The sequence below is a fragment of the Podarcis pityusensis genome, assembly GCF_964106645.2.
Source record: "Podarcis pityusensis genome assembly, chromosome: 9".
NCBI lineage: Eukaryota > Metazoa > Chordata > Lepidosauria > Squamata > Lacertidae > Podarcis > Podarcis pityusensis.
Window position 1 is genome coordinate 62,252,696 of NC_138034.1, and position 72,089 is coordinate 62,324,784.

Here is a 72,089-nt window from a genome sequence, read left to right on the forward strand (position 1 = left end):
CTGCGAGTAATTTTAAAAGATGGAACCAACACAGGAGGTCTGGTGAGAAGACCACACTGGTCTCTTAGCATATAGCTCAGCGACAGAGTATCTGCTTTGCTGGCAGAAGATCTCAGGTTCAATCCCTGGTATCTCTAGGTAGGGCTGGGAGAGACCTCAGTCTGATATCCGGAAAGCATCTACACTCAGTGTACACAATACTGAGCTAGATGAACCAATGGCAGAAGGCAACTTCCTATACAGTCATATCTTGGAAGTCGAATGGAATCCGTTCCGGAAGTCCGTTCGACTTCCAAAACGTTTGGAAACCAAAGCGCGGCCAATCAGAAGCTGTGGAAGCCCCGTCGGACATTTGGCTTCCAAAAATAGTTCGCAAACCGGAACAGTCACTTCCAGGTTTGCGGCGTTCAGGAGCCAAAACGTTCGAGAAATAAGCTGTTCGAAAACCAAGGTATTCCTATGATAAGAACACATGCTGAGTCCTAGGCATATAAGGTTTCGTCTTTTTATTTAATTCACAATTGTCAACAAAATATACATTGCAACAGTAAATCCTTTGGTACTACAGTATCATGAGATGCAACATTCACTCTGATTATAAAGCTAGATTTCTCTCTCTCTCTCTTTCTCTCTCTCTCCTCCATCACAACCCCCTATGAGACAGAGCAGGAAAAATATGCAGCAAGAAGGGCTTACAGTTCTATAATGGACAGGACAGCTAGTACTGCACATTTAAGGTTGACATCCTCAGCATGTTTACCTAGCAGTAAGCATGCACCAAAATCAGTGGGACTTACTTCCAAGTAAACATGTGTTGGATCAGGCTCCGCATTTGCCTGGTTAACACTGCTGCCGATAACTGCTATGATTGCTGAAATCAAACGTGTGATATGCATAGAATTGGGAGCAAACATTCAAGTAGAAATTGCATTGCCTTTCTCACACTTCTCTCCTTCACGCACTCAGCAAAACAAATTTAAAAAAAAATTCCCAGAAAAGCCACCTGTTATGAATTTGGGCTCCAATCCTAGCTGCACCCACACATGCGAAAAATCTGGGGAGTGCTCTTAGATAGGTGTGGAGACAGGAGCCTGCCTGTTTATCCACTTAGAGGGTGACCTCATTGTCCTCAATGCTGTGGTGGTCCTCAGCGCTGTGGTGATGATCCTCAGTGCTGTGGTGGTGATCTTCAGTGCTGAGGTCGTGTTCTTCAGTGCTGTGGTGGTGATCCTCAGCGCTGTGGTGGTGGTCCTCAGCGCTGCGGTGATGGTCCTCAGCACTGCGGTGATCCTCAGCGCTTTCGAAAGTTTGGTTGCTGACACTGTCAGCATCATGGCCGTGATGTGCCTCTTGGAGTACCCCACTGAGGGCCTTCTTATACTCTCTGCTGTCATGGCTTTCCATGGATACGTGGCTGTCATCGTGGTCACTGTCGTCATGGGCTTCCTCAGCGCTCTCAAGTTTCTGGCGGCTGTCGTTCTCCGTGCTTTTATCGTGGACCTCTTGGCTGTCTCTCAGGTGACTTGCGTCATCACTTTCAAGGCTTGTGTCGTGGCTTTCGAGAGAATGTGACTTGGCAGAATGGGATTCGCGGCTCTCCACGTCTGGGGTGCTGTCCACGTCATCCGAAACATCACGCGAATCAAACTGCAAGGCCCACAAATGGAAGACAATAAATGGCCACCCAGAAACAGGAGGGATAGCTACAGTGTTGACTAACAGAACAACTGCCGTCTCCAACTACGTTTTACTCATAGCAGACCCACTGAACGAACCCAAGTTAGCCATGTCTATTAATTTCAATGGGACGACTCTGAGTAGGACAAACATTGGCTACAATGCTATGCCTACTTGGAAGTAAATCCCATGACATTCACAGGGACTTTACTCTCAGGTATGTGTGCAGCCTTAAACAGGTTTAGCAGTCATCCTCTTTCTTTAGGAAGCTGTAGGAATGGACAGAGCAGCCTAATTTCACCCTGTTTCTGGCTGCATGCTCACCACGCCTTTAAAGCACCCCTCCGCAAGGAATATTTTATATATATATATATATATATATATATATATATATATATACATACACAAATTTTATTACGGTCCCAGACGAGTTTTACATACCATACTAGACAAGCATAAAACACAATAGAATTAAATTTGGATTAACAATCAAATATAATAATAAACAATACGAATATGGCAGCTGTTGGAAAGGTGGTTTAGGTCGTAATCTCTAAAATATTATCTAGAGTTTGCATCTGAGATCTTAGTCTTTGTAGTTGCACAGCTTGTTCCCTGAGTTTTATGGCAGCTACGCAAAATTTGGCCACCCTTAGTGTGAACTCTGAATCCTTGTCCTGTAACGGAAGACAATAAATCTCGATCACCTCCACGACTGAGTCGCAAAGAATATTGGTAGCTCTGTGAGGGATAAACTAAAGTTCCCATGATTCTTTGTGGAAGGGGCTGTATGCATTTGATGTATGATGTGTATACAGTTATCAGTGCCTCTGGTGCTCAGGCAAAGGTCTGTCCCTTTCAGTTCTCATTTTTTGAAAGAATGCATGAAAGGTCCACATATAAATTGTACATATTTTTGTATGTGCTTTTTATGTAACCCCCCCCTCCCCACACTTTTAAGAAGATAAAATATGTGCTTTTCAGTCCTCTCATTTGAAATATATATGCATTTCTGTGTGCAGGTTTTAGTTTATAATACATATTGTATGCGCACATTTTGTGGGCCAAAACTGCACCGGAAAATCTGCTGTGAAAATTGAACAAATTGCTCCCCATCCCTAGGAGAACACACACCTAGGAATCTCTAGCATTCTTAGCAGTTCAGTTTGTTGCTTCTACCCTGGAGTACCCAGGGTGGCTTCCTAATAAAGAATAAACTACATTATAAAATAAAATCAGTGTTTAAAAATAAATAAATAGACACAATCAACAATCCAAACTACCTTCACCAGACTACAACACCTAAATTTATTATGCCCAGATAGTTATAGTGGCAAAGAACAGGGCTGGGTAGGTCAGATAACTTTATAGCGACCTTACGTTTTATTTCTAATTGAACTCTGAATTGGGGAACCTGGCAAAATTTCTTTTCCTTCTGGAGCTTTCATGCTTCCAAACAAAAACAAACATGTCTCGGTTAACTAAATTTTAAGACTGGGAATCCCAGAGATTTTGCTTTTCTTTCCTGGGATTGCTAGGACTTTTGTGAAGTCTATCCACCAGATTTTTATTATTTTTATTTTGGCAGGGAGTTTCCTAAAAGAGGATTACTACTTTTCCTTCCAAGCCTTCTTTGCAACATCTTGCTTCCTGTTTCAACTGGCACCTTCACAGCGACCACAAGCGATGCTTTTCAAATATGCAATGTTTTGAATATCTCTGCCTCGCAGAAGCTTCTGTGAGACAGATGGACTTTTAAAACAGAACATTTGCTTCCTCTTATGCGGTTAGGGAAGATGAATGGAAGGAGAATGAGTTGCTTAGGGTTCTAAAAAACCCACCCAGATATACTATAGCATTGCTGCCCCAGCGGAATTAAACCATGATGGCCATAGAGTAAGAATTCCACTGGCAAAAATGTGTGAACCGTAATAACGGCAGGTGGATTATATATTTCTAAAGAGGTCAACTGCCTAGCTCTTTTTACTTACAGTACATCTGTAGCATTTACCTTTCCAGATCTTTTGTGTGCCTTTACGGAGTCCTCATAATGTACCAGGTCAACTTTTATCCGACTCATCCGAATCGTCATGGTCATCATCGTCCACATCACTGTGGTCGTCGTCATCTTCCTTGCTCTCGCTTTGAGGCACCAGAAGGGTCTGCAAGGAAAAAGAAGCAACTCAGTATTACACGATGCAGATGTAACAGTCAAAACATGTTTATAGGCCTGGGTGCACCTGATGACTGCACAACACAGACACAAGCCTGGGGGGGGGGGAAAGAGGTGAAAATATTGGGAGGTATGTAGTGATGTATGGAAGTGAGAGCTGGACCATAAAGAAGGCTGATCGCTGAATAATAATAATAATAATAATAAATTTTATTTATATCCCGCCCTCCCCAGCCGAAGCCGGGCTCAGGGCGGCTAACAACACTAAAATAGTGCAACATTATAAAAACATCAAAGAATTAATTAAAATCAAAATTGATGGCAACCATAAACTAAAGTATTGTAAAGATTGCCAGAGGAGGGAGTCAGGCTGCGCCCTGACCAAAGGCCTGGTGGAACAGCTCTGTCTTGCAGGCCCTGCGGAAAGATGTCAAGTCCTGGAGGGCCCTTGTCTCTTGTGACAGAGCGTTCCACCAGGATGGAGCCGCAGCCGAAAAAGCCCTGGCTCTAGTTGAGGCCAGCCTAACCTCTCTGAGGCCTGGGACCTTCAAGATGTTTTTATTTGAAGACCGTAAGTTCCTCTGTGGGGCATACCAGGAGAGGCGGTCCCGTAGATACGAGGGTCCTAGGCCGTATAGGGCTTTGAAGGTTAAAACCAGCACCTTAAACCTGATCCTGTACTCCACCGGGAGCCAGTGCAGCTGGTATAGCACCGGCTGAATGTGATCCCGCAGCGAAGACCCCGTAAGGAGTCTCGCTGCGGCATTCTGCACCCGCTGGAGTTTCTGGGTCAGTCTCAGGGGCAGCCCCACGTAGAGCGAGAATTGATGCTTTTGAATTATGGTGTTGGAGGAGGCTCTTGAGAGTCCCATGGACTGCAAGACGATCAAACCTCTCCATTCTTAAGGAAATCAGCCCTGAGTGCTCACTGGAAGGACAGATCATGAAGCAGAGGCTCCAATACTTTGGCCACCTCATGAGAAGAGAAGACTCCCTGGAAAAGACCCTGATGTTGGGAAAGATTGAGGGTACAAGGAGAAGGGGATGACAGAGGACGAGATGGTTGGACAGTGTTCTCGAAGCTACCAGCATGATTTTGATCAAACTGCGGGAGGCAGTAGAAGACAGGAATGCCTGCCTGGCGTGCTCTGGTCCATGGGGTCATGAAGAGTCAGACACGACTAAACGACTAAACAACAACATGTGGTATGTGGAGGGGAGAATTAGTTAGGCACCCATGCTGTCTGCTGAGTGTCCTCTGCAGATGGCTTTTCCAGCTCTTGTCTAGCAACACTAATACAAACTCAATCTCTGTTTCCTAATATACAGGTTCCTGCCCCCTGCCCCAGGTCATGTAAACTCCCTCCTATGGTTCCTGCACTGGGGGAAACAGTGATCTGCGATGGATGGAAGTGAAGGGCACATGGATGTAAGAAACAATATTCTATTGTCGGAAGTGAAAGGCACATGGATGAAACAATATTCTACGGCAGGGATGGGGATCCTGCAGCCTTCCAATATTTGGTTGGACTGTGGCTCCCATCAGCCCTGACAATTAGTCATGCTCGCTGGGGCTTGATAGGGGTTGAAGTCCAACAATGCTGGGGAGAGCCATAGGCTCCCCATACCTGTTGTACAATCCTAGTGGCAGCACTGACACAGGGGTTTCGTACCTAAGATGCACATGGTTGGAGGAAAATTTACCTGTTGCTCAGTGATCTCATCACTTTCTTCGGAAGACAGAGAGGCCTGGAAATGAAACAGTTATTTTGTGAAGGCTTGTTTTACACACACACACACACACACACACACACAAACACCATGATCCCACTGAATTTAAAAAAAGTCAAATGAGTAGTTTTAGGACAGACAAAACGTCTCTGCGCATTGCATGACTGACTAATGGGATTTGCTGCTACACAGTGCAGTGATGACCAGTGGCTCAGACAGCTTTAGGAGAAGATTAGACAAATGCAAGAAGGGTAGATCTATAAAGGACTCTTATCCTTGACAACTAACTGGAACCTCTGGATTTAGAGGCAGGGAAGCTCAGAATACCAGAGGACAATCACAGAGGGACAGCTATTGCCTTTAAGCACTGCCTGGAGGCTTCCCAGAACTATCTGGTTGGCTTCTGTTGAGAAGAGGATGGAGGTGGCAGGAATTTCCTTATATCTCTTTATGGTCAAGCGATGGATAAGTGTTTACGTTTGGATTCAATTGGAAAGTTTAAAAAAAGACAAACTAGAAACACAAACTGAATAGAAAAGTGACCAAAAATTAAATCTAGGAACCAATACGGGGTCTGAGGCAAGCTAAAAGTTAGTCATGACTAACGCCCAGTGGGATTTCCACATTGATCCTATGCATCTTTGCTTGGAATAAAGTCCCACTGAGTTCAGTTGAACCTATTTCCAGGTAGGTATGCACAGAATTGCAGCTAGATTGGGATTATATCCAACCAGGTCTGTGCAAAATTATCTCTGATGAAATTTTCTTGGACGAAGAACAAGAGCAAATTATCTGAATGGTTGCCTACGTACATGGATAGAAGAGTACTGGTTCTAGATTCAATCCCACTGTCCCCTCTTGGCATTTTGGTACAGTATAAAGGTAAAGGTACCCCTGACCATTAGGTCCAGTTGCGGACAACTCTGGGGTGGCGTGCTCATCTCGCTCTATAGGCTGAGGGAGCCGCCTTTTGTCCGCAGACAACTTTGGGGTCATGTGGCCAGCATGACTAAGCCACTTCTGGAGAACCACAGCAGCACATGGAAATGCCGTTTACCTTCCCGCCGGAGTGGTACCTATTTATCTACTTGCACTTGATGTGCTTTTGACCTGCTAGGTGGGCAGGAGCTGGGACCGAACAACAGGAGCAGGGATTCGAACCACTAACCTTCTGATCGGCAAGCCCTAGGCTCTGTGGTTTAGATCACAGCGCCACCCACATCCCGCTCGGTACAGTATAGGTTATATCAAATGTCGGTCGTACTCAGAATGGACCCATTGAAATTAATGGGCGGGCCAAATTTTGGTCCATTGATTTCAATGTGAGTGGAACTTAGTTGGGTACAACCACATCTTGATTCTTTAGAGATAGCTTTAACTTGATGGAGAAGAAAGGCTTCATACCGGCTGGGAGGACTCCTGATGCTCTTGAGACTCGTGGCTGTTCACATGCTCCTGGCTGTGCTCCTGGCTATGTGAGTGATGGTGGTGATGCCCGTGAGCGTGGTGTTTATGATGATGCTTGGCAACCTTTAACAATACAAAAAACAACAACGTTGGCATTCAACGTGCAACATCGCAGAGCTTGGCTAACGCAGAAGGGGAACCAGGGCCTGATCAATAGATACCCACCCCAGAACTGTGAGAACAAGGTGGAATAGTTAGCAGAATTCAGATCCTACTGCGGAAGTGTTAGGGGTGATTGAAAATAAGTCAGCTAGTGCCACCTTGAAATCAGTATTGGCCATATCAGGGCTGTGCGCAGTTCTGATTACCTCAACTTGTATACACCATACATTGAAAGCACTTCCTCTCCCCGAACTGTGGTTTCCCCTCACAAAGGTACAATGCTCAGCATCTATAACAAACTACACTTCCCAGGATCCTTTGGGGGGGTGCTTTAAATACAGTGGTATCTCAGGTTAAGTACTTAATTCATTCCGGAGGTCTGTTCTTAACCTGAAATTGTTCTTAACCTGAAGCACCACTTTAGCTAGTGGGGCCTCCAGCTGCTGCCGCGCCGCAGAAGCACGATTTCTGTTCTCATCCTGAGGTAAAGTTCTTAACCAAGGTACTATTTCCTGAGGTAAAGTTCTTAACCTGAGGTTAGTGGAGTCTGTAACCTGAAGCGTATGTAACCCGAGGTACCACTGTATATGGTATGAACGCAGCTAAGGCTCTGAGGAAGGTGCGGGAAAGTCAACAAAAGTGACTGACTGTTCAATCTTCTGCATCTTTACTCAGAACAGAAGTAATTCTCGCTGTGTTCAGTGGGGCTAACTACCCAGGAAGAGAGGGTAGGACAGCAGCTATGGGGATGGAAGATGCTCCACTTGGAAGCAGGTCATTGTTTTCGCTTGTCTTCTCAAAGGGGGCACATGAATTCATGAAAAAGAGACTCAGCCTTATGTAATAGGTGTGTGGATCTCAGAATCGTGGAATTAATCCCGAGCTGTGATATTATAATTCCAGCAGTAAAATGAATGGACTGCTAAAAGTATGGGGGGGAAAGAACTTACATGATAATCTTCAGAACTCTTTGAATCATCATGGTGTTTGCCAACCTTTGAAAAGAAATGCGGGGGAATAGAGAGTCAGTATCGATTCACTTATTCTGCATTACGGAAATACGTGCTTCTCATGGCTTATTTGTTGTATTTGTATTGTACTTACAGGAGCTGCCAAGGCGATGGCGAAGAGACACATGCACAGCACAGCAATCTTCATCATGATGGATTTGCAGTTGACTGTTCAAAAAACATAACAAACACTTCGCTCTTAGGACCAGTCCAAATGCACAGAAATAGTACACGGTATAAGTCTTCTTGGATAGTACCATCTCAGACTTCAAGAGGGAGATAGAATGTTTGCCTAACATACAATTCTGCCCAATATACTTATTTTTACAAAACACATTTTCCCATTATCTATATTTTCGCTCATGTATTTGTATATTATTTTAATATGCATCTTTTAAAAAATATATTACAAACTTTATTGAAAGCATATGCATTTTGTTCCACATTTTCCCATTATCTATATTTTCGCTCATGTATTTGTATATTATTTTAATATGCATCTTTTAAAAAATATATTACAAACTTTATTGAAAGCATATGCATTTTGTTTTCTTTGCACACATTACTTGGCTAGAGAATTGCACTGCAAAATCTGGAGAATTTCCAAGGATTTCCGTGTTTCACTTTGCATATTGTTTTGGAAAGTGGGAATCAAGTGGATTCACCTTTAAATGTGGACTGAATTAAATTTCTCCTCCATCTGTAAGTTTGCATGTGTGAATCAGCTTTTTCACATTTCCCTTTCTCATGGAAGAATACATTTTACACACACACACACACACACACACACACACACACACACTCTGTGTGTTTTTGTGTGAGTAACCACAGAAAGCTATATAAACAAAGAGGCTAGCATTCTGCCTGTAGAACTTTCTTCTAGGTTTTGCACCCTGATATGATATTTCCCCTCCAAATATTATTCCAGGAAAATACCGTATCAAATCAGAATCAGTTCCCATTGGTTTCCCTGTATTTTTGCTATCACTTGACAAAGCTAATCCGAGCAACAGAAGAGACCTTCTGCTGCCCAACATCAGACAAAAGGGAATTAGATTGACTTCTCAATTCAGCACTTTGTTTGGGCTGAGAGATGAAAGAACTGAACATAAGACCTCTGCAGATAAGATGCTCTTGATATGGTCTGATCCCAGGCCATGGCTGCAGTGGGGAAAATCTCTATCTACTGTATATGTGGTGCTGCAAACATGGGCTTGGGCAAGGCCCGCCCCCTAGATCAAGTAAAACAATAGAAATACTTAACTAACGGACTAATCATGTTGGTTCTGTGCCCCCAACAAAAGTCCTGCCCCCCCCCAAATCCTGGCTACGCCCATTGCTGCAAACAAAGTCAACATTGGGAGTTGTAATGACTGGGCATCTGCTGAGGCCCATGTCTCAGCAGAGGCCCCTCCAGCAACCCCTAGTGCAGCCTTCCTTAGCCAGAGGACCTCCAGAACTTTTGGACTACACTTTCCATCAACCCCTGCCAGCATGTCCAATGGCCTGGGATGATGGGATTTGTAGTCCAAAACATCAGGAGGGCACCAGGATGCGGAAGAGTGCCATAGAGCTTCCTGCTCCTACTCCTTCTTGCTGTTGCTACCAGTTTACTTGTACTGTCCATAAGCGAGGGCTGTGAAAGAGCATCCTCTGTCCCTCTGGGCAGTGATGTAGAATGGGTCCAAAGGGGCAGGACTAAACAAATGGGCAGGAGCAACAGTGATGCAGAGGAGAGGGACTACTTAGGAAGGGCGTCTTTGCCAAGCCTTCCCTGAAAACCAAAAACCAAAAACTAAACATCCCTGGAGACCGCAAAACTTACTTCCTAGATGCTGCTGGAATGTTTCTTAGAGTTAATTGTTAGAGAAAATGGAACAACCCCCACTTTTTGGTTCTGAGATCTAGCAAATCTGCCTGACAAAGGGTAATTTTTTGAGATTCTACCAAGGAGCTGACAGTGCTCACAAATAATATAATAACCAACAGGGCGATCCTATATTCATATACTCAGAACTCAAATTCAATGGAATTTTCTCCCTAGTATCTGTGCTTAGTATTGCAGCCGGAGTCGATGAATGAAATAAACACCAAGAGCAAGCACAATATTGACAAAGATTTGTATTGTTACTACATCTTCTGCTACCCTGCCTTTTACATGTGGCTTGACTCATTTGCCCGAGGCATCAAGAGCTGTTTTGGAAGAACCTTTCAATACTGTTTGCAACTGTGGAACACTGCAGTTTGGATTGCATATAGCTATTGAATAGTGTCAGATGTGGGATTAAATCTGTAGGCTCTTGGTAACTTCCACTTCTATGGATCTACCATCCTCAGCATAGCTCAGTCAGTAGAGTATGAGACTCTTAATCTCAGAGTTGTGGGTTCAAGCCCCATGTTGGGCAAAGTATTCCCAGATTGTAGGGGGTTGGACTAGATGACCCTTGTGGTCCCTTCCAGCTCTACAATTCTGTGAGTCTATGATTCTAATTCTCAGTTAACTTATTCCAGAGTAGCCCACAAGGCACTCTGTGAGATTTAAAGCTTACAGACTGCAAAAGGACACACACTATTTTATTTTAAAAACCTCTGTCTTGCTCGAGAATATTACAATCCAATAGAATTTACTGATTTTTGCTCCAAGCAGATTAATGCACCAGTTCTATAAATTTCCACAGATATCAGAGCGCCGTAGTATTGTTGGAGGATAAAAATGTAAGAGGAAAACACTGCCTCGTAGCCAAAGGGAAAATTCTAGAAGAGAGAATTTCCATGGGGGGTCCCAACTCATCAGCCAACAGATTTTCTCTCTTTCTCTGACCTTGCTGCACATTAATATGAATAGGAACCTGAAGCAGAATTTTAATTATAAGTTGGTTTTTGTAATTGATCCTTCCTTCAAAGGCATTTGAAAAGAACAAGCTGAAATTTCCAAATCAGGAAGGATCGCATTGCTCAGTGTGGCACTGCAGGGGGAAAAACTGATGAATCAGGACTCGGGGGACATCAGAAATTGATGAATCACGACGGAAGGCTAGGTATTAGCAACCAGGCTGATGGGGAAGCTGGCACACTTCACTATGCATTGCCCTTCCTCTCACAAGGTTAATGAGCACTTGTGCTAAGAGAGAAAATCGATGGGAGAACATTGCACCAAACTGTATTTGAGCAAAACCCTTGCAGAGCAAAGCAGGAGTGCTTTTTCAGAGATTAAATGCAAGAGTAATATGATGGCTTTTAGCTAGGTGCACAGTGATAATTAACTGGAAATTGCATGTGAGTTGATGGTACAAGAAGTTAAAGAACCTCCTTGGACAGAGTTAAAGTCAAGCCCAGACCATCCAGGCCTCTGATCCCAATACATATGAAATAATAACTGAGCATATACAGAGTGATTTTCCCCATTACCAAATAATCACATCCTGCACTTGCATATATGGGACTAAGGAAACAGATTGTTAGTTATGGTTGCCAACTGTTTTTCCTTGACAGGGCTCTTCTGTCATTTAACAGCTGCATGGTAGGCTGAATATTCAGCTCCTAGTTCTGTGCATTAGGTGGCTGTTAAAAGGCATAGGGCCACCCCGCCCCCCAACATAAAGCAGCTGGCTGGCAGCCCTAGTTTCCAAAGCACAGAATCTGAATTTCTGACAAGCTTATTTGTTATATTTTCATCCTCCTCTTCCCCCATGTTATTCTCGCAACAACCCTGTGAGGTAGGTTAGGCTAACAAACAGTGACTGGTCCTAAGTCACCCATTGAACTTCATGGTTGAGTGAGGATTCGAATCCTGCACACTCCTAGTCCAGCACTCTAACCTTTGACTCACACTGGCTATCTGCGTGTAAACCCCTAGACTTCAAATATTATAAATTTAGCATCAGGGATGCTGGAATGAAAACTACATCTTGTGCCAAAAGCGTGTGGCATTGGGAGTTGGCAAGGGTACAACTCACAAATCCGTGTTTTTAAGTGGCAGGTTCTGTTCAGCAATACTCTCTCTCTCATAAACCGCTTCCTCCCCGAATCCCTAAACATTCTCCCTAGTGCAGGCAAAAGAGGCATTGTAAATTATTTTTAAAGCTGTGCACTAAAAGTCTTTCTTTTTCTGCCCCTGAAGCTGGAGGAGTTTAAAGCCTCCATCAAGTACTGCTGCACTGCTTTCAGCTTTCTGGAAATATAAGAAGACTGAATAAAATAGGTAAAGCAAAAGGAAAAGGCTCAGGTACCTTGCGTTGTCTGGGTCCGAAGTGTAGTCTGAGGCAGAGGTCTGCTGGTTTGTATGGAGAAGCTCAAGGCAATCCTTGGATCATTCACTCAGATGGTGCGTGATCGTTCTCCTCCTGTTCTGTTGCTTTCTGTCTGCAGACCTCTGGAATTTAAACTCTTCTTCCAGACACGAGCCGACCAATCCCCACGAGGCGGAAAGGATGAGGTCATGAGGTTTCTTGTCACTGTCCTCCCACCGTTCTCCTACATTTCCTTCTGGGGTTTGTGGCTTTCAAAGCAAACAAGAAACTACTCTATGGTTAAAGCATTACTTATGTACAATCCCATTAACAGGCATTTTCAGATCAACGCCCAGCATTCAGTCCTGAGCCAGAGGGCTTTAGGGTCAAAGAACTTTTCATGGCATTTGTCGGAAGGAGAAATAAAATTGGGAGGTAGGTTTTTTTTTCATGGAACGTCTTCATCTCAAAACAAATCATTAGAAGCTGAGGGTGGGGGGAATATGCGCTGCACACAAACCACAGGGAACAGTGGGGTGCAAATAGCATCTCTGAAACATAAATGACGAGGCAGCTCAGAATTAATCTGTATGGAAACAAATTCTTACAGATTTTATATTTAGGGAGCTTGGAAAGGGGAAGAAAGAAAGCGAAACGCCAGCTTTTGCAATATTTGCCCCCTGTCCTACAATGTGGTTGACCTCTATCACTAGTACAGGCTTATAAGGTAGCAGAAACAAATTCTTGATCCTTCTTTCCTCATCTGCCAGAATGCTCATATACATTCAACTGGTCCTCATTATTCCTGTTCTTCCTTTGGGATCCATAGCTTTATGTAACTACTAGTGATCCATCACTTGGAAAAGGCAGGATAGACGGGCAGCTTTGTGGGAGGGCTTCCCTAGTAAACCAGCCTATCACAGGCCATATTGTCTTCCTGCTGCCAAATGGGCCAATGGCGACAGTACTTAGGGGGCATTCCACTGGGCACAGGACCAATTGCGGCCCTTGGCATCACGTCCAGGAAAAGTTTAAATGCCTGGCCTGCGGGGTCTTTCTGTTTTGCTTTGCTGGTTCTCCCACCCTCTCTCCCTCAGATTAGGGTTTTTCATGGATGGTACAATCTTGCTATGAACAATGTCATTAGCCTAATTTTCAGGGGAAGTGCAGGAATTTTCCCCACTTGGCTAACTGGCACCACCATTTGGGTTTTCGCCTACCTCATAGCAATTGTCACAACTTTGTAAGGCGGATAGGCATTGGGTAAGTCTTGGTTGGAGGGGAGGTTGTAGCCTACACCTCCATGGAAGAAGAAGAAGAGGAGTTTGGATTTGATATCCCATTTTATCACTACCCGAAGGAGTCTCAAAGCGGCTAACATTCTCCTTTCCCTTCCTCCCCCACAACAAACACTCTATGAGGTGAGTGGGGCTGAGAGACTTCAGAGAAGTGTGACTAGCCCAAGGTCACCCAGCAGCTGCATGTGGAGGAGCGGAGACGCGAACCTGGTTCACCAGATTACGAGTCTACCGCTCTTAACCACTACACCACACTGGCTCTCACTGGGTAAGGGCATCCTCTTAAAAGGCTCTGGGAGGAATGGCTCCTGTCCGATGGCCAGGCGAGGGCTAGGGCCATGCCACTCCTCAAACGCGGACCACTTTGGGGATGTCCCAATTTGACATAGGTCATAGTGTGCTCCCCTCCCCCGCTGTCTTTGCCCTTAGAAACATTCCCAGTGGATGGGCAGGAGTGACAGGCACTGTTGCTTACCACAATGCCTATGGCCAAACTCCACATCTGTAACCAATAATATTGTGGGCTTATTTGATCCCGAAAACCAATATGCTGTGTGTTGTCTAGTTATTCGCACCTTAGGGAACAGGGTGGTCACGGGGCCTTGATGCGCAAATCCTTCTGTTTATCAAGCAATATATAAACTTTACTAAACTAATAAACTAATAGGGAGGCTGCTGCTGCTGCTTGAAGAGGTGGCAAAGTTTATATACCACCTCATATATATCATGGTAATCCCCACTCCCAAATATATAAAAAATTCTCCCAAGTATCTTTAGGGGTCCTTTTCACGCAACGCACATGAAATGTGAAGAAAAAGAAGAAGAAGAAGAAGAAGAAGAAGAAGAAGAAGAAGAAGAAGAAGAAGAAGAAGAATGTACTGAATTTTACACATTTTTGTATGTAGCTTCTGCAATAAACACATTTATTTTGCAAAGCAAAATATCTGAATGTCATGCTTTTTCTCTTTTGCATCAATGCATTCTTATATACAATTTACTCCAGTTATATTGCATTTCTGTACCCGTTATTCAGCTGGAGAGTTGCATTGCAAAATTCAGAGATGTGTGAATTTCAGACTGTAGCTGCATTTTGTTTTGCGTTTTGTTTTCGAAAGTGCAAATTTGGTGGGTTCCTCCTTAAATGTGCATTTAATTGAATTTGTCCACCCTCCTCTAGTGAAGAGTGAGAAAAAAGAAATGGCGTAAGGCACTATGTTGTCAAACTACTGCAGTGCATCAGTGCCATTTGCAATGCAACCGACAGACTTTAGGTTAAGGTGTCATGCAGTCTGAAGATTCTTCATGACCTCTTGACATTTATTTCACTGGTACCTTATTTTGAAGCTGCAGAGTGACTAGCTAGCCACCAGAGGGCTCTTATTGACGGCCCTGCTTTTGCAACAGTTCCCCCACCCTCTTATTGAGGTTACCTTGTTTAGGCAGACATAAACAAGATAAAATAAGGGGGGCGGGTTTGGGAACATGTGTTTGGGTAGAAAACCAGTTTCTTCAAAATCAGGGTTGGGAAGACATCGGTGGATTCGAAAGACACGTGCTCACTGAGTTTCTAGGAAAGCAACAAAAACAAAGTCCAGTTTGAAATGAAATTTAAAATTTGGGTTTCAAATGTCACTTGGCAGCCAGAGTGTAAATAAGGTCTCTGTGGTCACAGCTTTCCAAAGCAAAGCAGGCTGTGTGGAGTAAATAGAAGTTTACGTGAAAAGCAAACGAAGAACCCAAATGTACCTTCACTATTGCTGGCAATCTATCTTGCTGGGAGGTGATGGAGATTTTTTGGGGGTGTGTGGATAGATGAGAAAGAGAAGGAGCCTTTAAAATCCTCTCACCCAAATGGCCCATCTAATAATAATAATAATAATAATAATGAAAGCCTGGAATAAGAAATATGTTTATCAATTGAATTACATGTTCTCACTTTCACTTTAAGGAGGACAGATGAGAACAGACTGTTCTCAGGTAGGAAGGGACTGTTCTCTGGTCTCCTGTAGCTGCACATAGAACAGGACAGAGAGAATGTGGCCTGCAAGGCATGCTGGGAAAGAAGCAGAGCCAAGGATCCCTGTTACAGAAACAAGTTTCAGTCCATCAAATTGCTGAGTCAGGATTGTCAACTATAGCATTGGGTTTTGACTATCTTCTTGAGATGGGGTTTAAAATTTCTTTACCGACCAGCAAATGTTAAAGATGAAGTTCTTAAGGGGCATATAATCCAGACCACCGTGGGCAAGGGTGGGGAACCTCAGGCCTGGGGACCAAAATGTGGCCCTCCAAGCCTCTCTCCCTGGCCCTCAGGTCTCTTCCCAAGCCACTCCCTAAGCCTGTTAAGCAGAACGGATCTAATTCACATAGAAATGAAAAACGTATGTGTATTAATGAAGGTTTGAAATGGAAAAGGGCTCAATATGCATTGCTAACATTTGAATGAGAAGTGACTATACTTGCTTTTGTTCAACTTTTGATTAGATAGCTCATTTTTAAATTGCTTTTGTACTATGCAGCCTACTTGATAATGCTCAATTTACAAATGCATGATTCATCCCTGCCGTATAAAATTTTGTAAAATTTCCTGCAAATAACAACAACCAACAAAATGCTGGCCAGGGAGGCTGATGCTGTCAACTTTTCAAGTGAAGAAGAAGTGTATGAACTCTATTGAATGGATAACTGAGAAGGTACTAACCATAAACGTAACCCTCCCAAACCTGGTTCCTCAGCTGGTCACCTACATAATTGGTCCCGGCAGCAGTGGCAGGTAATATATTCCTTGGATGCTGAATCTGCTGCCCCCTGTGGATCCTGCCACCTGAGGTGGCTGACTCACCTTGCCTCATGGGTGTGCCAGCCCTGGTCATGCTACAGTGTGACAAAGAAACAAAACACAGGAAATAGCTTTAAACATTTATGGTATACTAGCGCAGAAAAAACACACACCATTTTACAAAAATGGATTAACAAAACCATGGGTTTAATCATGACTAAATCTGGCTCCAGCCCATAAAGTTTTGTACGGAAATTCTAATTCACCCCCCAAATACCCCTCATTGAAATTGTAATACGTTGCCACAATCATTTATTTATTTATTTATACATACATACATACATACATACATACATACCCTGCCCATCTGGCTGAGTTTCCCCAGCAACTCTGGGTGGCTCCCAACAGACTATTATTATTATTATTCATAATAAAGCAATAAAATATCTGTCATTAAAAACTTCCCTAAACAGGGCTGCCTTCAGATGTCTTCTAAAAGTCAGATAGTTGTTTATTTCCTTGACATCTGATGGGAGGGCATTCCACAGGGTGAGCGCCACTACCGAGAAGGCCCTCTACCTGGTTCCCTGTAACCTCACTTCTCACAGTGAGGGAACCGCCAGAAGGCCCTTGGCACTGGACCTCAGTGTCCAGGCTGAACGATGGGGGTGGAGACGCTCCTTCGGGTATACTAGGCCGAGGCTAGCTTCCACATTCTGGATTAGTTGTACTTTCTGGGCCACCTTGAAAGGCAGCCCCATGTAGATTACATTGCAGTAGTCCAAGCGGGAGATACCTAGAGCATGCACCACAATGGCTATGCTATACCTCCATGGTAGGTGAGGCTGTAATGCTTCTGGATATCAATTTGTCAGGAATGAGCCAGCTCCTAGTGGAACTTTGCAGCCTGCAGCATGCCAGAGACTTAGATATGACACAGGCTGAGCAAAGAACACAGCAGTCAATGGTGACTCTTCCAGAGATTGGAATGTCGGTTGCCAAGGGAACAACTGAGAGCGGGCTGGAACACAGCCAAAGCTCTCAGGAAGCTCAAACAGGCATGAACAGACACTGAGACAGTCTGTCAGAGCAGGTAGAGGCTGGAGCTAATCCAATAAGTTGGAAGTTGGCGAATGGGAGGGCTGCTAGATAGGAAGCAAAACAAGAGACCCAAGGGGAGACAGTTCAATATATTCTGTAGTATCTGGAAGAAGTCTTCAGAAGAGTCATCTTGAGTGATAATGTCAGCGGCTGCGGCATGCTGTTTATTTTTGCAATAAATCCTCCTTTTTAATTATCTACACTTACTGTGTTATCAAGCTGGGAACCTGGACTCCTGACACAGTTGCTGGAAGCCACAGGAGGGGAGAGTGCTGTTGTGCTCAGGTTTTGCCAAAGGGTTTCTTACTACCATCTGGTTGGCCACTGTGAGAACTGGATGCTGGACTAGGTGGGACACTGCCCTGATTCAGCAGCCTCCTCTTATGTTGTTTTCCAGGAAGAGAACATGTGCATTGACAAAGGGGGGAATTTGGGAGGTGCACAATGTTGTTGCGGGTGCCTTTCCTCCTCCCCAAATGAACGCCCCACTCCAAGTGGGAGAAAACCAGAGCATGCACCACTCTGGTGAGACAGTGCGCAGGCAGGTAGGGTCTCAGCCTGCGTACCAGATGGAGCTGGTAGACAGCTGCCCTGGACACAGAATTGACCTGCGCCTCCATGGACAGCTGTGAGTCCAAAATGACTCCCAGGCTGCGCACCAGGTCCTTCAGGGGCACAGTTACCCCATTCAGGACCAGGGAGTCCTCCAAACCCGCAGCTGCCCTCTGTCCTCCCAAAACAGAACAGGCACTGCGTAGATAGTAAGAATGTTGCCAGAAAGGAACGTTTCTGGACTCCTGAACTTCAAAATACCAGCACACAAGTTGTTTACAAGATGTTAACTATGACGATAATGGGCAACAGATGGAGAAAGAACATCCTGCATATAATTTGATGTTAGACATATAGGAAGATTATTGGTTGAACACGTGGCAGAAAGTTTGGCAGGAGCAATGGCAAATTGTGGCTGGCCCCACATGTGGAGAAGGAAATTAAGCTTTAAGGTACACATTACAGAGAGGAAAGGGAAGCTTTGGATTTCTAAAACCAAGAGACGTGGAGAGGTCTGGGGCGCCATTTAGGGAGGGTAACAGGGGCCACTCTCTCCTGCATGTGATTATTTCTCTACAGCACCTATTATCTCAGTCCATTTTGAATTATGGTGCTGAAGGAGACTCTTGAGAGTCCCATGGACTGCAAGAAGATCAAACCTCTCCATTCTGAAGGAAATCAGCCCTGAGTTCTCACTGGAAGGACAGATCCTGAAGCTGAGGCTCCAATACTTTGGCCACCTCATGAGAAGAGAAGTCTCCCTGGAAAAGCCCCTGATGTTGGGAAAGATGGAGGGCACAAGGAGAAGGGGACAACAGAGGATGAGATGGTTGGACAGTGTTCTCGAAGCTACGAACATGAGTTTGACCAAACTGCGGGAGGCAGTGGAAGACAGGAGTGCCTGGCGTGCTCTGGTCCATGGAGTCACGAAGAGTCGGACACGAGTAAACGACTAAACAACAACAACATCTCAGTCCAACTCTCTAGAGGAATAGCTGCGCTTGGAACAGTGATTCCTGAAGTCTAAACAAAACTGCAAAATTCTATGAGGGTAACATTGAATGCATGGTACGAAACCTACTTGGCGTCTGCAGTATGTTGATGCATGGGCAACAATAGGTTATCTGTCATGTTAGGTTCTGATGCTCTCTGCAATTCCCTTATTTTCATTTTGCAGTCAGATGAAACTCCCCAATATAGGTTTGGATATGCCCCTTCCCACCTGTGTGCTGAGGGAGATCACTCAACATCATTTAAAAAAACAAAAACAGATGCAAGGAACCCAGATTGAAAGAGGGCCATCATGGTATTGGGAGAAGGAAACTTTAGGCTTTCCACTTGTGCCCCTGCCTCCCTCTACTAGCGAAACAACATGGAGAAAGGGTTAACTCCCTCCTCCACCAGCACCCCTCTGTTGCAGCAGCTTTTGAACCTGAAAAAATACTTTGCAAGTTCAGTGTTGCTTACATTGACTAGCTGGTTTTTACATGGGGGACGATCCTAGTCTCACCTGGAGATGCTGGGGATTGAACCTGACCTTTTTTGCATGCAAAACAGGTATCAGGACAGGAGTAGGCAGGAAAGGTGACAACAATCATGAATCTACCAAAATAGACAGATACTGGCTTAATCTAGGTTGATATTGTTGTTGTGAGGTACCTGAAAAAAATCACAACCAGTTCTTAAAAAACAAATTACTTTTTAAAAGCAATTTAATTCTTTGATACTGTATATCCAGTGGATGGGCCTGTGAATCTGCCCCCCCTGCACAGGAAATAGCTTTGCTGTCCCCTCCACCCACCAACCAAACCCTGATATGGCATCTTGAGGTAGTTGGTGGACAGGATTTTGAGAAGCAATAGAGATAGATAGGCCCAGCCCTGAAGTGTTCAGGTCCTGAGTACATTGGAAAACATAATATATAATTGCACACACAAGTCTGTGAATTACGGAAGTTCCTCGTATGGCCCTATGACTGAGTGCCGTTTAGCCCATTTTGGTCAAGTGACTTTTATTTCTCTGTGGAAAATGCAACAACAGCAATACCCAGTGGAAACAGTTATTGTGGAAAGTGGTTTTAAATGGCCTTCAGGTGGACATCTTATGACGTGTTGTGCAATCTCAAAAGATAAAGACTGGGTTCTCAAACTGGGGTGGGGGCATATGGCAGCTATAGGAGGTTGTGAGAATTACATTCTAGAGAAAGAAAGTGTCCTGTGGCAGACAGTGCTTTCATTCTACTGAGAAACTGCTTGGTTCTTAAAGCCAGGGCCGGCCCACAGGCAAGGCAAGGTGAGGCAGCTGCCTCAGGCATCAGGTCCACAGGGGCAGCAGATCCAGATGTAGCTATTTACTCCCCGCTTGTTCCTGATGTAGGTCTTCACTGACTCCTTCTACCTTGGCAGGGAGGCGGGTGCCATTTTGCGGTTTGCCTCAGGTGTCGAAATGTCTTAGGCCAACTCCGCTTAAAATTATATTGACAAATAGTTCATGACATGTTAAACTCCTTCTGTTTATTAAGACTTCAAGTGGGAGGCTGCAGAACTGAATGCTCTCCTGTATGTATGTATGTATGTATGTATATATGCAGGCATGAATGTGTGTGAGAGTGTGTGTATGAGTGTGCATATATGTATAATAAAAACAGCACCTTTCTGTGCATAGAAAACTAGATGCTTGTCACATAGTTTGGTGTTGCATATAGGGAAAAATGAATTTGCCAGTTTAGTCTCTCTCAGAAAAAGTACAAATGGGGGCCTCCGTAAAGTAGGACATGTGGATCTTGGTCCATTTAACGTTGGCTCCCAAAGTCAGAATTTTTTTTCACTTGTGCAAATATTTCTGAGCTATGGGGCTCATGCGAATTTCAGGCTTCTTGTCTTGCCCAACTGTTTTTCACGTTTTCATCTACTCATTATAACCACAGCAAGAGGAGGAAGACACAGAACATTCCTGATGTCTTTCCAGCAGTCTAGTGGAAAGACGTTCCTGGGTGTCTTCTTGGAATTTATCTGTGAGTGGAAACATCATCAGTGGCATCTCACCACAATACAAAGGATGTCTGAACACCTCCCAGAAATAAACCTATGATTTCATTGGGACAGCCTTACTGACCCATGGCCACAAGGTAAACATTGCTTCTAAAACACTCACCGGAACTTATGGTTACAGGGCATTGAAAACATTTTTTCAGTAGATTTCACAATAATAATAAAAAAGGGCATCCTTATTTATTTTACATAGCTGGAATTCTTATTGTCCAAGCATATAAGAGACTGCTTTCATACTGCATTGATCCAATTCATTGGACATGACCCAGCTAACTTTTGGGGGACTTCCAATGCAAGCCTGACCAAGTTCAATGGAGCTTACTCCTTGGTAAGCAAGCCTAGGATTGCAGTCTGAAAAACATGCTTACATATCTCTCAATAAACCATAATGAAAGAAACCTTCTACCGGATAGCTGAGTTGGTCTGCTGCAACAAAAATAGCACCCTAAAGCATGTGGAAGATTTCAGGCCTGGAGACAGAATGTAGCTCTCCTGGGAATGAGTTCTAGTTCATTAAAGCTGTGTTGAAGTAAAGCAACATTTTTTTCTATTAGTCTCTAAAATGCCACATGACTTCTTGTTGCCGCTGTTAACCACTCATGAATCACCAACCAAAAATGGCTCTTTCATTTGTCTGTTTGTATATAGGAACCTGCTTTTACACCATGGCAGACTGTTTTGGCCACCCAGCTGGGATGTATTAAAATGTTGGTGCTTTATAAATATTTTTTAAAATAACAATAGAAAAAAATGAAAGACTAGTATTCGTGATATTTTGGATATTGATGCAGACTGGAACTAGATGTAAAGTAATGCCATCGTGTTCTGCATTTCTCTGCCACACTGTTGGTTGCTGTTGGAGAGGAGGGTTGGGCACTATATCATGTGTTTCCTTACGTGCACATTCAGGAAGAGCAGAGCGTAAATACAGGGCTGCCATTTTGGTTGCCAGCCCTGTGAGCAGTGTCAGCGCCCAGTTCTAGCTATAGCTGCGGGTTCCTTTCTATGGGATAAGCTGTAGGTATTTTTTACGGACATCCTTGCCATTTTGTGCCTCAGGGTTCGGCCATCGCTTGGTTACTTTCACAAACTTTTAAAAAGAATCTTCTGTCACCCTTCAAAAAGTAAAGTGAAAATAAAACCCCAACAACACGTCATGGTGTGTCTATGCTTTCCAACCCTGAGGTGAGCCTTGCTTGTTGTCTTTTCCTAGGCTGAGGCTGGGCTACACTGGAACATTTGGATAAATGCCTCCCAGCTATGTCTGGAAAGTGCCCTTCGCATGTTCGTTCTGTATCACTTTATGCCGCATTGTGTGACAGACATTTCTCCAAGCAATGCTTGTGCTGTGAGGTCATTTGTAATTATTAATCAATATTTGAAGGAGGTGCTTTTCTTGTCTCTAGCAACCTCAGAATGTACCTTTCACCACACCAGTACAGTGGTACCTCAGGTTACATACGCTTCAGGTTACATACGCTTCAGGTTACAGACTCCGCTAACCCAGAAATAGTACCTCAGGTAAAGAACTTTGCTTCAGGATGAGAACAGAAATCGTGCTCTGGCGACATGGCGGCAGCAGGAGGCCCCATTAGCTAAAGTGGTGCTTCAGGTTAAGAACAGTTTCAGGTTAAGAACGGACCTCCGGAACGAATTAAGTACTTAACCCGAGGTACCACTGTATTTCCTTGCTCTGCCAGAGTTGCTAATATGTCTCTGCTGTGATTTTATTTTTATTCTTTTTTGTAACACATTTTCATGAGGAGGAAGGAGCTGTGATGCTTCACTTTGCACCATGCCAGCTGACAGTACCTCTGGCACAGATCTCTACATGAGCTGACCTGCACAACCAAGACTCCAGCTCCTGTAAAAGCCTACACAGTGTGCATAGACAAGTGTGCTCATAGGCTGTCTCAGTTAAGATACCTGTGCACAACAACATAGAACAACAATAATAACAATATAGAATAATAATATAGAAATGGATGCATTCCTCCAGAACACACTCTGCTTTTGAAATCTGCAGCCTTTTAAACCAGATACAGTTTCAAAAGAACTCAATTCGTTCTGGAGGTCCATTCTTAACCTGAAACTGTTCTCAACCTGAGGTACCACTTTAGCTAATGGGGCCTCCTGTTGCTGCCACGCCGCTGCCATGGAATTTCTGTTCTCATCCTGAAGCAAAGTTCTTAACCTGAAGTACTATTTCTGGGTTAACGGAGTCTGTGACCTGAAGCATCTGTAACCTGAAGCGTCTGTAACCCGAGGTACCACTGTAATTCAGAGTCAAACATGCAGTCTCTTCCTGATGCTAATTGTGGTTAAGCGATTTCTACCTGTGCCAAGCCAAGATGCCCACAAACTGAGCAGACAAGCGAAACCACCAGTGGGTGAGGCACTGATTAGGAGCCACATGACAATGGCTTGCCTCGGTTTCTGTTTGCAGCGTCTGCTTCCTACCCCCATGATAAGAAAGTGCATGGAACCGCTTCCCAGATGCAAACTGTGGTTCCTGTGTGTATGTCTGCTTGCAGGCCCTTGTAAACATACCCTAATCTTGCCTGCCCACTCCTGCCTCAAAGGCAGGACTTTCGGTAAGGGCAATGGCAATTAAAAAACCCTACATGTCTCGAATACAATTACACGGTTAGCTTCTTTTTATTTATTCGATGTGTCTGTGTTGGCTTCTTACTCTGGGGAGAGGAGGCAGGGGTGCTCATTGTGACAGTAAATTGTTGCAATAAAAACAAGAAAAATGAAGCCCCAGACCTAAGTATGATGTAACACAAGGCTTCATTGTTCTTGGACTTTGTTTTCCCACATGTGCACATTTATGAAGGTTGTGCCCTCTGCTATCATCCCCGGCAGAAGTCAAAACACTTGGCTTTCTAAGTTGTAAAACTTGAGGGTTGGCTCAAGACATTGAGCCATTTGGAGCAGTTGCAGCCTCACACAACTTTGGAGGTGGGTTCTTCTTCTTCTTCTTCTTCTTCTTCTTCTTCTTCTTCTTCTTCTTCTCTTTTATAGACTACTCATCATCATGTCAGAAACATGAGGGTTGGTTTCCAACATATAAAATAAATTGATTACAGTGTAGTTGTTAGGGCAGGGAATGGGAATCTGCTACCTTAAAGATGCTGCTTGATCATTGGCCATCATGAGGCTGATGGGATTGGAATATATAAAAATCTGGAGATTTCCGAGTGTTGGACTGGGATTGGGAAAACCAAGGTTCAAATCCTCACTGAGCTATGAAACCAAGAAAAGACACATCATCCTCATCCACAAAATTTACTATCTACATGCCCTGCCATCTGACTGGGTTCCCCCAGTCGCTCTGGACAGCTTCCAACAAATTAAAACACAATACGACATCAAACATTGAAAACTTCCTTAAACAGGGCTGCCTTCAGATGTCTTCTAAGTCAGATTTATTTCCTTGACATCTGATGGGAGGGCATTCCACAGGGCGGGTGCCACTACCGAGAAGGCCCTCTGCCTGGTTCCCTGTAACCTCACTTCTCACAGTGAGGGAACCGCCAGAAGGCCCTCGGAGCTGGACCTCAGTGTCCGGGCTGGATGATGGGGGTGGAGACACTCCTTCAGGTATGCTAGTAAAGATAAAGGTAAAGGGACCACTGACCACTAGGTCCAGTTGTGACCAACTCCGGGGTTGTGGCACTCATCTCACTTTACTGGCCGAGGGAGCCAGCGTACAGCTTTCGGGTCATGTGGCCAGCATGACTAAGCCGCTTCTGGTGAACCAGAGCAGTGCACGGAAACGCTATTTACCTTCCTGACGGAGCGGTACCTATTTATCTACTTGCACTTTGACGTGCTTTCGAACTGCTAGGTTGGCAGGAGCAGGGACCGAGCAACGGGAGCCAATGTAGGTCTTTCAGGACCAGTGTTATGTGGTCTTGGCAGCCATTCCCAGTCACCAGTCTAGCTGCTGCATTCTGGATTACTTGTAGTTTCCAGGTCACCTTGAAAGGTAGCCCCACGTAGAGCACATTGCAGTAGTCCAAGTGGGAGATACCTAGAGCATGCACCACAGTGGCTATGCTGTAACTCCATGGTAAGCGAGGCAGTAATGCTTTTGAATACTAGTTGCTGGAAGTCACAGGAGGTGAGAGTGCTGTTGTGCTCAGGTTTTGCCAAAGGGTTTCTTACTGGCATCTGGTTGGCCACTGTGAGAACTAGATGCTGGACTAGGTGGGACACTGCCCTGATTCAGCAGCCTCCTCTTATGTTGTTTCCCAGGAAGGGAACACATGCATTGACAAAGGGGGAAATTTGGGAGACGTACAATGTTGTTGTGGATGCCTTTCCTCCTCCCCAAATGAGTGCTCAGGTTATTACCATTATGCAGAAAATGTCTGTTGTGCCCTAAATCGAAGGCTGCCGGGTTTCTAAAACAGAGTTACTGTATTTGAACACTGTGGAATCATTCTCTCTCTGTGTGTTTAAAGCTTGCTTAGGAAATTGTTGTTAAGAAATATGTCTCTTTGGTGGAATGTAATTAGCATCGCTTTCTTCCTGCTATGAGCTATAATTCTGTGAGTAACTGGAAGCAAAAAAAATTTGAGGTTATTCTGAGCCATGGTTTATGCATTTCAAATAATTTGTAAAGTTAGATTTGTAGCAGTAGATGAAGAAGGGGGTGTGCGGAAAAGCCCAGCAGACGTCTCTTTCACTTCCTGTTTAAGTCCGTGGTCTGGGGAGGAGTGCCACAGCCTCTAATGACAGTTGGTTCACTGGAAGAAATTGGTTTCTTCCACAATCTATAAATGTAATTTTAGGGAGATTAAACAGAGCATCACAACATGCATAGACTTTTGTTCTGCAATCTTGACATGAACTGGGTAACTCAGATTCTGATCATGAGTAATTTGTGATGCTTGTACCAATAACTTAATTTATTCAGAAACACTTTAATATTATTATTCAAGCTTTTTTTTTGAGCTGGGACTCAACAGAACTCAGTTCTAGCACCTCTCAGATGAGTGCCATTGCTATTACAGTCGTACCTTGGAAGCCAAATATCTTGGCTCCCAAACAAATCGGCTCCCAAACAATTGAAACCTGGAAGTGAGTGTTCCAGTTTTCGAATGATTACCGGAATCCAAAAGTCTGGTGCGGCTTCCGATTGGCTGCAGGACACTCGTGCAGCCAATCAGAAGCCACATTTTGGTTTTCGAATGTTTCCGGAAGTCGAACGGACTCCCAGAATGTGTTCTGTTCAAAAACCAAGGTACCACTATATAAGAGAACAAGGGAGGTGTTTGTGGTGACTTCCGGCACCTCTTTTTCCAGAAAAATAGCACCGTTTATTATTATTTTATTTATTAAATTTTTATACTGCCCTCCCTCCGTAGATCTCAGGGCAGTTCACAACACCAAAATAAAAGAGTTAAAAAACAACAACACAAAATACGGAATAGAACAAGAACAAAAACCAACCATTAACCCCCCTACCACAACACATTTAAAAGGGTATTGGATGTAGTAAGCCAAAGGCTTGGTTTTTGCCTGCGCCACTGTCAAAGGTGGGAACACATGCAACTGAGACTTGCTGAGGCTCATTCTTGTTTAGTGGTTTAGCGTTGTGTCCAAATGCTGCCCATCTCCTTTGTCTTCCTTCCCCTCTCCCTTTTTGTCACAAAAAAGCCGGTCAATACACTTAACTGGTTTGTTAGCAGGGTTGTACATGATGTCCTGACAGAGTTCCTAACAAGGCTTGACACAGAGTTTCTCCAAGCCATAGCAAGGGAGGGTACGTGCTAGGAGGAAGGCAAGCTTGGCAAATCCACACTGTGATCAACTCCCGCCCGGAAACCAATGTCCCCACTGTGGAAGGACGTGTGGGTTCCACAATTTGCCTCCACAGTCAGTTACGGACTCATTGTTAAAACTGTGTTTATGGAAGACAATCTTACTTTGCTACAAGTGATCGCCACAGAAGAAGAAGAAGCAAGGGGGCAAATGCACAGTTAATTCACTGTGTCTAAATATAGTGCAGAGAGCCAGGGCAGAAATGTGAGTCAATGAAGTGAGAGGTACCTAAGATTTGTTTCAGATCATGATGAGTTTTGAGGAATTAAGCTGTTGGCTTTTAAGAGAAGGTGGGTTTTTGAAGGAAAGGAGAAGTGAAGAGTAATTATTCTGGAAACAAGTCCCGACACTGGTGGAGGAGGAGGCGTGCGGGGGGGGGGGCGTACCGCCCCTGGCAATGTGATCCTGGTGGGGTGCCATTGTGGCTGTGCCCCCTCCCGTGCAGGGCGCCAGCCCCTAAGGGCGGTGCGCCACACCCCCAGGACACATTCCAGCCCTGCCCCCACCTGCTCTCTGCCCCCCCTCCGGTGCCAGAGCGTGAAGCTCCGCCACTGAGTCCCAACTACTTATGTGGATTCACTGACTGTACCCAGTATCAGGTTTTTGACGCAGGAATGTCATATGTTTTCAGCCTGGGCTCCAGATTTGTGTACTAAACCTACCTTAGACTATCTGTGTTTAGACCTCAGAGCCCTCGTCCGGCACAGAAAGGATGGTGTGCAATGCCTAGCAACGATCTAATGAAAATGACTAATAAATACAGCAGCTGCCTTAGAACAATAGAATCTTAGAAATCTAGAGTTGGAAGGGACTCCAAGGATCATCTATTGCAAGCTCCTGCAACCACAGGTGAACACGCTGACAAATTGACATCTTGTGGCAAAGAGCTTTGTGGACCAAACAGCTTTGTTGCATCTATACTATGCAACAACCACACAACTAACAAGCCTAATTATTGGTTCTTGCTGGATTCATGGTGTCAGGAACTGGAGTGTGTGGGTCTACATTTTCTATTTGCCACAGGGTTCAACTTCTATGACTACTGTGCCTCTGTGAATGTGAGTTGCTGAGGAACAACAGCAAGAGATGGCTGTTGACCTTGGGTTGTGTTAGCAGACTTCCCAAGGGGCATCAGGCTGGCCACTGTGAAAACAGGATGATAGATGGGCCTTTGGTCTGATTCTTATGTAAACCCATTGTGCGAATTAGATAAAAAGATTCCATGTGACTTGAATGCTTCCAAGTTGGTCTAATAAAAAACCGCAAATGTTTTTGTTGTTGTTTTTAATCCTCTAGGTCTAAGAGGAATGAGGTAGCCCCTTCCTCCACCCAAACCACAGCCCAGATTTCATTTTTGAAAACACATTCCTTGCCATCTTTTTGGATCAAAACACTAGAATAGCGCATCCAATGGTAATTTCCCTTCTAAAACCATTGTCCAAGGCATCTTGGCATTTTGGCTCCCAAGTTGCTACACCCTGCTATTGAATCAAATGCCAAGGTCGGTGCCCTGCTTTTGATTTATATAGCCCAAGTTCTTGGCACCACCACGATTCTCTCCGCACCTCCTTCACTCCATATAGTTAAGAACTAGATTTTGCCAGCTAGGCAGCTGCTGCATATTCCATCACAATGACTGCATTGAAGGCATCACACCAGCTAAAGAAGATGATATAGCCAATTGCACATTTAATAGCAATTGTGTAGCATATTTTGCATGTAACAGTGCATGCCAAAAATGTAGCTGGCAGACAAGTTGCACATTTTCCCTCAGCAACTAATAAAAAATGAATGCAACCTTGTTTCAATTGGCCACAAATAGCAAAACATCGAGATAATGAAGAATGTAATTAATCCATACCACAAAATCACTTTTGAGGACCCAAACACACCCATAATTAAAAATGCCTCTCCCAAATCTCTCTTTCTTCCTTACTACACTAATTAGTTCCATCAAAGTCAATAACTGGTTTAGCACTGTACTTCGCAAGCCCTGAGGTTCCTTGTGGATTTATTGGATGCCAAGAAACTATTAAGAGCTATCAGGGTTTTTAAAGTCCACAAGCTTATAATGGAAGCATGCCACAAGTCTCAGCTGGTAGCTGCTGTCTCTGTCAATGCTGGTGTGGTTTATTAAACCATACTCAAGACCAGCTGATGGTGCAATGTATTAACTGGGTGGAAAGCGAGATGAGACGCAGACAGGGCTGTAATCTGAACCCCTGGATGGGCTAGAGGCCTTGGGTGGTCAACCTGGATGACCTCCAAGCTTTCAAGGCCCAGACTAACCACATGTAAACAGAGAACAAGCAGACGTCTGTGCAACATTGTGAAATGTTCCTCACCTGTGTCTGCAGCTTGTCTTTCTGTATGCACCACTACTAAACCACCTTCAACTTAAGCACCTTTAAAATGAGGTCTGTCAACATAATCCTTCTCCATCATCATGAACTCAATCCCACCGTACACTGGACCTCTTTATTTGAAGGCTGTTCCAAACATGGCTTAATTTTTATTTATTGTATTGATTTCTCATGTTTTCCTCCAAGGAGCACAAGACAGCACACATGGTCTCCCCTCATTCAACCCTACTTAACAACCCTAAGACCCTACATAACATCTTCCAGCCTTGGTTATTCAGTGTATGCAAGCTGATTCTCAAATGTTTAGTACTAGAGCAAAGTTGGGGTCTGATTTCCAGATCTGGGATGTACGTTCTCATGTTAGGCCTTGATGTTAATTATTATTGCATTTATTTGCATACATTTATCTGGTGCCTGCTTCTTGGGAGAAAAGCAATGACAAACCTAGACAGCATCTTAAAAAGTAGAGACATCACCTTGCCAACAAAGGTCCATATAGTAAAAGCTATGGTTTTCCCTGTAGTGATGTATGGCAGTGAAAGCTGGACCATAAAGAAGGCTGATCGCTGAAGAATTGATGCTTTTGAATTATGGTGTTGGAGGAGACTCTTGAGAGTTCCATGGACTGCAAGAAGATCAAACCTATCCATTCTTCGGACGGCCCCGGCCCCCGGCCTCTTGAGCGAGATGGGCGTGCAACCCTAGAGTCGGTCACGACTGGCCCGTACGGGCAGGGGTACCTTTACCTTTTTAAGGGGGTGACTGTCCCAGACCACACACTTTGAGGGGACGCTGCCTTAATGTGGTATCAATGACAGTAACCCTGGTGGGCAGCTAACAGCTGGCTAACAGCAAGGTTGGACCTGCACCCTCACCTGGGGCCCTACTTCCCTGCACTTGTATTCAAAACCCAGCTAGAGATGCCACAGGGCTGAGAGAAAGGTCAGAGACCGGAGGAAGGGAGAAAACAGAGCGTGCCTGGGACTGATTAGCTCTTCAGAATTTAAAATGTTTTCTGCTAGTTAATCTCGATGAGGATCTGTATGCCTATTGTTGAAAATAAAACCGAAAGAGACCTGCATAATGGGAACCCTGTTTGCTTTAGATTGCAAGGAAGACTTTTTGTTCACTGATCTAAGAAGTTAAGGATTTAACATCTTTGCAGGATTGCTGTGTATCATGTGTTCTTCAACCTGATCTGAGTTTGCAGAAGGTATACATCTTTCTCAGCTAAGACCCCCCCTTTTTTCTGCCCCTTTGGCTCATCAGTTGTTCACCTGATCTGGATACAGCCGGTTTGTCTTTTCTTAGATCTCTCATTGATCCAGGTTTAGGGGGAAGAAGAATGGAAAAAACAGTCCTTCCCACATATAGCCCGGATTGGGTTGGAACAATCCAATCTGATCAGCAAGCAGAGCCTTAAACAAATCTGCTCTAATTAACCTTATCTCAGCAATCTCTCATAAATGCCAGCGAGATCACCCTCTTGCATGAAGCATCCTCATTCTACCAACATCAATGGAGCCATGTGGATTTTCACTAGCCCCGTGCTGGCTAGTTCACTGAAAGGAAAAGCACAAAACCTTCCTTCAATGGGAGCAGAGGGCTTGGGTTAAGGGGAAAAGGAAGACCCTGCTGTCTTTTTTCTATCTGCTGCAGAGCAAAAACTTGCTAGCATTTTATCCCCGAATCATTGCACGCCAGTCTGCTTTGCTTATGGATTTGGGTCAGGGAGAAAACAGAATTGCCATATTTTAAAAAGTGAAGCTTGTTGATTATTATTTTTTTGGTCAGAGTTGTTGAACATTTTAATTTTTTTGCAAAAGTCATCATACGTTGCCATACAGACTTTTAACACATACCGGAAATTCCCCCCAAGACAAAACCCTAGGACAAAAGCAAAGCAGCTGGGTGAATGATAGCCAGCTTGCATGATTGCAGGAAGGGGCAATGGAGGATCAGCTGCCTGTGACACATGCCAAAGTATTGTGCAAAGAGATATGCAAGATGGATGCTGTGGCTTGAACTGAGGACCAAATGGCCTGGCCCTGTCTAGTGTGATATTTGGGCCTCAGCCAATAGAACTTTCTTAACAACCATGGTCTAATGGGATACCTGAAGTAGTTGCTGGTTAAATTTACTTTTGCTATATTTTAGAGTTAATGTTCACGCACAGGAGTGCAGTACTCTATGATAAAACAACCACGTGATATTCTACCAGAACCTTATTGTGAAGGACAGGTAAGAATAAATAAATACTAGTAGGTCTTGCACAACATGGAGAATCTGAGGATGTTCAGAAATTATTTGTCTTGGATCTGTGACTTTTAATGACTATCCATAAATTGAATACATTGGGAAGATTATATTGCCTAAAGTGTCTAAATTGATGTACCTTTGAAGACTGCAACCTTCTAAACATCCAACTTGTTTGTCAGCAAATTATTTTCTAGAAAACATCTCTGTAGACCACACCAATAATGTTCTTTCTCCAGAAATCCTGGAGATATATTTTTTTTAAGACTCTTTTTTATTACGCTCCTCTGAAAGCACTGGAGCAGTCATGGGTTTCGTGGTTTCTTGCATGGTTTCGCTTTGGGAGGCAGCAAATAAAAAGCTTAATAAGAGAAATCGTGTTTTTCCAGACTCCAGCTGGTGAAGTGCAGCATGTAACTAGCTTAATTTGTAAGTGGCTTTGACTCATATGTTCCAAAGTCTTGCAGTTAAACGCTAGACGTTATGTGGACGTCACAAGTAAATTTATTGCTAATGGAAATAAAGGAGAGATTGAGAGAAGTCTTGTGACTGAAGATACTATGCAAGCTTTCCATAGTGATAGCTGCTGAGTTGGCATCTGGCAAATCATAGCTTGCCATAATCAATAAAGTATTAAAATTGTATTTTAAAAAACAGAGCCCCCAAGAGAACAAATTGTGGCCACTCAAGCATTAAGCATTACTCTATCTCCTCTCAGACCACATTGCCTATTGCAACCTGTGATTCCATATCCATTGTCATGGATGAAGGCAGTCCAGTCGTGGCCAATTCTGGGGTTGCGGCGCTTATCTTGCTTTATTGGCCGAGGGAGCTGGCGTACAGCTTCCGGGTCATGTGGCCAGCATGACTAAGCCACTGCTGCCGAACCAGAGCAGCGCATGAAAACGCCGTTTACCTTCCCGCTGGAGCGGTACCTATATATCTACTTGCACTTTGAGGTGCTTTCGAACTGCTAGGTTGGCAGGAGCAGGGACCGAGCAACAGGAGCTCACCCTGTTGTGGGGATTCAAACCGCTGACCTTCTGATTGGCAAGTCCTAGGCTCTGTGGTTTAACCCACAGCGCCACCCACATCCCAAGAGTCATGCTGGATCAGATCAAAGGCCTGCACAGCATCCTGTTCTCACAGTGGCCAACCAGATGCACAGAGGAAGCCTGCATTGAGTACAGCACCACTTCCCTCACTTGTGATTTCCAGCAACTGGTACTGAATACCAGTGTGCTGCCTCCAACAATGGAGGCAGATTATAATGTGATAGGAATTTTATGGTTTTAGATATATGGCAACGTTCATAACTACACGTACATAGATCAACACAGGAAAGCCAACCTGGAACCATTTTGATTCCTAAACTGAGCAAATGTTTCTCTGCATGGTAAAAATGGAAAAGCCTCCCCATTGTCTCTTCCTTCACAAATCCTGTCTTAATCTGTGTTTGAATAAGGGTGTGAGCCTTATCATTACAAAAGACTGCCAAGGCTCCCCAAGAAATCCAATCAAGTAACCTGCCAGACAGGAAATAAACAAAGCGACAGGAGAAAACAACATGCAAATGTTCTGTTTTAGACCGCCTTATCTGAGGGGTGGTCTTAGGTTACACCCCTTCTGTGATGAATGCATAATGTTTCTGGGGGTGGTCTTGATCTAGAGGATGGGAATTTCAAAAGTCTTTATAAGCCCTTGCATAGCATTTTTGGGGGCCTCCTCCTCTCCTGCGTGTGAGGGGAGTACCCTGTTGCAACAGATCAATAAAGATCAAGCTTACTAGCTGCTTTGCTTCTCAATATTCTCTGGTTGGCCTCTGTTATTTTCTCCTACCAATAGGGAACCTATGTAAGGACTCTATATGGGCTCTTGGATACCCCATGAGGGAAAAGGGCATATTTTTATTTACAACAATAGCCATCACCTCACCACCACCCCAGCCATAAAGTACCCCCACACTGATTTCTTGCCTTCATTTCTTGTTTAATATTGTATTAATATGTTGGTTCAATTATAATTTCCCTTGAGCATTTTTTTTTATAATGGAAAGGCAGGATAAAAATCCTCTACTAAACAATAGTAACGATATGAAGCCATAATTTTTAAACATATTTTGCAGTCATTTATCTCCTTAAAGCGATTTGAGGTATAGTATAGGAGTTTCCAAAGTGGTTTACAAATGTCTGAAATGGTAGAGTTTCCGCAAAGGTCAATACAGTAACAACAGAACGTTGCAACAGGAGACCATAATGCTAAGTTAGAGAAAGCCAGCCATTGAATGAACTAAAGAAAATCTTCACCTGATGCCAAAAAAACTAATACTGTTATGGTTGAATAGGGGAATTATATAAACAGCAAAGTCCAAAGGGAATTAAATTCAAGAGGGTACAGACTGCATTAACTACTTTGATATCAGTGACTATTCATAAAATACAATTGTGTTGATAACACAGATATCCAGGCATTGTTAAACCAGGATGTCTATGGTGTACTATTCTTCATTTCAGTTTGTTTTTACCCTTACTGTTTAAAATCCTCCCATTCCCGCTGTGTGTGTGTGTGCCAAACATTTCATGAGTCTAATGAAGAAATCTGTAGTCCATGAAAGCCTGTGACATAATAGATTGGTTAGTTTTTGAGACCTCATTGCAACCCTCTTTGTGGACTTCATAGCCATTCCTCCTATATCCATATTAACTGGACAGCAATTTCCAGTTTTTCAATTGGTCTTTCCATACAGGCATATGTTACAGATACACTATTTCCATTTCCTTGGGCCCCTTTGGAAGGAAGGGTGGGATATAAATTGAATAAGCAACTAAATAAATATTGGGCCCAAATCATCATATGTTCCTTCACTTGTTTAAACTCCCATTCAAATTTTAAAGATGATTTTGTAATGATAAAATGAGATGTTAAATGAAATTGTTTTTGTCCTGCAGTGAATTCCTAGGACTTGGTTGATGTTCTTAAAGATATGTTGCCTCTCAAAAAAGAGAAGAAGAGGACAGCTTTGTTAAAACTCAAATATAATTATGTCATTTATTAGATTTATATAGCGCCCTGCATCGTAAGATCTCAGGGTGGTTCACAGAATAAACTTCAGGCTAAAAGCCTGGTTGGATTCATTCCATTTACCTTGTTCTTACTTTCACTGTAATGTAGAATATTTTAAGGCACAGTTAAGACTGTTTCCTTTTACCTGCGAGTAAGTCCTCTTGAACTCAAATGTGGCCCTCCAGGCCTTTATCTGGCCCTCAGAATTCTCCCTAGGCTGTGCCCCACCCCAAGGCCCCATCCCTCCCCATGCACCACACCTAGATTGTGCTTTTGCACGGGTGAAATGTGTCCTTTGAGCTGTGATAATACCTCTTGCTGGATGAAAGATGGAGAGATAGGTGTGTGTGTGTGTGTGTGTGTGTGTAGACCTTAGACTTCTGTACAAAAGGTAAAAAAGAATACCCTTTGCTCTTCCAACTTTCTTCTCACCCCATTCACCTCTGGCATGTGACACTTGCCTTCCACTCAAAGAAGGTTATTCATGAGGGAATAGCTCTAGAGCTGCTGTTTTAACTTCCCCTGATTCCCCTGCTGTAGTGTTGCTCCAGGCCATTGTGGGAAATTAAAATGGCGGCTCTTGGACCCAGCCTCCTGTCTGCTTCTGCTAGATTCCTGGACATGCCCACATTGGAGAGGGGTCCCTGACACAGGACAGAACCTACCAGAAGATAATTTTGAGGAGCCTCTGAAACCTGGATCGAGCCCTATATCAGGGGATCAACACTGAAGGAACATCTTTGAACTCCACGCAGGGAGAGACTGTTATGACTGCCATCCTGGTAGTCTCCTGCTACCAGCTACAACCTGGACTGGAATGACTTTGGTTTACTACTGAATAAACATATAAGAAGAAGTAAACAGTCCATTCCCTGTACATGTGGACGGTCAGATGTTTCTTCTTCTAAGTGTCTCTACATGCAGTTTATCCTTTAAAGCTCAGCCTCTCGACTTAGTAGACAGACAAGTTGGCAAATCAACGAGAGCTTGTCTGCTGGAGGAGGAGTGGAGTGAACTCAGTAAATGTGTACAGAACCCTCTGCCAGTAATCAAGTCAACAGATCGTATTTTATTGGAATGGGGCCTAGTGCGGTAAAGGAGAACCTCCACCCTTCCCTCCACCTCCAGTGATAGTTTTTAATGTCCCATCAGGGCAGTAAGAAAAATAAAAACAGTCTGGGGTCTAAAATTGCTAGAGTAGAGTACATCAATAAAGATGTCCATCATGCAAGATGTTCTGCTCAGGAAACACCAGGGCCTGTTAATAGTTATAACATGCTCAACTAACTGCACACAGAGGCTCTTTAGAATTTTTTTATATACTGTACTTTTCCGTGTATAAGACGAGGTTTTTCCCTTTAAAAACCATGCTAAAAAGTGGAGATTGTCTTATACATGGGTAGTGCATAGGGTGGACATTTGATTGGTTGCTGCTGAGGCTGTCAGTGGCTATTGTGCATGTTATTGGTTGCTACGTCAATGGGTGGTGTTGATTGGATGACGCTCTGGCAGTTGGGTGGGCAATGGGACAGATGGGAGGCAGATTTAGCGACTCGCGTGGGAGAGTGATTTCGGCAATCCCCCCCCCAATCCACCTAAAAAAACCTCAACAACTCTGTGCCATTCCCCCCCCCCTTTTAAACTTGAGTCTACCAAAATAGGGGGCGTCTTATAGACAGAAAAGTACGGTACACTAATATAATGCCATTTTAAAAGGAGGCTTCACTCCACTGCTTAAGGTGCCACTGCTTACTCTGGAGCAGGCCCTCTCCTCACTGATTATGTTAAATGCAGGACTGAATGGACTATGTGTCTGTTTCTATATAGCAGCTGTGGGGATGGGTGACTAGTGTGGATACAGTGCAACTGCTCCATTTTGAGTGGGACATCATGGACTGACAGAAGCCATTCCAGCTTCTGATGCCAATCCCGGATGTTCCAGAAGCCAGTGCCGCACTCACTTGGGAACCAAAAGAGCACGGAACCAAAAGTTGCACATTTTCCGGTGCCGCGCTCTCCTATTCCTCCCGTGCCACTTCCGAAAGTACAGTGGTACCTCGGGTTAAGCACTTAATTCGTTCTGGAGGTCCATTCTTAACTTGAAACTATTCTTAACCTGAGGTACCACTTTAGCTAATGGGGCCTCCTGTTGCCGCTGCACAATTTCTGTTCTCATCCTGAAGCAAAGTTCTTAACCCAAGGTACTATTTCTTGGTTAGCGGAGTCTGTAACCTGAAGCATCTGTAACCTGAAGCGTCTGTAACCCGAGGTACCACTGTACATGTTTGTGAGGCGTTTGTGGAGGTGGTAATGTGTACACAACCAAACCTGAGATTCTCTCATCTGTATTTTGAAATACTTGAGTCAAGAAGCATGCTTCTTCTGAAGATGTCCTCTAGCTCTTGATTACACAATATAGCCAGCTCATTTAATTTTCTATATTGAAAAGGAAATCCAAAAGCAGAGCTTGCTGTGTGTGTGTGTGTGTGTGTGTGTGTGTGAGAGAGAGAGAGAGAGAGATGTATTGAACATTAGGAAATCAGTGGCAGAATAGCTGCAGACTAAATTTTTGCAACGACAAAAAGTTGGGAGAAGCAAGGACAACCAGTACAGAGAGGAAAAGGAACAGAAGAGAGGTCAGCCAGAAATGGATACAAGCAGATGAAATTACATGTCCTTCTAGTCTAAGGGCAGATCTCTCTAAGGTAGAAGGCGTATACTGTGCATGCTGCTCTGAAACATCCAAATCAGGGAAGCACATTAGAAGAAGGGCTGTAGCTCAGTCGCAGGTTCAATTGGACTGGGAATGTTCCCATCTGAAGCCCCAGAGGGCTTCTGCCAGTTAGTCTAGACAATATTGAGCTACATGGATGGATTCAATGGGGAAGCTTTCTATGTTCCAAAAGAACATTTAAACTATTGCTATCACAGGGTGTTGAGTCAAGGGGGAGCCAATTTGAGAAGATCCATGTGGGGGGACGATGACGACAAATTTTGGCCTTGCAGCAAGTGCCATACTACAAAAGATTACCAAAGCTGACACCTATTATTGCAGGTGTGAAATGGTGCCCTAATAGCTCTCGGTTATAGCTTAAGCTACTCCCCCCCCTTGTTGTTGTTTAGTCGTTTAGTCGTGTCTGACTCTTCGTGACCCCATGGACCAGAGCACGCCAGGCACTTCTGTCCTCCACTGCCTCCCGCAGTTTGATCAAACTCATGCTGGTAGCTTCAAGAACACTATCCAACCATCTCATTCTCTGTCGTCCCCTTCTCCTTGTGCCCTCCATCTTTCCCAACATCAGGGTCTTTTCCAGGGAGTCTTCTCTTCTCATGAGGTGGCCAAAGTATTGGAGCCTCAGCTTCAGGATCTGTCCTTCCAGTGAGCACTCAGGGCTGATTTCCTTCAGAATGGAGAGGTTTGATCTTCTTGCAGTCCATGGGACTCTCAAGAGTCTCCTCCAGCACCATAATTCAAAAGCATCAATTATTCGGCGATCAGCCTTCTTTATGGTCCAGCTTTCACTTCCATACATCACTACTGGGAAAACCATGGCTTTTACTATACGGACCTTTGTTGGCAAGGGGATGTCTCTGCTTTTTAAGATGTTGTCTAGGTTTGCCATCGCCTTTCTCCCAAGGAGCAGGCGTCTTTTAATTTCGTGACTGCTGTCACCATCTGCAGTGATCATGGAGCCCAAGAAAGTAAAATCTCTCACTGCCTCCATTTCTTCCCCTTCTATTTGCCAGGAGGTGATGGGCCCAGTGGCCATGATCTTCGTTTTTTTGATGTTGAGCTGCAGACCATATTTTGCGCTCTCCTCTTTCACCCTCATTAAAAGGTTCTTTAATTCCTCTTCACTTTCTGCCATCAAGGTTGTGTCATCTGCATATCTGAGGTTGTTGATATTTCTTCCGCCAATCTTAATTCCGGCTTGGGAACCTTGGAGGTTTTTAAGCAGAGGTTGGATAGCCATCTGTTATGGATGTTGCAATTGTCAGGAGCTTGTCCTACTCTCGACTGGCATGTTCCCTCCCTCCTGGTTGATCGTTTGGGAGCTTCAAAAGCTTTCTTCTGCCTGAACATCACAGCAACCGATGCCAACAGACATCGACACATTTAGGAATCCGCAGAGTTTGCGCAGCTTGCGTAACACACTTCAGCAACTCAGCATTTTGGCTAATCTACTTTATTTACATATAAACACACACTGAGCGCTGCAACATGGCTCCCTCTCTCTCTAGCATCGGACAGCAAAGAGAAAAAACAAAGGACAATAGTCCCACTTCACGGAACACAGTAACACAAACATCCTGTCTCCCTCACTTCCCACTCTGTGGAGTCAAAACATATACCGTCATGTGATAGACAACAACCCCATGACTGCAGTCATGGAGCAGGAATTCTAACAGCAATACCTGCACTGCAGGGGGTTGGAGTTGATGAATTTTGGGGTCCCTTCCAACTCTACAGTTCTATGGTTCTAAGTCTCAAATGCTGCTACCGTTCCTCACAGAGGAGTTGCTCCATCTCCTTGATCATTTTGGCTGCCATTTTCCAAACAGAAATGGAAAGAAAGAAGGGACCAGTATGGGTAAGTCATTAAATATAAAGGATAAGTCATAAATATAAAGCCTCAAATTGAAGCACAGAAAAATTGACGTGTACTGCATGTTTTCAACTAGCTGTTGTCTTGGGCAAACATGTCTCACACACTCTTAAAGCGAGGGTGGTATAGTGGTTAGACAGAGGTTTGGACCAGGATGAGAGAGACCCACGTTCATCTTCCCACATAGCCATCAACTTCACTGAGTGACTTCAGGCTAGTTACTGTCTCTGAGTCTAACCCACCTCACAAGGCAGATGATAAAATGAAGTGTGTGAGGGGAAACATTCCACACAACAACTCGAGCTCCTTAGGGGGGAAATGAAATATAAACAGTTCTACTGCCTCATTGCAGCCATTCATTTTAGAGCTAAGTTGAAATTTTCCAGAAGACATTAAAAAAAAAATCCCCTTAGAAAATGAAGATCACTTTGTAGAATTTTACCTGAATGTTTTGCACAATATTTTTGATGGGAAGGTGTCATCCCACTTTCCCACCCCATGCTGTGGGACGATGCTAAGTTCCAATGCATTGTGACATATGCAAAAGGTTGACCAGGTTGCTAACACACTTGTTGCCATTGCCACTTGCAGGGGCAACAAAAAACGAAAAAGAAAATAAGCGTTGGGGGGGGGGGAGAGAAATAGCTGTTCTGCTAACTGCTAATGGTGAGCCCCTCACTGTATAAAGCAATCCACACCCGACTGCCCTTGGTGTGAAATATTAGGGCGCTTTCCTCTCCTTTTTGTGTGGGGGGGGGCCATTCAAAAATAGCACATACCCCCACCCACAGTCTGAAATGGCACAAACCATTCCAACAAATTGTTTTGCCGCACCTTTGGTTGAGGCTGAAGACTAGCTCATTTTTATCTATAAAAGAGTTACATATCACTATTCGTAAAAGGCTGAGGGAGCTGGCGTTTGTCCACTGACAGCTTTCCAGGTCATGTGGCCAGCATGACTAAACAGCTTCTGGTGCAATGGAACATGGTGACAGAAACCAGAGCGTACGGAAATGCCGTTTACCTTCCTGCCACAGTGGTACCTATTTATCTACTTGCACTGGCTTGCTAGGTTGGCAGGAGCTGGGACAGAGCAATGGGAGCTTACCCTGTTGCGGGGATTCGAACCGCCGACCTTCTGATCAGCAAGCCCAAGAGGCTCAGTGGTTTAGACCACAGCACCACCTGTGTCCTTGTGGTAGTGCTGCCCAGATGTTGTATAGCTTCCAATCTTTGGGATTTTTTTGTGTTGTTCACCTACAGATTTCTTTCACTTTTGATTTCACTTGGCTGAGCATATATTTGGATCTCATCCTCTCCATTGTTCTTCTCTCTTTTGACTCAAGTTGCTGAGTTTTGTTTTAATTCCTCCCCCCCCCCACCGTGTTCCCAGCTGTTATTTTTTCCATCTTCTATAGGCTGAACAAAGGAAACTAGACCACAGTGACTAAGCATCAGCTGGTGTTGCACATAACTGTGAAGTTCTCCTGCTGGGACTCTTTCCCATCAGGTGGGGTTGATTAAGTATGTCATCCTCTTTCCTCTAGTTAGTTAATAGCTGATTTATTAATACATTCCATTCTTGCTCTGCAATCCACAAACCACAGCTATCAAATAAACTAGCAGTTTGTCAAGCTTAAATGGCTTACAAGGATTGCATTACCCCACATTTTTGCCAAATGTAACCCTTCTGTAAGATATGTGTTTGGCGTTAAATTTGAGCCAATCTAGCAAAGTTGCATTTCTCAAACCAATATGAGAACCAAAACACTGTTGTCCTTCGAAATCTGTACTTCTTCAGATTTTGCAATGCAATTCTCCAACCCAGAAATGCATACAAACATCCATATGTTAGAGGAAAGTGAGGACAAAAAATACATATATTTATTAAAATAATGTACAAAAATACCATTATGGTAGGGGCAGTCTCATGCAAAAATATCTATGTTAGGAAAAAAGTGTGCAAAAATGCATACCAATTTTAAGGTGAGCTTTAAAGTAAAGTGGTACCTCAGTTTTCAAATGTAATGCCTTCTGGAACACTGTTCGAGTTCTGAAATGTTCAAAAACCGAAAACTCAGAATGGAAGCCTCAAAACAGAAACAGAAATTCGAAATGGAAGCCATGTTTCCGGTTCAGCTTCCGAGGTGCATTTGGAAACTGAGGCACTTATTTCTGGGTTTACAGTATTTGAGTTCCAAAATGTTCGACAATGGAGACGTTCGAAAACCAAGGTACCATTGTAATCACACACTAATGCTAAAATGGGGAGGATAGAAATTAAGATGAGAAATTGAGAGAACCTTGAATTGACAGATCGGTTCGTTCTTCACTGCAACAGCTTCATGTATATCACTAGATCATCATTCTTCCCATATCTATTTAGAGAAACAATTAAGTTTGTGAATATTTTCATTAAACTGGATTGAAGGAAATGAAAGGAATGGTGTGTGTGTGAGAGAGAGAGACAGAGAGAGAAAGAGACAGAAAGAGAGAGAGAGAGAAATCAATGAAGTTGGCTAATGTGTGTCCAGTGATGCACTGTAATTCAATATACAAAGGCCATCTTTAATATTTTACGTTTAATTCCCTGACATGCCAGCACCAAATATGGTCTGCAAAAAATAAAGGACTACGGAAATCAGTTCCTACAATTAATCCACTAAGGCTTCAGTTGATTAATCTGTCAAGTAAACCAATTAAAGGCAACAGGCCTAGCTGAGAAAGGAATTGCTGGTGCTGTAGAGACAGCCTCTCTGAAGGTGCTGCCTAAGGAGCAAGTCCTGATGAAACCAGAGGGTCTTGTGATGCACAAGGAACACAGAGAGATGTACTCAATAAAGATAAAGACTTTGAGTGATACGGAGTGGATCCCTGGCTAGGCTGGCCTTGCCCTCACAGAATTCGATGCATGTTTTAAAAAAGAACTAAATGTAAAAAGTAAAGGACCCCTGGACGGATTAAGTCCAGTCAAAGTCCAGACTATGGGGTTGTGGCGCTCATCTCGTTTTCAGGCTGAGCGAGCTGGCGTTCGTCCACAGACAGTTTTCCGGGTCATGTGGCCAGCATGACTAAATCGCTATTGGCACACGGAGGACCGTTACGAGTGCAAGAGCTCACGGTAACGCCATTTACCTTCCCGCCGCAGCGATACCTATTTATCTACTTGCACTAGCATACTTTCGAACTGCTAGGTTGGTGTAGTGGAAATGCGGAAGACAATCGTATTTCAAGGAGTTAGGTGGCATGTCCCTTTTCCTTTAACACCCCCAGTTGGAGGTCTGCTGGATTCTTGTGTTTCACACACCTGTCGGGAGTTTCTTGGGTTCTTCTGTGTTGCAAGTGGTGGCTGGATGCCTAGCTGCAGGTAGTGGGAGACTCTCAGCCGCTCTGTATTAATTCCATCTCAGGGTCCTGGGCTAATCATGAGTAATGCCAGGTGCACTTGATTACATCAAGGCAAGTTATAAAAGCCATTGGTGAGAGTGGCCTGGGGAAGCTTCTACCCATATCAAAGGACCTGATGCTGGGAGACTGACGGTCGGGGTCTTTCTCCTGCTGCTTTACCTGGGGCTCCAGGCAGCTGAAGGGGAGATTGGGATTGGTGTGTTGTATTTTATGCTTTGCATGCCTGCTGTTTATAAAACTGTTTTGGTTCCCCTTCTACCTCCTCATTCCTTTTGTCCTGATATCCTTGGAAAGAACTGCTGTACAGTGGTACCTCAGGTTAAGTACTTAATTCATTCTGGAGGTCTGTTCTTAACCTGAAATTGTTCTTAACCTGAAGCACCACTTTAGCTAATGGGGCCTCCTGCTGCTGCCGCTGCGCTGCCGGAGCCCGATTTCTGTTCTTAACCTGAAGCACTATTTCTGGGTTAGCGGAGTGTGTAACCTGAAGCGTATGTAACCCGAGGTACCACTTTATTTAGCAGCCCAGTTGGCAGGAGCTGGGACAGAGCAATGGGAGCTCACTCCGTCACAGGGATTCGAACCAGCAACCTTCTGATCAGCAAGCCCAAGAGGCCCAGTGGTTTAGACCACAGCGCCATCCGTGTCCCTAAATGTATCAGTTTCTAGATACAGCAGGAGGGGAGAGTGCTGTTGGGCTTCAGTCCTGCTTGTAGGGTTCCCATGGGCATCTGGGTGGCTACTGTGAGAACAGGACACTGGACTAGATGGGCCCCTGGCTCGATTCAGCAGTGCTATTCTTACTCTGTTAAATGGATGTGTGTGTTGGCAGATGAGTGTTTATTGTGGGATGGATACACTCATTTGTGCACGTATGAAGGCTGTATACAATTCCATTGGCATTAAAAAATGCCAGTCCCCCTCCCATTCCAGTCCCAATTTAATCCTTATTTACTCTTTCTGTGGGAAACCTGACAAGTTAAAAGAACCCTGCGGCCAACGACTCACTTGCAATATATCTCAATACCTGCAAGCTGTATTAAGCCCTGTCTGGGGAGCACCATTTGAACATGTCATCAGTGCAATTAAAGCATATAAAGACAACGAGCATAAATGCTTCAAAGGGATGGAACGGTGTGGAGGGATTTATAACAATGGAAACATTGTACGTCTGTGTGTAGGGGAGAGACCAGTGATGGTTTTTACTGAGTAAGAGATTTGTTTCTGTCTGAGATCTGAATCCAGTTTCATGGTGGTTTTACTTCTTCCAGTAAAACAAAACCTCGGTGAAATATTTCAGGGGTGTTGGAACGTACCCCAAGGTTGACTTCCTTAGCATTCACCGGAGACCGTGGTGCCTTTATGATAGATGGATTTATTTCCACAAACATATAGGTTGAGTGTAAAGGCTGAGAGCAGTGACGCTCAAACAGATCTTGCTCCCAAATTAGGATTCTAAGGGGGTTCCCAGAGCCATAGCTTTGGATTCAGCACAGAGAGACAGATATCGTGTCCCCAGAGCTGATATCATTTAGTTTACATCCTTACCATTGATTAAAACAGCAGCAATGAAGAACAGGAAACAAGGAAGAAGGTGGCAAATAGAGAACTAGCCTTTTCTGTTGTACCCAATGAAATGCTCTTCACAGAGAAGCATTTGGTCAGTGCTAGTGGTCTATCCTTTGGTAGATGTCTGATATTCACAGGGGATGGATATTTTATTTTTTTTAGATTATATTTTTTGGACACCATATTGCATTGTTCCAATGAATCGCTTTGTTTTCAATTAATATTTGATTATACATAGTATTTTTGTAGCGTTATTTTTTTCTTCTGTAAATTGCTTCAGTTGTGGGAAATACTTAAGAAATTTAATAAACTAAATGTGCCTATCTGCCATCTTCTGCCCCTTCTGGTTTGCTCCCCTTTAGATGGCTACGTTTGTTTTTCTACATACAAAATCAAGAGCAAAGACACAACACTAAAAGTATGGAATGTATATTTCGATTTGTCTTTTCTTTTCCCGATGAGTGAAATTGCAAGAAAATAGTTTTCTATACCTTGTAGGGGATTATTATTATTATTTTGGTAGAACGATTAAGAACCAGGTAAACTGTTTGCAGTCTCTGCTCTTACACCATCAAACTCACACCCAAACATTTCCGCCTGAACCTAAAAGTAAAATATTACCTTTACTTTGCTCTTGCCCAAATTAGTAATACGGCTATACCCAATTCCTGCCTAGATATTTAATGCTTCGTGTTGCATGGCTCATAATGAGTCCTTGTGTCTCCCCCCCCCCCCAACACTTTCACCATCTGGGCGTGGGCAGGATTTAATCATTACCCAGGCACACAAAATAGCATCCGTTCACTCCTGCTTGGTATGTGTGGGAGCAGGAGGTGGAGGTGAACGTGCAAAACAAAGGAGAGCTGTTCATTGACAGGAAGCTGTCCGTTAAACACGCTCCAGGTTAAAATGGGTGACTAGGAGGCAGTGAGGCAACAATAGCTTGGAGGGAAAGGCTATGGCTGGATGGGCACGCACACAATCCGTTGCTTTCAGGTGGAACGTGAGAATGTAAGGCGAGCTCTCTCCTAGATTAGACCAAAGGTTTGTCTTGCCCAGTAACTTTCCCAATGAATCAGAGGCTTCCAATAAAGACACAAGCAAGGCATTATGACAACTGCCTTCCCACACATTGTGCCCCCCTCCACAAAGCAATTGGTAATCAGAGGTATAGTGCATGGGTTGGCAAACTAAGGCCCACAGGCAGAATCAGGTCCAATTGCCTTCTAAATCCTGCCTGTGGACGGCCCGGGAATCACCAGTGCGTGGATCGCCAGTGCGCATGTTCTTTCCCTCTCCCTCCCTCACACAGCGCTGGTGGTGGCGCCGCCTCCTCCCTCCCTCCTCCTGGCTTCTCCCCGCCCTGCCTAGAGGAGGTAGGTGGCTGGGCTTTGTTGGTGCCAGCCCCTCTCCGGAGCCCTTTCACACATTGCTCATCGTCCCTCCTCTTCCGCTGCCAGCCCCTGCTGTTCACAAGACACAGGAGCCGCGGTTGGCTGAGCTCCCCTCTCAAGCGGCCGCCATGCAGCCCCTCTCCAGAGCCCTTTTGGGTGCTGTTTTTTGTCCCTCATTCATCCCACCCAAATATAGTCTGGCCCCCCACAAGGTCTGAGGGACATTGGACATCTTTGACCCTGAATTCTAGTGTTATGAGAGGGAGAGAAAAAAATCTACAATGCTCATAGTTTTATAAGGTTACATCATGTACCCCTTCCCTTTCTTTCTTTCTTATGCTAAATTTAGATAATAAATGCTACATAGGAAGCTGTCTTATACTTAGCTAGATCACTGGTCCATTGGGCTCAGTATTGTCAATACCAGGACTAGAGAACCAGTCCCAGTTAAGGTCGAAAACCTCTGGGGGAACTCTAGGGACTCGGCTACAATGGCAAAGAAAAAGAACTTTATATGCGTTGTTTATGCATTCTAACACTGTGACACCAGATGGCGCTGTGGAGTTCCGTTTTTGCTTACCCGACTTTTCATACAAAGTTTGCAACACATTTAACTGAAACGCTTCTTTGATGTGTCTAGAGATCCAGCCTAGGTTGGGATAAGCTGTCCTCCTAGGTCCACTACAATTCCAGGTTACATTCTCAGCCATCTCACAAGTGAAGTGAGCTCTCTCCACCATTTTTGTGCTGCGGGCTCTAAGTTGTTTTCCGCCTGCGCAACAGATCTGAGCTGTGATGAGCTGAGCTGGATTGACTTTCTGTCTCGGGGGAAGTTAACACCTCCAGAATTCCCAGTACCACTTCCTGAGCAACCTTCCGTGTTTGCTTTCCACGTTGTCTCATATCTGTGTACCTACCTGGCACAATCCTGCTTCCTCCCAAGAACTAAGAGTGGCATGACTGTTGCGACACCACAAATGAGACAACATTTCCAGGTGTGCCCACTTTATTATATGCTTTGTTTCATGCGATGCCATGCACCATGGCACAGCGCATCGCCAAAACTCTCACTCACACTAACCTTATTAATGCGCTCGCCTCCCATTCTATTTTTGTTTAGACGAAGCAAAAATAGTTCAGCCGAATCTTAAGAAACTACTTTTAACTTCTTCTTTTTTAAAAATAGACAATACATCATAAATTGGGTTCTCTAAGCCTTTTCTATGGAAACTGTCAGAATAGCACAAGCCTACCTCAGAACAGAGCACATGGGCATCTCTTACTCAGGGCCAGAATTGGAACTGTAGGGACCATGACTTAAATGGAAAACCTGTTGTTTTCTTTGCCCTAAATTTAGAGCAGGGGACATTGCTGACATTTGCCCAACCTTGGAAAAAAGAAGAATGGCTCATGGTTGCCGGCTCTCGATTGCCTCAGACAGCTGCCCATGAACCAGCTCTGCTATTTGCATGCAGAACAGCCAATGTTCAGTCCTTGGCATGGCCTAGAAACACATACCAGGAAATGGGAGAGAGCTGGAGAGTCCCTGTGGCTTGTGAGAAGACCCTTCTTGAAGCCCAAAGAGGACATCAGTGAGGGCAGAGCAAGCCCCAAAGAGACCTGAGGTGCAGTAGGGCTTTGTTTCGACTGCTCAGCCTCCCTGCCTAACAGCTGATGTGCAGGGTAGCGCAGCAGCTGCAGCAGCCCTTTTTCACTGCACCCTCCATTTGGCCCCAGAGTTTCAACTCTCAATATTTTGGTCTGGAAGAGAGAGAGAGAGAGAGAGAGAGAGAGAGAGAGAGAGAGAGAGAGAGAGAGCTGGAGAGCAGAATGGAATAGGAATTTAAAGGCTTTTTAGAAGGTGCTCCTCACTTTACACAATTTCACTTACGTGTAGGGGGGCCTAGAAATTAACCCCTGCGTCAGTGGAGGGATCCCTCTATTTCTTTGGTTTGTTTAGTTTTTTTAATAAATAATTGGGAGGGGAACCCCTAGAATGTCCTGGCTTTGCCTGTCATTGGCTCTGACTCCACTTACTGTTGACCTCTCCTCTTTCCATCATTCCAGTTCCAAGGGGCATCTCCAGGTATGGCTGGGAAATACTTCTGTCTGAAATGCTGGAGAGTGCCTGCCACCTAGAACAGATAGACCAATGTTCCTCAAACTTGGGTCCCCTCCTCCAGATGTTTGACTTTGACTCCGACTGTTCCCAATGGTTGGCTAAGCAGGCGAAAGATGTTGCGAGTTGTAGTCCAAAACCTCTAAGGACCCAAGGTTGAAGAACATTGGAGTAGACATTCCTGAGCAAGACAGACAAATAGTTTGATGTGGAAGAAGGCAGTTTTCTAGGCCAATCATGTGTGCGTCCACCTGCAATACTAAGTGGTTCAGCCCAGACACAGGTAGGAATGGGCGAGATACCTGATTCAGTTTGCATTTAATTCACTTTCCTTAACAATTCACAAACTGAAACACAGAGCATCCTCTGAAACCCATAGGGAACCTGACCCTCTCTATGTATTGCTGGACTTGCTTGGTTGCCATCCATCTCTTGGGAAACAATGGAGGAGTGAACCTTTGGGAGTGAAGCCAAACTGTTGGAAGGTTACAGCGCCTGCCTCCTGTTATTCCTGACCAATGGCCAAGCTGCCTGGAGTTGATGAGACTCAGAGTTCAGCAACATCTGGAGGGCCAAAAATTCACAACCCCTGACCTAGGCAATTAGGCTATTTGATGGTAAGCCTCATTAGGAGTATGCTCCCACCCTTTAATTCTTATTTTTTCTGATTATACATGACTTCCTTCCTTTTGATTGGGGGAAGGGAGGGGCCTGAATATCAAACTTGGGCGGCTTTAAAAGAGGATTGGTCGAATTCATGGAGGGTAAGGCTATCAATGGCTAATAGCCATGAAACCTATGCTTTACCTGGGGTTGTAATACTTCTGGATACCAGTTGTTGGATAGCATAGAAGGAGAGAGTGCTGTTGAGCTCAGGTCTTGCTTGCGGGGTTTCCCAAATGTTGGCCACTTTGAGAACAGGATGCTAGACTAGATGGGCCATTGGCCTGATCTAAAAAGGTAAAGGGTAAAGGGACCCTGAGCATTAGGTCCAGTTGTGGCCGACTCTGGGGTTGCAGTGCTCATCTCGCTTTATTGGCCGAGGGAGCCGGCGTACAGCTTCTGGGTCATGTGGCCAGCATGACTAAGCCGCTTCTGGTGAACCAGACCAGCTCACAGAAACGCCATTTACCGCCGGAGTGGTACCTATTTATCTACTTGCACTTTGACGTGCTTTTGAACTGCTAGGCTGGCAGGAGCAGGGATCGAGCAACGGGAGCTCACCCCATCGCGGGGATTTGAACCGCCAACCTTCTGATCAGCAAGTCCTAGGCTCTGTGGTTTAACCCACAGCGCCACCCACGTCCCTTTTTTGGCCTAATCTAGCAGGTTCTTAAATACTGTTTTGTTTCCCCCCAAAATGAATACCATTATTGGGACCCTGCCTCCCCTCCCGCCACTCAAGTCCTTTTAATGATTAAAAAAATGGAAGGGGGAGGGGGAAAGAAATATACAGCAGCATCATGGAAAGAAAGAAAGAGGAAGCGAAACACCCCTAGGGAGGATGTGGTCTGGAGATCTGACCCAAGACAAACTCTGAGAGAAATTTGATCCGGTCATTGCCACACAGCCACTGTCCTGGGCAGCATCCCCTTGTCTTTGCCAAAGCTCATTACAGGCTTTTGCTGGGGCTTTTGTATAGTGTCTCTTTTCAGTAAGTTTAAAGAGAGCCTTCTCTTCCAGTAAATTACTGCCTACAGTTGGGTTTTTTCAAACAAGTCTGTAAACTTGTGTTTTCATACAGTCTGGCTCGTCGTGGGCCTTGCCTAAACACTGGACATACACAAGGCTGGACGGTATAGCAAAGCTGAGTCTCTGGTATGAAAACAAACCTACAGACTTCTGGTTTGGAATGCCCACAAGTAACAACAACATGTGGGGAGTAACATGGGCAGGATGGCTTGGAATGGGACCAGGACCGGAATAAGCCTGTGACGTGGGGCCTTGGTCACTCCAGTCTTTAGACTTCATCCTGGGACTGGGCCCCTTAAGACAAGAAGCCTGTGGACAGGGGGAGGACGCGGGCCAGGATTTCTGAAGAAAAAAGAAGGAATTAGAAGCAAATGGTGGACCAAGCCGATTGTCAACCCTGCTTGGCTGTTTTGAGGGACATTCACTGTACACAAGCACCACAACGCCAATTTAAACAGTCATGGCTCTCCCCTGTGGAATCTGAGAGCTGTTAAGGGTTCTGAAAGTAGTAGTAGTAGTAGTTGTTTAGTCATTTAGTCATGTCCGACTCTTCGTGACCCCATGGACCAGAGCACGCCAGGCACTCCTGTCTTCCACTGCCTCCTGCAGTTTGGTCAAACTCATGCTGGTAGCTTCGAGAACACTATCCAACCATCTCGTCCTCTGTTGTCCCCTTCTCCTTGTGCCCTCCATCTTTCCCAACATCAGGGTCTTTTCCAGGGAGTCTTCTCTTCTCATGAGGTGTCCAAAGAACTGGAGCCTCAGCTTCACGACCTATCCTTCCAGTGAGCACTCAGGGCAGATTTCCTGAAGAATGGAGAGGTTTGATCTTCTTGCAGTCCATGGGACTCTCAAGAGTCTCCTCCAGCACCATAATTCAAAAACATCAATTCTTCGGCAATCAGCCTTCTTTATGGTCCAGCTCTCACTTCCATACATCACTACTGGGAAAACCACAGCTTTTACTATACGGACCTTTGTTAGCAAGGTGATGTCTCTGCTTTTTAAGATGCTGTCTAGGTTTGTCATTGCTTTTCTCCCAAGAAGCAGGCGTCTTTTAATTTCGTGGCTGCTGTCACCATCTGCAGTGATCATGGAGCCCAAGAAAGTAAAATCTCTCGCTGCCTCCATTTCTTCCCCTTCTATTTGCCAGGAGGTGATGGGACCAGTGGCCATGATCTTCGTTTTTTTGATGTTGAGCTGCAGACCATATTTTGCGCTCTCCTCTTTCACCCTCATTAAAAGGTTCTTTAATTCCTCCTCACTTTCTGCCATCAAAGTTGTGTCATCTGCATATCTGAGGTTGTTGATATTTCTTCCGACAATCTTAATTCCGGCTAGGGATTCATCCAGCCCAGCCTTTCGCATGATGAATTCTGCATATAAGTTAAATAAGCAGGGAGACAATAATACAGCCTTGTCGTACTCCTCTGAAAGTAGTTAGGAGGCCCTTATTCACCTCACAGATCTACAGTTTACAGAGTGGTTTAACAACCAGTCCCTCTTCACAGGAAGGGGCTTCTGGCGAAGGCCACGGGGTCAGGGACGGTTCATGTGGGGAGACGTGGTCCTTGAGGCATTGCTTATCCTGAACCACATATGGCTTTGTAGGTTAAAACCAGCGCTTTGAATTGAGCCCAGAAAGTAATTGGTAGCACGTGTGCTCCAAAAATGTTGTCCAGTCCCTTTCTAAATGCTATCTAAGCTTGCATCCCTTACTTTAACTGGTGATTGTGAACGCTGGAAGTGATTTGGGTATTGCATAAAGCAACACGTATTGAAAACTGCTTTGAACACGTTTTGAACCTGAAGAAGAATTCTGTATAATGCGGACCTTTGGCTTCTAGCATTGCCTTTCTAGCATTTTCGAAACCAAGACTTTATGGTCTGACAAAAGGTGTTGCCATCCTACTTGATCTGTGTGTTTTTCGTTAAACAAGCTGCACCTTAGGAAGACCTCAAGGCGATGTTGAATGGTGAAAAATAATTACAATGGTGTCTTATTTTTAGAACATTAGGTGAGATCCTATTTGTCCTTCTTAAGATAATCATGTCAGCAATATTTTTATGGCATCCAGTTATAATATTCTTTAGTTGTAATTACTGACCATGATGTGAGTAGGTGTTTGGCTGTCAAGGTGGCTCTCATTGGGTTTCTGAGTAATCTACCTAAGAGGAGACAGGATGTCGTTCAAGAACCCAGAGGGAATTTCCTGGTTTACAAAGAGAGGGGTCATGGTTGGGCTAATTAAACAATCCATAAATATCCATCGTTTTTGTTGTAGCATAGGAATGGGTGATTTTCCTAATCTTAAGGGTTGTATCCAATGCTAGTGCTATTCAGTGTAGACCCATTGACATTAATGGACATGACTAACTTAGGCCTATAATTTCAATTGGTCTACTTTGAACAGAACTTGTTTGGGTGCAACCTCAAGTTTAGTTTTCCACATTTCCAGGTCAGTTTGTAATGCTTTTTTAAAAAAAAATAAATAAATCACCAGCTTTTTAGTATGAGTTTCTCCTAAAAAATTGGTTGCAGTTTTGTTGAATATTCCCATTTTGCAAAGTGATTTCCCTCAATATAATGCAGTTTTATGCTGTTTTCACTAAAATATGCTATAATGGTATGGGGTTGCTCGTGCGTAAGTTGCCGCCTCTCCTGGCTATGTTGGCTTGTTAAACCTTTCTGTCTGGACAGCCCTTCAATTCGTGGCTGCCTCAGTCACTAGCAGAATCCGTCAGTGAGCGTTTCTTAAATCTTTTCCAACATAAAAGTTGTTTGACAGCCAGTCTCCTCCTGCCTGCCTCTTGTAAATTTCCTTGGCCCGCTCCAAGTTCATCTTAAGTTGCTGGTGCAGGGCTTCCATTTCTTCCACAAACTGCTCTGCTGCAGGTACGCTCCAACTTTCCTCCCCACTCCCCGGGAAGGCCCTGGGGTGACACCCATAATTGGCCATGAACGGGCTCATTCCCGTGGACACATGTTCAGCGTTATCGTACGCAAATTCAGCCAGTGCTAGTTTCTCCACCCAATCGTTCTGCCTCTCGCTGACATAACAGCGTAGGTATTGCTGGAGTATACTGTTCGCTCTTTCTGCTTGCCCGTTGGTTTCCGGGTGTCTCGCCGTCGAGAAGCCCACTTCGACCTGTAGCAAGCTCATGAGCTTCCTCCAGAACCGGGAAGTAAATTGTTTCCCATGGTCGGAGATAACCCTCGAGGGAGCCCCATGCAACCTGAAGATGTGATCCACAAACAACCTGGCTGTTTCCTCTGCCGTAACTGCATGTGAACAGGCTATAAAATGGCACATTTTTGTCAGTAGATCGACCACTACCATGACTGCTGTCTTTCCCCGGGACTTGGGCAAATCGGTCATAAAATCAATGGACACCACCTCCCAGGGTTTTCCCGGCGTGGGAAAGGGTTCCAGTAATCCTGCGGGGGCAGCCCGCTCCCCCTTTGCCCTTTGGCAGCGGTCGCAACCCCGTACATATTCCCGTACATCCTCCCTCACCCTGGGCCACCAGAACTGCCTGGTGACAAGCATCATGGTTTTGTGCTGTCCAAAGTGTCCCGCTGTGGGGTTGTCGTGGAGTTGTTTGAGTACCTTCCCCCGTAGGGTCTCCCCCGGTACATACAGCGCCCCCTTATAGTACAGCACCCCTTCCTTCTCCTCAAAACCCCCTTGGTTTTCTCTTCCGTCTCGGAGTTCCCGGATTTTAGTTTGTGCGAACACGTCGTTTCTGGTAAGTCCGGCCAGTTCTCGTTTCCCCACCAAGATTCCCCCCACACCCATTGGTCCTCGGGGATCACGTGTCGTACCTCCGGCGGCCCCTCTCCTTCCCAGTACTCTGGCTTCCGGGAGAGAGCATCTGCTCTCACGTTTTCCTCTCCTGGTACGTATCGGATTTCGAAGGAAAACTTGGAGAACTCCTGTGCCCATCGAATCTGTCTCTGGTTGAGTACTCGTGCGGTCCTCCAGTATTCCAAGTTCTTGTGATCTGTACAAACCTGGATCTTGTGCTGCGCCCCATTAGTAGATGGCGCCATCGACGAAACGCCGCATAGATCGCAAGCAGTTCGCGGTCATACACAGTATAGTTCTGCTCCAATTTGCTCAGCTTGCTCGAGAAAAAGGCACACGGTTTCCATTCCTGCTCGCTCCTCCCTGGCTGCAAAAGAACCGCCCCGATGGCTCTGTCGGACGCGTCGGTCTCTAGCCTCATGGGTTTCTCCAGATCCACGTGCAGGAGCTACTCTTCTGATGCGAATGCCTTCTTCAGTCTTTCAAAGGATTGCTGGGCCCCCTCTGTCCAGACGAACTTCCTTTTGCTACTGAGACAATCTGTGATGGGCGCTGTCAAGTGGGCGAAGTTCTTGATGAACTTCCTGTAGAAGTTGCTGAACCCTAGGAACCTCTGCACGTCCTTCCGGGTTTTGGGAGCCTTCCACTCCAGCACTGCCTGCACCTTGCTTGGGTCCATCGCTAGGCCTTTTTCTGACAACCTGTACCCCAGAAACTCGACTTCTCTGTCGTGAAACTGACATTTTTCCAGCTTGACCCACAACTGGTGCTTCTGCAGTCGTTTTAGCACTTCCCTGACGTCTCGGACATGTTGCTCCTCATTGTCCGAATAGATCAAGACGTCGTCCAAGAAGGCTATGCAGTTCTTGTACAGCAGGGACCCCAGCACGTGGTGCATGAAAGCTTGAAAACAGGCGGAGCCCGACTGTAATCCAAAAGGCATAACTAGGTACTCAAAGGCCCCTAGGGGTGTGAACATTGTGGTCTTCCATTCGTCCCCCTCCCTCATCCTAATCAAATTGTATGCTCCCCTGAGGTCCAGCTTGGTAAAAATTTTCCCCTGCCTCACCCGTGTTAAAATGTCGTCAATCCTGGGCATCGGGAAGGTCACGGGTTCCGACACCAAATTGATGGCCCTATAGTCCACAACGAGCCTGGGTTTATTTGTGTCCTTTTTGTCCACAAAGAACACCGGACTGCCCCTCACCGCTTTTGATTCTCTTATGAAGCCTCTTTTCAGGTTCTTGTCAATAAATTCCCACAACTCCTTCATCTCCCTGTCCGACATGGCATACAGCTTACCCACCGGCAGCTGCGCCCCCGGGAGCAAGTTGATTTGGCAGTCAAAGGACCTATGGGGGGGTAGTCTATCCGCCTCCTTCTCGCTGAATACCTCCTGCAGGTCAGCATATTGTGGTGGCACCTCCCCTTTCTGCTCCACAGCTATCCCAGCCACCCTGGCCACGGTCATTCTTGGGGTTTCCCCCCCTAGACAGTGTTCCAAGCAGTAAGCGGACCCAAAGGTGACCGTTCGCTGATGCCACGCCACCACTGGATCATGTTGTGCTAGCCAGCTCATACCTAATATTATTGGGGGCCCTGCCAGTGAGGCTACATGAAAGGCGATGGTCTCCGAGTGCCTGGAAACCCTCATTCTCATTGGTGGGGTCTGGTGTGTCACTTCCCTCCCAGAAGCTCTCTGCCATCAATGGTGGTTACTTGCAAGGGGAAATCCAAGGGCAGCAGGTGGAGCTGGTGCTCTAGTGCAAAGTCCTTGCTGAAGAAATTGCAGGAACTGCCTGAATCCAACAGCCCTTTCACCTTGACTGGGTGCCCATTCGGGAGTTCTAGCACCACTTCTATGGCTATAGCCGCCCTGGGGGGGGGGTCTGGTTGGGGCACTTCTATTGGTTGCTGGCCTGGCTGCTGTGCCCACTGAGTGGCAGCCAAGCGTTGTCGTTTCCCTGCTCCTTTCCCTTTTGCACCTCCTCCTCACCCCCTGCAGCTCCCACCAATCCTTGCCAGGCCTTTCTTTGAGGGTAGACCCTGGCAAAATGTCCTGGCCGCTGGCAGAGGAAACACTTCTTATTAGTTTTCCAATCCTTTCCCTCCTTCTTGCGACCGTCGCTGGAATTTGAAACCTCCCCCGCGCGCGCCCCATCTATTTCCATTGGCTCCGCCGGCAGGGAAGGCTGCCTTGGTATTTCAGGAATGTGGTAGTCATGGTAACGTTGCTCTCTCCCTTCCCACTTCTCCTGAGCCCGCGCTTCCTGTCTTACACCAATCGCAAGCACAGCCTTGGTCAGCTGATCCATCGACTGCGGGCGGGGTGCGCGGGAAAGCTCGTCCTTCACCGTTGGGGACAACCCCTCCACAAACAACATTTGAATGGGTTCAGAGTCCAGTTCCCACCCGAGCCGGTGAACTAACATGGCAAAGAGTGACCAGTAGTCTCTAACTGACTGGTGCCCCTGTTTACAGTTCATCAGTTCCCGCCGAGTCACACTTTGCTGTACATCACTGGAGTACATTGCGTCCATTGCCTGGAAGAATTTCCTCAGGTCCTTCAAGGCGGCATTCTGCGTTGCCATTAGGGGCCTGATGCATTCCCTGGCCCCATCCTGCAGATGCCCGACAATATAAGCAACCCGTTCCCCGTTGTCTGCAAAATCATTCTGCTGCAGTTCTAACGCGTACTCTATTTCCGTTCGGAACGCACTATAGTCCTGGGGCTTCCCTCCAAATTTGTGTACTAGCCCCGGTACCTTCCTTGCTACGGGGGTGGGTCTGACCTGTGCATCTTGAGTCCGCCTTTCGTCCAGCCGCGCCATCAGAAGAGCCACATGCTGGCCACATGACCTGGAAGCTGTACGCCGGCTCCCTCGGCCAATAAAGCGAGATGAGCGCTGCAACCCCAGAGTCGGCCACGACTGGACCTAATGGTCAGGGGTTCCTTTACCTTTACCTAGGTGGGCCATGGCCAAAAAGAGGTTGGGAACCACTGACCTAACCCTAAGTGAAGCCTGTCAGTTGATTGTGCATTAGCCATCGTTCAAAATAGCAGGCAAACTGATAAATCAGAAAGCCTTGTTTGAAAACCATGTATCTGTTTTGTTTTTGTTTTGTTTTGGGTAAGAGTCCCTCCTAACTCGAAGGCTGCGTAAAGTTGCAGAAAAAGGCACGGTGTTAGCATTTCCACAGTGAGTACCATATTTCTACAACAGTTGAAAGGGAGATGTGGAAGCTAGGAAACTGACCTAAACTAAATCAATCCATTGGCCCATCTAATTCAGCATTATTTACACTGATCTCCAACTGCTTTCCGGGATTCTCCCAATCCTACCTGGAGATGCCAGGAATTAACCTGGGACTTTCTTCACGTAAAGTAGATGCTCTGCTGAGACATGGCCCTTCTTGTGTGTGAACACACAATAATTCTGCATCTAGGAGCCTTAATCAGTCACAGTGCATTTTTTATATAGTAATAATAATAATAATAATAATAATAATAATAATAATAATTAATAATAATAATTTATACCCCGCCCCATCTGGCTTGAGTTTCCCCAGCCACTCTGGACGGCTTCCAATAGAGTGTTAAAAACAATACAGCATTAAATATTAAAAACATCCCTAAACAGGGCTGCCTTCAGATGTCTTTTAAAGATAAGATAGCTACTTATTTCCTTCACATCTGAAGGGAGGGCGCTCCACAGGGCGGGCGCCACTACCGAGAAGGCCCTCTGTCTGGTTCTCTGTAACCTCACTTCTCGCAATGAGGGAAATGCCAGAAAGCCCTCGGCGCTGGACCTCAGTGTCCAGGCTGAACGATGGGGGTGGAGACGCTCCTTCAGGTATACTGGACCGAGGCTGTTTAGGGCTTTAAAGGTCAGCACCAACACTTTGAATTGTGCACGGAAACATACTGGGAGCCAGTGTAGGTCTTTCAAGACCAGTGTTATATGGTCTCGGTGGCCACTCCCAGTCACCAGTCTAGCTGCCGCATTCTGGATTTGTTGTAGTTTCCGGGTCACCTTCAAAGGTAGCCCCACGTAGAGCGGATTGCAGTAGTCCAAGCTGGAGATAACTAGAGCATGCACCACTCTGGCAAGACAGTCCGCAGGCAGGTAGGGTCTCAGCCTGAGTACCAGGTGGAGCATGTTTTTGCATGTTTGAAAACTGCATCTGCACCTCTCCTTTCAGTATAGCTGTGATTTCCAGATAGCAAAAAGTCAGAGATTTGGGGGTTTTTTCCTGTCACTTATGAAATTGCCTTTAAATTGTCAGGTCAGGAGATTTCTCAGACCCTCAGGACCCAAACCTGAGGCCTAGGGGTGACCTCTGGGGATGTCAAAGGGGCAAGCCCCAGAGATGTCATTTAGCATGACACATTAAAACATTAACCTTAGTTGCTGAAAGTATGTCATTCAGATAACCCCCCCCCCCACAAAGTCTAACAAACAAGCAAATATAACACTGGTTCGGCACTGAGATAGAAACCTTGGCTAAATAAGGTGCTCCCAGGTCCTGCTGAAATGAGTGGATCATTCCTTCTCCATGCTTAGGGAGCTTTTGTAGTGAAGGTGCTGTCTCTCACCTGGAGATTCACCTGCCATCTGGGGGAGAGGGCAGGCAAACCTGGAGACTTCAGTTCAGCCCCTGTGGTCTGTCAACCCTAAATGTGAGGGGGGGGTAGATGTGGTTCCTCAGAGCACAATGAACCACAGTGTGTTTGTATTCAAGGCACTCTTATCTTTATCTGGTTCCAGGCCTGAGTCCTGGCATTGCAAATAGGTTTCACAGCCAGGTTTATTTAAATCCTGCTTGCTGGGCTTCTTGGCTGTTTATGGAAACAAACTTGCTCTTTTATTTTTCACATTCTTTCCCATGAATTCAAACAAAGACAGGATGTTGGCCTCCCAATTGCTTTCACTTTCTTAACCATAGCCGGGGAGGCTTATAAAGGTTGTTTGTGCTTTCGGCAGACCCCGTACATTGTATGTGAAATTGGAAATCTCCTGTCCTAGAAGTTTATCTGGCAGGTTGTACATGACTTGCTTCTATACCATTCTCAGGACACTGGTGAGAGGACCCCTCACCTCTGAACTGTATTTAAACCAGGCTCCTTGGAGTGCAGGAAGACTAATACAGTGGAACCTCGGGTTACAAACACTTCAGGTTACAGACTCTGCTAACCCAGAAATAGTACCTCGAGTTAAGAACTTTGCTTCAGGATGAGAACAGAAATCGTGCTCCGGCGGCAGCGGGAGGCCCCATTAGCTAAAGTGGTACCTCAGGTTAAGAACAGTTTCAGGTTAAGAACGGACCTCCAGAATGAATTAAGTTCTTAACCCAAGGTACCACTGTACCAGACACTTTTGTCAGTTAACTCTTGTTTTGCTTTGTATTTATGTACTTAAACCTATATTGCCATTTTGTTTTGTTTTTGTAATATTGAGTTGGAAGTCCTCTGGGGTTGGGGTCTGTTTCTGCTCTCCAACTTCAGGCCTGGCCTTGTGTCCAGCCAGGTCTCTCCAGCGCCAGTAAAATAACTGGTACTAGCTTCTTGATCTGATTGAAGAACTTCTACCTAGTTCTGTCCTGAGGATTCAGTGTGGGCTTACATAATCATAGGATTCCTATCTTTCTTGTTCCACTAGGAAAGCCATTCTATTTACTGTACCTCGTTCATTTTTCAAGATAGCAGCACCCAAAACTCTGATTTAGCCACAATTCATGCATGCAAGGGGTTGGACTAGATGGCCCTTGTGATCCCTTCCAGCTATGACTATTGCATTCATTTGGTTTGTTAAATTGTTGGTTTTTTGCCATCTTTGAATTTACTGACATGCTCTGAATTGTATATTTTTATTTTGGTGTTTTGAATGTTTGCTGTCCGCCATTTTGGACACACCTCATTGTGGAAATATTGGAATGTTGGTAAACTCAAACCAATCAATAAAAAATGAAAGTGAGATAATCACATGTGAAAGCACACTAGGCTTGTTTGGGTGGGACCCTGGCCAAGTCCATGCTGGCAATATTTGTTTAGACATACTAGTCACCATGTTGTTGTTGTAGTTCTTGTCCTTTTAATTGGGCTCAGTTTCGAACTCTACGCCCTGCTGTCAAACTGACAAATGCTAACTCCCACCTCACCCACAGAAGGTCTGTCAGTGTCCTTCTGCAGACAAAAATTCTTCAGCGCCATCAGCCCTTCCTTAACCTAATAAACTTCCCTCCAAAGCAATTCAGACCGGATGTCATTATTCAACCTGAGGATATACAGTATGTATATTTAGTTTTTACAAGTCTACAAAAATACAATCAATTCCAAGGACCTAAAGAAGTGCTTATTTTAACAACAGGTGGTCTTCAAGAGGTTGTTTTCAGTTAAGTTCTAGGAAACAGCCAAGTCTACAAAACCTGTCACAGACAGTTTGGTTTTAACAAGGTTATCGTTGGTTATTTCAGGTCTGTCTGTCTTTAGCAAAGCATTTGCAGAGGCAGGTAGTGTAAACAGAAAGGAAGGGCTGGGATGGATGGGGAGGAGATATTTAATTCAGTTCTTCTTTGCAATCACATAGCCCCCATCCACACCAAAAGATGCATCTAGGCCAGGCTTCCTGAACCTCAGCCCTCCAGTTGTGTTTGGCCTACAACTCCCATGATCCCTAGCTAGCAGGACCAGTGATCAGGGATGATGGGAACTGTAGTCTCAAAACATCTGGAGGGCTGAGGTTGAGGAAGCCTGATCTAGGCAGTTTAATGGGAAGGATGAGTGCTGTGAAGTAAATTTTATGTTGCACATGCATTAGCCTTCAGTCTGCAAATTTCCTTTGCTGAATTCATTTGTGTTTGTAAAATATTGTTTTGTGCCACCCCAATTTCCGAGCAGTGTGAGATTCCAGGGGTTCCAGGCGCTGTGGTGCCTTTATTTACACACATGTACAACAACGGTGGTTCACAGCATTGACACCCCAAGAGGGTTTCACTTCTCCCATGGCTGCAGCTGTGGATTCAAACAGAACTCAATCATCACTCTGTATCTCTGTTTCCAGCTTCCTGCCTTTGAAAAGTGCTCAAATTAAGGCAGAGTGCATGCAATTTGCCCTTGGTGCTTGGTGCCTACGTGTGCATATACACCAGAGGTGCCGACTTGTGCCCAAGATTGAGGGGGACCAGCATGCTGTGTGTGTGTGTGTCATCATGCGCACTTCGCACATCGTGTGCACACAACATGCATGTGTAACGTCATGCACATGACACGTGTCATGAGCGCGATGGCACAGCGTTGGAAGGAAGCTGATTGTGGAGCCCAGCATGGCGCAGCTTCGATAACTAGTGGCTCCTCCTCTCTCGCATTCCGGAGGAGCTGGCCATTGAAGCCACACAGTGCTCGGTTCCATGCAAGGCCTACTCCACCCCCACCCCAACATTGAGGGGGCCCAGCCCCCCCAGCAGATATTGAAGGGGGCGAAGACACCTCGGCCCATAGAGTTGCCATGCCTGATACACACCGGGTGTGCACTCCACCTACAATCTAGTAATCAGGTTTTGTTTTTATGGTTTAGTTTTATTATATTATAAGCTACTTTAAGAATGCTGTTGGATTGAAAAATGGGGTTTTAAGTTACAGAAAGATATAATACATCAATAAATGTAAAAAAAAAAAAAACAACAATTTTCCAAGGGGAAAAAATAATACCAGGATCTATTGACTACAACTGACTGCCTCCTGGAAGATTTAAAATGTTTACTAGTATCCACTTCCAGTAAGCTTAAAAAGATTTTGAAATCAGGACAGGTTTGCCCTCTAGTGGGAATTTGAGTTGCAGCCATGTGTTAATTTCTCCCACTAAAAGCTTTACTGCTATTTATGCATGTGTTCATGAATACCTGCCTGCGTTCTCCTGGGACTGTGCCCTTTGGCTCACTTTGCCGATGTCCCATTTAGCTATCTTTCCCACTGAAGGTCCCACAAGGGCTGACCCTCAGAAGGTCCCAGGTTCAATGCCTTGCATCTTGAGGTGGGGCTGGAAAAGCTTCCTCGCTAAAACACCGCTTCCCCATGACAGAAGACAATAAGAGGCAACAGTCTGATTCAGTGTAAGGCAGTTGCTTTGCTGGGGCACTGCGTACAAGAACACGTGAAGAAGGGGAGAGCAAGCTTGAGTGTGTGGTCTCTAACCCCATTGTTACCCTCTGCATGTTCAAGGAGAATTATCAGCAGTGGGGAAGCCTCCTGTGGTTGTGAAGGTTCCCATGCATTCTAGAACCCTAGAAACTCATCATTCCAAATTGGGTAGGAGCCTCCAGAAGCTCAGGAAGCTTCCCCCAGTGCAAGCAGCTGCAATTGCCGTTGAACCTGAGGACGGTGATGGCGAAGGGGTGGTGGAGCTACATGTGATCATGCAGGCTGTTGTCACCTTGTGTCCTTATTTAAGCCTCATTATGAGAACCTGAAGAGGACTTTAGTCACACACAGTTCTCATGGAGATGTGTGGGACTTAAGTTTACTTTTCGCGCTGGTTTCAGTGGGACCTACGCTTGTGTAACATGGACCACTTATAAACGCCATCTCCACTCCTCGAAAGATTCCATCAACAGTGTCTCCGAAAAATTTTTACACATCACTTGGGAAGACAGGTAAACTAATTCCAGTGTACTGGAAGAAGCAAAGATCACCAGTTTTTGAAGCAATGATTTTTCAACATCAGCTTCATTGGACTGGTCATGTTGTGTGGATGCCTGATGATCGTCTTCCAAAGCAACTACTCTATTCCGAACTTAAAAATGGAAAGCGCAATGCCGGTGGTCAGCAAAAGAGTTTTAAAGACTGTCTCAAGGCAAATTTTTAAAAATGTGGTATAAACACCGACAATTGGGAAACACTTGCCTGTGAGCGCTTCAGTTGGAGAACAGCCTTTACCAAAGGTGTCATGGATTTTGAAGACACTCAAACTCAGGACGCAAGGGAGAAACGTGCTAAGAGGAAGGCACGCTTGGCAAATCCACACAATGATCAACTCCCACCCGGAAACCAATGTCTCCACTGTGGAAGGTTGTGTGGATCCAGAATTGGCCTCCACAATCACTTACGGACTCATTGTTAAAACTGTGTTTATGAAAGATAATCTTACTCGGCTATGAGTGATCGCCAAAGAAGAAGACATGCAATAACTTAGTCCAGATCTAACTCATGGATAGTTGTGAGCATAAGAGCCACTTGTCTCCCAATAATTACATTTAGCAGTTGGGTTGAAAGAATGTGCTTGCAGGAAGTTCATGAGTGTACTGCATACCCTTTTGCATGTTGTCTGACTGCTGTGCAAACTTTTCCAACGATGATTCCATGAGCAACGCACAAAAGGAATCTAAGATTTTCCTAATGGGATTAGTTTTCCAGTGTTCTTAAAAAAAAAAGCCCGAATACAGAGTATAGGAGACTAATTACACAATCCAGCTGGACAGTAGATTTTTTATTCCCATTGAACTGGGTGGTGGAACACATGCTTAATTATTGCATTGAAGTCGATGGGAGAATTGTGATCAGTTGCCAAAGAGTTAAATTTACATTTCCCTTTTTGAAATAAAGCTGACAAAAGCTGGACTTTTCCAATACTTTATTGGCATGCGGCATAATCATAGCATCAGTAATTATTAAGTCCTACATGTTAGAGATATCTCTCTACTGTTTTGCAGCATATTTTACTCAAATAAAATCAATACAGTAAAACAACTATTCAGTCCTCTAGCTAATAATTTCAGATTACAACATCAAAGGTATTGTGAAAGACGTAAATGTCAAAGTTGCTTTTAATGCAAGGATAAGGAACCTATGGCCTTCCAAATGTTGTTGGATGGACTCCAATTTCCATCGGCCCAACGGTCACAGGTAATGGAGTTGTAGTTATGCGTCATCTGGAGGGTCATAGATTTCCCTGCCTTCAGACTTTAGAAAACATAATGACAAGAGCTGTGCTAAGTATTATCTATTACTGATTTTTGAACATTATTGTGGAAATACTTTTTCTTAGCTGCCCCAGCTGCAACAAAGCATGTCTCTCCCATATCAGTCTCTACAGCCACAGTGGGCACTGTAACTCTCCAATAGTTTGACTTTACTCCCAAAGGCACTCTCTTCCATTGTACAGAGAGATGCTAACAAGCTGCTGCAGTGCTTTACCTAGGTGCTGCTCCTTCCTTCCTGAATTGACCTAACAGATGATCACTATGCAATCATTGCACAGTGAACAGGTTACAGCAGCCTCCCCTGAGCTGCAACTTCCAGCCGTGATTGCTAAGGCTGATGGGAGTTGTAGTCCAAATTAGCTGGAGGGCGCCAGGTGGAGGAAGGATGGGTTATGGGATCACCTCAGGATGTCATGTGGCAAGCAGATTTGTGCAATATAATGACATCACTAAGAATAAAAGCTAGCAAAGCCAATTTACACAAATAAGCTCTCCATTTTGCCATTACTCCCCCCCCCCAAAAAAAAATTGAGCAAGGGAGGTACAGCTGAAAACACTTGTGAGTTATTTCGACTCAGCCCTAATAACGGCTCTTGAAGTGCAATGCTCTGATATATGCCTACTCCAAAGTAAATCCCATTGAGTTCAATGAATCGTGCTTCCAAGTAAGTGGGTATAGGATATCAGCTTTATTCTGCGCACCAGAGCAATGCCACATAATTATGGCCTATGGATGACCTAGCCTAGTGCATTTGAGGCTCTCTTTTCTTCCCTTCTGAACAAATGCAAGCAAATCAGTCAGTACTTTTCCGCTCCTGGGAATCTTCTTGTGAGTTGGTTCCTTGGCTGTGGTCATGACTTTCATCAGATCGGTCTTCTTCAGTACTCTCAGGTGATTGATGACTGTCGGGTCTGTCATTCTGATAGTCTTCATACGACTGGCGGCTGTTTTCCTCACTCTCCGATGATTGGCTGCTGTCATTTCTACGGACAGATGGACGCTTCTTACCACGTTGACTGCTCTTTCTCCTCAGGACACCCGAATACCCATGGTAATGCTTAGCTGCACTGCTGCCATGTGTTCCAGTATTAACCCTAGATGCCTTTTTGCTTGGCTTCATAACCTTCTTATTGCTCTTCACAGTGGCCAACGAGGGCCCCTGACTTTTAAGCTTCTCATTCTTTGGAATATTAAGGATGTCTCGGATACTGCCGTGAGACCCACGAGATTCAGACAGGGCACTTTTGAACTGGATCGATTTTTGACCACTGAGCTCCTCCTTTTTGTTGGAAGAATCTATATCACTCCTCTTGAGATCTGCAGAATCTCCAGTAGCTTTATTGTAACTGATAGCTCTTTCTGGAGTGTCCTTGTTGACTTTTTGAAATGTGACGCCAAATCCTGTTTTGCCACTTTCAGTCATCTTTGGGTCACCCAATGTGCTCTCATTAGCATTTTTGTTTGTTTTTTCATAACTGCCACCTTCACCAATACTAGGCCTTTTATGAATAATACCAACTTCACCGGGACTTTTTCGACCGTGCTGTGTTGCACCGGAATCAGAAATTTGTTTGCCGGAAAGGAGAGTAAGTTCACCTTTTGAATGTGACTTAGTAGTACCAGATCCATCCACATGACCATTTAGTTTCCTGCTCAACATAACTTTACTTTGCTTTGTTTTCTCTGCCTTGGTATCACCAAGCTCCCCCACGTGACTGATAAGCCTTTCTTTGGTACCAATTTCACCACCAACTTTTTTTTGCAGTTTGGTAATACCAGCTGCGTCCAGATGGCTGTTGGACTTCTCATTACTGATATCCTCTCTGGTTCCATCTTTTTCCCGTAGGTTGGTAACACCAGCTGCTTCCAGATGGCTGTTGGGCCTCCCATTAGTGACATCCTTTTTTGTTCCATCTTTTTTCCACAGGTTGGTAACACCAGCTGCTTCCAGATGGCTCTTGGACCTCCCATTAGTGACATCCTTTCTGGTTTTATCTTTCTTCTGTAGGTTGGTAACACCAACTATTTCCACATGGTGGCCACTAGTGACACCATCTTTTACATCACCCTTTTTATGTGGTTTGGTAACTCCATATCCATCCTTCTGTCCATTAAGCTTCCTAACTGCCACTGTATACCCATCTTTGCCTTTTGTATGAACTGTAGCATTGTCAATATCGTTTTCATTAGCCACTTTAATTTCACTGGTATCTACGATGTTAGTGTAGTTGCCTCTGGTTCTCATGAGTTCCATTTCTCCTACACGTTCTCGAGAGATGTTGGCTTTTACTTCGAGACTTGTGTATAGTTTGGTGGTACTGTTATCCCTTTTGCTTTTGTCTAACAAATGAACATGACCACCTTCTTCTTTTCCTGGCTCCCTATTGGTGGCATCAGTTATGACTTTCAAATGGACTTTTGAATAATCTTTGCTTGGTGGGTCTTTAATTTTCTTGGGAATATCATGGAAAGGATTGTTTTCCCAGACTGCACTGGCATCATTCTCCTTCATCTCTATTTTGATGTAGGGATCTTTTGATGACTTGGTATTACTAAATAACTCAGATTTGCCATCTTTATCTTTCCCCTGAAGTTTATCAGTGCCTCTTGTGTCTTGATGGTCTTTGACTCGGTCATGATATTCATTGCCAATAATGACGCCATGATGGGTGTCAACTTGGCCTGGAAAGCCTATGTCCCCACTTCCATCTATCTCAATGGTGTTATCTCCTGTAGCAATTTCATTTCCTTCCTTGTTGACAATTACCTCCAAGTGATGCTGGTGGAGATCCTGATTTGTGGTGTTTCCATAATGTCTATATAAATTTTGGCTGCTTCCAGTAGTTCTTCTGCCCTCGGTCTTCCTGCCATTTCCAGTTGCATCAAAGTGCTTCTGCTCTTCTCTTGCTTCTTGTGTTGTATCAGTGAAATTGTCAGTGGCCTTCCTTGGTACATTTTTTCTGTCAGACCCGTGAGTGATAATGGAAATGTTATTTCTGTTTTCTTCTTCTTCTTTCTAAATTCCAAAAGAAAACAACGGTGAGCTTGACAGGTGGGTGTATTTAATTTAACAAGCAAGGTAAAACTTATTCATCGTTTGATTTGTTTATGGCTAATGTGTTTATCCATTGAGTAGGTGAGCCACAACCGTTGCTATTTCAGTAACAATTCAGTCTGGAATTTCCATGTTTTATTCACTTTTTTATTTTTTACAGAGAATCCAGACCATGTCACTGGCAGATTGTTGCACTCTCTGTTTTCTATGTTGTCCTTTTCAGTGTTTTCCTTAGACCTGATTTGTGGGAATTACTTTGATTTTAAACAGTTTTAGAACCATCCTGCCCAGTGCCAACTGGCAAAATGCCAATGAAACATTTCAGGGCCACTGTGTGTGGGGTGTTTTTTTTTGTAATTTAAATGCTTCCTGTTTGTAGCTTTGGCCCTTCTTATCATTTTCTGCTGAATGTGGCAGTGGGAATGCTGATAAATAGCTTGTTAATTGCCTCTTGGATTGCCTGTTAATTACCCTTTAATGTCAGTTACTGTTCTTGGGGAAGCAGGGAGCTCATTTCGGCAAGGCTGTTAAATTTGTGGGGTAGTTTTTTTTAATGAGAATTACTTACAGAAGAATATTGGCCATTGGGATGGGGCATTGCTGGATAAATCAGCAGGACCTGCAGAGCCAGCCCACTTACGAGGCAAAGTGAGGAGTTCACCTCAGGCAGCAGGAACTACAAAGGCAGCAGATCCAGCCTCCAAGGAATGCATTGACTGCTGTTGCTCCAGCAGCAAAAGCTGCTGCAAACTCCTTGGAGGCTAGATCTGTCATCTTTTTGACAGCTCTCCCCACAAGCCACCTCTATAGTGGCCTCTTGGCAAACAGAAGAGGTGCTGCTGGTCTCTTCCCACCCTTGTTCCCTATGTCCCCACTTGTTCCTGATACAAATCTTCACTCACTCTTTCCCTTGCTGCGAGGGCACCATTTTGTGGTTCGCCTCAAGTGCCAAAATGTCCTGGGCTGGCCATGCTTATCTGTGTTGGACCATCATTTAATTCTGCTCCCAGTTGCTTAAAGGTAAAGGTAAGGACATGCTCTGGTCCATGGGGTCATGAAGAGTCGGACATGGCTAAATGACTAAACAGCAACCAAAGGGACCCCTGACCATTAAATCCAATCATGGACGACTCTGGGGTTGCGGCACTCATCTCGCTTTACTGGCCGAGGGCGCCGGTGTACAGCTTCTGGGTCATGTGGCCAGCATGACTAAGCCACTTCTGCTGAACCAGAGCAGCACACGGAAACGCCGTTTACCTTCCCGCCAGAGTGGTACCTATTTATCTATTTGCACTTCATGCTTTTGAACTGCAAGGTGGAGCAGGGACCGAACAACGGGAACTCACCCCGTCGCAGGGATTCAAACCGCCGACCTTCTGATCGGAAAGTCCTAGGCTCTGTGGTTTAACCCATAGCACCACCCACGTCCCATCCCAGCTGTTTATGGAAAAGCAAAACACTCCTCTGACACGAGCACCGCACCATGTTTCTGCAGATCTTGCTCAAGAACAGTTTACTTACTCAGCAAAAGCTGAGGAGTAAAGTCACTTTGGTGGCATTGCATCAGGACAGATGAGTGTGCAGATTTCGATACGTTTACAGGCCAGGGGACATTTCCAAGCTTAATAACCCAAGCACTTGTGCTTCAGACTGCATAAATGCTTGTCATTCTGAAGGCAAGGGGTCGAAAGGTGCACCTCCTCTTTCCCCATGAGCCTTTTTCAAAATAAAATAAAATGGAAACAGCTGCTGGGATGCTGTTTCTTGGTGCTGCAAATGAGAATGAAATAGCAACTGCAAGAGAGTTTGTGGGTGAAATTGATGTGCTCTTTGTATACCGTGTGGCGATACTGCAACAAATGCAGACAACTAAAAAAGTGTATGAGCCAAAACGTTGTTCTACCTGAATCTGTGTTTGATTGTTGGTCACTGCAGACGAGTACACGTAATTAAATATGTAAAACCCGTGCTTGGAGTGACGACCTTTGAGCATTATCTGGGGGCAGAAAAGAAGGCATTAAAAGTACTCTTGGAAATACCACGCTTCTGTTCATTTCAGCTATGCCTGCTTCTTGAAATAGGAAAACAACAACAACGACAACAACAACAGCAACACCCAATGGACACCAGGATGTTTGTGTGATAATCAACACTGCCTTCTGAATGGTCAGTATAATTATTTTTACAGTACTTTTAAATTTCAATGTAATTAGCACAGTCTGCATTATTATTATTAGTCATTTCCCTCTGACCTCTCTGCTCACCTTTCTACCCCATGAAATCTTATGCCACATAATACATCTGTTCGACTTTAAAGAGCTGCAGGATTAACACAGCTACCTCTGTGGAAATTATTACAATCCCCACCAGAGGGCATGCTTAATCTTCCTTCCATATTCCAGAAGGACAGTCTCTTTAGTCTGTTAGTCAAACCAGAAAGATGCAAGCAAGCTTTTCCAAAGCCGTCGATTTTGGGGTCACGGGGACTGTGCAGGGGGTGGGGTAAAGACTTAGGGATCAAAAGGGGGGAGGTCAAAGATGTGCAAAATAAGTTTAAGAGGTATAGCACAAAAAATATAATTCGTGCACTTGCCAATGAGGAGACTGTATGTAATAAGATGATTTCACATTTCAACAGTATTTCTCATTTTTTTCATGTTGTGGTTCATAGTAGTGGTGATAAATGGTTAATAAATGTTGATTATACAGTGGTACCTTGGGTTAAGTACTTAATTCGTTCCGGAGGTCCATTCTTAACCTGAAGCACCACTTTAGCTAATGGGGCCTCCTCCTGCTGCTGCTGCTGCGCTGCTGGAGCACGATTTCTGTTCTCATCCTGAAGCAAAGTTCTTAACCTGAAGCACTATTTCTGGGTTAGGAGAGTCTGTAACCTGAAGCGTATGTAACCTGAAGCGTATGTAACCCGAGGTACCACTGTAAGTTGATATTTCTTGACTTCATTTCATTTATATTCTTAAGAATCTGGGTTGGGGCTAACAACAGCTTTATAAGCTCTTCAAGGGATCAATGAACTCAAGTTTATGAAACCCTGCCTTAACAACTAGGCATTGTATCAAATCCATTTTTTCCTGTCCATTAAAGCTTACACCACAACATATCTATGATTCTTTAAGATGACAAAGGACTCCTGTTTGCTTATTCTTAAGTGTGGGAGTATCTCTAGGTAGTAATTTTAAAGGACTTTCCTGTCAACTTAAACATTGTTGCTGGCATTCAGAATTTGGGCAATACGGTTCTGGAACATGTATTTGTCCCCAGAAATTCTAGACTTCCTCCCCTCACATTTTCTTTAAAGAATAATGTGGAAGCTCAAAAATTGCTGTAACAAAGTGGAATTTATCTGAACTGTGTAATACTCTTCATTTCTAACACTTACAAAAGCTTGTCATTAACTTACAAAATGGCAATGCTACAGCAGTTCAAATATTGCACCCAAACAAATGGAAATGGGGGGAAAAAATTAAACCTCCCAGCAGCCCTCCTCCACATCAGCAAAAGGTTGTCAGAAAAGGATGAGCTGACATTGCTTCCTACCAATGATGTGGTAATCTGGATCATGCCTAGGGTTGGTCCCACCCTTTAACCAAGATGGGCCCTTGCCTCTAGGAGGTAGAGACACGGTGAATCAGTGGCCCTGTCACCCTGACCACTGCATCTGAAAATGCAGGTGCTCTTCAGGGACACCTCATCCTCAACTGAAATACTTTATTGTCACTTGTACAACTTGTATACAGTGAGATTACACAAGCACCCCCCACTCAGCTCTTTTAGTCTTAATTCCCCTCATTTACTGACACACACACACACACACACACACCAAACCTGAAAGTCAGTTGCCCTGTTGTTATCTTTTCATTCAGCAGCCTAACAGCCCACAGCTAGAAGCTGTTCTTTACCCTGTTGGTGCGACTAATCATGCTTCTATTTCTTCTGCCTGAGAGCAGGAGATCAAGAAAGTGCCGACCAGGGTGTGAATCATCCCTGAGAATTTTCCTCACTCTCCTGAGGCAACGTTCTTCCGCTATTTCATCCAGTGGATTCACGGGACAGCCCATAATATCCTGTGCTGTATTCACCACCCTCTGTAGGAACTTCCTATCAGTTGATGTCAAACCAGCGTACCACACTGTGATGCGGTATGAAAGGACATTTTCTATTGTGGACCGGTAGAAGGAGATCATCAAATGTTGATTGACATCGTTCTTTCGCAATACTCTGAGGGAGATTAATACTCAATGCCTTGCTCTGAGGAAGGACCCTATGTTCCTCAGAGCAAGTTGTAGATCCTAAGAAGGGCCTTAAGGAACCTCTGAACGGGAGAGGGAAGAGAGTTGGCAGCAGTGGCAGTGGAGGAGGCAGTGGTTGGCCTGTCTTGCCACAGGTGGCATAATATTTTGTGCCAGCCGTGGCGCGGCTACAGAGCTGGTTCCAAAGACGCAAGGCCTCAGGGTGAGAAAAGAAATTTCCCATTCCTGTTCCAGCAATGGAAATTAGCATTAGAAAGCAAAGTGCATTAAAACAGAAGAGTATCATATCGATTATGCCTCCGCGCAGCATCTGTATATTGAAGCACACTACTCATCCCATGTTTCTGTGGAACAGACAACACTTTCGCGCCTTCTTCTGCTAACAGAAGCTGAAAGAAGCCACGTTGTCATCAAAATACCTGACTCATTTACCTGGTGTATATACGCTCGGTCTTTATCACCCCTGTTATACAGAAAATTCCAAGTGGATCTGAACCTCAATGCTTAAAATCCCTGATAGAGGATAAGGATCCAGATATCACGCTAAGGGTGGCCAAATTTTGTGCGGCTGCCATGAAACTCAGGGAACAAGCTGTGCTATCACAAAGGCCAAGGCCTCAGGTGCAAACTCTAGATAATATTTTAGAGACTAAGACCTAAACCACATTTCTAATTGCTGTCATATTCGTTTTGTTTATTGTAATATTCAATTGTTAATTCAAATTTAATTCTATTGTGTTTTATGTTTGCTTAGTATGGTATGTGAATCTGGTCTGGGACCGTAATAAATTTAATTTCATTTACCTGGTGATCTCCCCGGCACTTCTGCTTTGCTTTCCTGTAATGGGGTTGAAGCTCCTGGAGAAAGATGGGAGGGAAAAAAACAATGTCAGGCAAATCTCTTCTGAATTGTTTGTATGTTCTGCTAGAGGGTTGACTACAGGTTTTCAGAGGGTGGCTGGGTAAGAATCTAACTTTGTTTTAGCTCTATAGTAGCAAACTCCTGGTCTTGTTCTGACACTCACCTGAACATAGTCTCAGAAAAGGTGAGGGAGGAGGCCACATATGCTGGCCCAACCTCCATCTTCTCCATCTCTACTGACTGCAGCCTCGGGTCTTTGAGCAGTGAGTGGGAAGGTGTAAAGGGGGCATCTTTGCATGTTGGGACCCTCCACACAATTGGGAACCCTGAGCATTCGGGATTCCTTGAGGGATCATCTTACCCCATCCGTCTCTATCCTATCACTTCATTCTGCATATCTATAATGTTGGTTCTGTGTTTGTAAGGAATAATCCCTTCCGTGTGGCAGCACTGGAACACACAGACTTCAACATACTGTATAGCAAGGGACTATGAGACTCTGGGCACAGGTGGTCTTTTCATCACTCCTTCCTGTTGAAGGTCATGGCCCAGGAGGAGAGAGGAAAATACTGGAGGTAAACCACTGGCTGCGCAGCTGGTGTCGTCAGGAGGGGTTTGGCTTCTTGGATCATAGTTTCTGCTTC

General features: G+C 44.7%; 2 protein-coding genes and 1 long non-coding RNA gene across 4 annotated transcripts in view; 1 reads left to right on the forward strand and 2 right to left on the reverse strand.

The window, feature by feature from the left end:
• Positions 1 to 491: 491 nt before the first annotated feature.
• On the reverse strand, positions 492 to 12,654 carry SPP1 (secreted phosphoprotein 1). The gene is given in 8 exon segments (XM_081021115.1): positions 492 to 1,647; positions 3,689 to 3,746; positions 3,748 to 3,839; positions 5,555 to 5,599; positions 6,986 to 7,111; positions 8,101 to 8,145; positions 8,255 to 8,328; positions 12,390 to 12,654. Coding segments are annotated over 7 exon segments (963 nt in total). The 5' UTR covers positions 8,312 to 8,328; positions 12,390 to 12,654; the 3' UTR covers positions 492 to 1,107.
• A 4,867-nt stretch (positions 12,655 to 17,521) lies between these two features.
• Positions 17,522 to 35,426, forward strand: LOC308485492. 2 transcript variants are annotated; one of them, XR_013990566.1, is made up of 3 exons: positions 17,522 to 17,836; positions 21,052 to 21,246; positions 35,298 to 35,426. It is a non-coding gene; the product is annotated as an uncharacterized lncRNA (long non-coding RNA). The 2 variants fall into 2 exon arrangements; XR_013990567.1 differs by lacking the exon at positions 35,298 to 35,426 and adding an exon at positions 26,135 to 26,239.
• Positions 35,427 to 63,175: 27,749 nt separating this feature from the next.
• MEPE (matrix extracellular phosphoglycoprotein) overlaps positions 63,176 to 72,089 on the reverse strand; it is a 12,719-nt gene continuing 3,805 nt past the window's right edge. The window contains exons 3-5 of the mRNA XM_081020778.1: positions 71,388 to 71,441; positions 68,219 to 68,311; positions 63,176 to 66,276 (exon numbers count right to left, since the gene is read on the reverse strand). Of these exons, the coding sequence (XP_080876904.1) occupies positions 64,054 to 66,276; positions 68,219 to 68,311; positions 71,388 to 71,441 (2,370 nt within the window). The 3' untranslated portion in view covers positions 63,176 to 64,053. The remainder of the gene's footprint in view (positions 66,277 to 68,218; positions 68,312 to 71,387; positions 71,442 to 72,089) is intronic.